Below are 51,823 nucleotides of genomic sequence, written 5' to 3'. Positions count from 1 at the left end.
GCCCTGCGTTCCCACCGCCGCCTGCGCCCAGGAATCCCGGCCCGTAGTTCCTGCCCGACGGCAGCGCCGCCGCCCTGCGCGTGGTCTCCAGGGATCTGCGCAGGCTGTGATTCGAGGGGCGGGCGGACGCGCACTTGGAGAGGGGCCTCCTCGAGGCGAAACTTAGCGATTCTTCTTTCCCTTCCCGGCGAAGAGCGAGACGTGGACGGGCGCTGCGTAGATCCGGGGGAGGCTCCCAGATGGAAACCAGCCTCACGGCTGCGCCGCGGCCGCCTCCCTCCCTGGCGCGCTCGGAAGGGCACCCTCTTTCCCGGCCCCCTTTTCAGCCTTGGAAGCTGTAAAAGGCAGACGCGTGGCCTCGGCTGGCCCCGGGCTGGGCAACTGGTTTGAATTTGGCTTGGGGTCGTGCGAGCATCCTGGCAGCCTGCCCCTGCCTATCCCTCGGGGCTCTGATGCCTCGGCGATGGGGCCCTGCTGCAGAGGTGGGGATGGGTGAGAAGGGCCCCTAAGCTGTGCCTGCACCCCCGTGGAGTCTTCGCTCGCCCCCACCTACTCACAGGCCATGCAGAGGGACACGCGAACCTCGCTGACCTCGTCCTGACGCGGCCTCCTCCCCAGCCTCCTCACAGGCTTCTGCCGCACCCCAATCTCGGTATCTGTTGCCTTAAGATCTCACTATCGCGGAAGGTTAGGGTGAGCCCACCCGTTGTTTCACAGTGGGTGACTCACAGCCTGCTCTTGGGAACAGCCACAGTAAGATCAGAGCACGGTCCCTGGACCATAGGTCCAGCGCTGTGACATCAAAGCAGAGGGTGTTCTAGGAACCCCAGCTCAGGAGCCGCCTTTAAAAGTTTCATGGCCAGATGGGTTCGACGATGGTGCTAGCTCCCTTTCTTGGAGATCCACGACGCCCATGAGCGTATCAGAGACTGTGGAAGGTCCGGGTGTGAAAGCAGCCCAGGGATCAAGTTTGCTGTGTTAACGCCCTGGGCCTGGACTGTATTCCAGCCTTCAGGTTCTAAGCAGTCAGGCAGTTTCTGTGTAAAGTGAGCAGAGCAGTCGCCCCTCTGCAGCCAGAGACTTTGGAGCTGGTGAACTTGAACTTGAACTTTACATCATTGGAGAAAAGAAGCCAACGCTATCCTGATGGTTTCCTAGTCTGGAGCAAAGTCAACTGTACAAGATGCTGGCATTGACCGTGGCAGCTGGCAGAGAAGGTGTGGAACCAGGGTGAATGGCTCGCCAGGCCTCCATGGTAAGATGCTTCTTGGTTTTCCAGAAAGGGGTCATAGGCCTTTGGATAGAAAGGACGGAGTCTCCTCCTTTCCCAAAAGTTAAAGGGCTTTTCTTGGGAGCAAGTTGGAGGGATGGCAACAGCAACCACAATGTGACAATCTAACCTTGGGGAACCCTGCAGAAGTCTGCTCTTGAAAGAGTGCAGCATTTTTTGGATCAGAAAGGACCGGCACGGGGTGGGGTGGGGGGCATGCATTCTTGAGGCTTTGTGTGTTGTAGCCGTGTTGGCGTCTGTTGTGGCTGTGAAGGGGGCAGAGTGGGGAGCGGGTGTGTAAGTCTGACTAAGCACTAAAGGTAGCCCTGCCGCCATGTATCCACATCTCTTCCCCTAGCAACTGTAGTGAGGTGTTGTGAATGTAAGCCCCAGCGCTCCCAGCAGTACCATATACAATAGGGGGTCATAGTGTGGTGAAATACACATAACACACACTTTAACACTTCACCATTATTTTAAAAAAAGATTTATTTATTTATTTGAAAGTCAGAGTTACACAGAGAGGAGAGGCAAAGAGAGAGAAAGAGAGAAAGAGAGAGAGAGAGAGTTCTACCATCTGTTGGTTCACTCCCCAGTTGGCCACAACGGCCGGAGCTGCGCCAATCCAAAACTGGGGAGCCAGGAGCTTCTTCTGGGTCTCCCACATGGATGCAGGGGCCCAAGGACCTGGGCCATCTTCCACTGCTTTCCCAGGCCATAGCAGAGAGCTGGATCGGAAGTAGACCAGCCGGGACTTGAACCAGTGCTCATAGGGGACGTTGGCACTGCAGGTCGTGGCTTTACCCACTACACCACAGCGCTGGCCCCAACTTAGCCATTTTTAAGTGTACAGTTCAGCAGCACTAAGCACATTCACATTGTTGTACCACTGTCACCACCGCCTGTCTCCAGAACTTTTGACATCTTGTAAAACCGAAACTCTGATGTCCATTAAAGTGTTGGTAGTGTCTGTCCTCTGGGAAATCCCAGAACACGGAGCCGCCAGGGTCCCCTGAGCCCTTTAGTGTCTCGCCTAGGCTGGATCTCACTGCCACGCTCCAGGAAGGATGACTGTTCCCTCAGCTCCAACCATTGTGCCACCAGAACTGGGGTGGACGTTGCTAGGATGCTTAGGGACCTAGGAAGCCCAGTGACTTTGCTCTTCTGTTGCAGGTTTCTGCGTTGCTGGGGCCCATGGAGCTTCCCAGGGCTGATCCTGCTCACCTCCGCCAGGGCCCACTTCCTGGGCTGGAAGCACCATTTCGGCCAGGGCCAACAGCAGGAATCCGGGTCTTCCCTGGCAGCAGAGGCAAGGGGAGAGGAAATGCCCTCTGCCCAGCAGCTTCCTTGGCTTCCATCAGATGGAAGAGCCACGATGCATGAAGACTGATTGTGCCTGAACCCAAGAGAATTCCTGATTCTTCTTGTGCTCTGATTTGGACACAAGATCTCAGACACCTGGGACTGAGCTATGCACCCTGCACCCTAAACAGTGGGTTTCATTCCAGCTTTTGTTCTTTTTCCTTTTGTCTTTTTGAAAAATCACCATCTAAGTTGCATCCTCAGCTTGGCTCCAGTCCCCCAGGATCTCCCTCCCAGCCTCCCGCCGCCCCCCCTTGGTGCGCTCTTAGTGGTCACGTGACTTTCCTGGGCGGCAGGAGTCTTCTCCTTCCAGATGTGCCCATAGCACGCTGGAGCCCACTGCTCTTCCAGATGTGCCTTCCCGCTTGGCTTCCGGTGGGTGGCGGTGCTTGCCTGCCACGTGTGAGATGGATACACAGGACTGCCACCATCCCCACCCCACCCCCACTCTAGGCCCTATAGCCTAGAGAGGGTCACTCGACCCAGCCCAGGACTTCTGGATCCTGGGAGTGGTCTCACAGGCCTCCCTCTCGGGACACCAGGACTCAGGCCAGTCCAAGGTCACCCTGGGTAGCATTTCTACAGTGTTCTACAAAGAACAACGGAGGGAGGGGTGAGGATGGTGAGGGAGAGGATGCCAATGTGCCTTGTTCTCTAGTTTAGTGGTGATTACTAATATGCTTTTCTGAATAAAGTTTGGTTTCTCTGACCTTGGTATATGTGTCTTCCGTGTTGGTCGGCTGCAGTGATCCTCTGTCCGGGTGTCCCCGGGACACCCCCCCCCCCCCCCGACATTTCTGCATCCACACTGCCCTGTGGGCCGCCGCCTCTGCCTCCCTGCTCTCCTCTTCCCTTCTGGGAGGGAAAGAAGAGTGAGTTCGTAGATGGCCAGTGTGGTAGGGAGCAGGGGTTGCCTGAGGCCAGGACCCGGGAGGAAGGAAACTGCTCGCGTCTGTCCCTGCCCAGGCTGGAGGGAATCCCGAGGCTGGCGTCCGCCTCTCAATGGGCCTCTGTTTGGGAGCCTCGCTGTCATTCCAGGCACACAGAGACTGTGGTTATGGTGCCGGAAGGGTCCCCATCCTTTTACAGCAGGGAAAGTGGAGCCCAGGGTAGGGTGGCAACCTGATGCCACGCAGCTGATGGGGCAGTGTGCAGTGTCCTGGAGCCCAGGCCCCGCACACCACTGTGCCGGCTCTGACCCCGCTGCCGCCTGATGCCCCAGAGGTCGTCAGCCCAGCCCGCCATGCCTGCTGGCTGAGATGGCCTGGGGAGGGTGTGAGGGCAGAGCGAAGAGGCAGCTCCTCCTTCCTATGCCCTGGGCCCCACGTCTGCAGCCAGGAAATAGGCTTCTCCTGGCAGATCTCAAAACTCACCGGGAACGGATCCAGGCTGGGATCTGACGCTGTGTGCTTGCCACAGCCACTCTCTGCCAAAGAATGTTCCCCAGTGCAGGGCACTGCACGCACGCACACACCACGCCCCTCCTTTTGTGGCTTGCTTCGGGGTTTCCATGATAGAGGAAATGCTGCTCCGCCGAGGCCCCTTCTCCCTCTGCTGTCTACCCATGAGTTTCGCACAGAACTTAAAACAAAACAGCGGCTCCACTTTAGGCAGAGGCTGGTAGCCCTGCTGTGCTTTCCTGTAGCTCAGTGGAGCTTCCTGCACCAGAAAATGTGCTGCTATTTTATTCCCTCTCTTCAGTAGCCTTTGAAGTTGCCATGGTACCTCGGAGTCACAGCGCCCCAGGGAGGGAAGGCCCTTACCTGAGTCACCAGCTGCCCGTCATGGGACCGGGCCGGAAGGCAGATGTTCCCAGTCTCCTGCGCCTCTTTGGCAGGCTCTGGAGCTTTGGTGGAGTTGGGCTTTCTTCCTGCAGACCAGGTGTTCAGAAATAGAATCTAATCTGGTTTTTCCCATTTAATGAATGTGTATGTGTGTGTGTGGGTTACAGGCTGAAATAAGACGCTGCTTCTAAGGGATGCAATGAGCCCCCTCTAAGTCCGGGAACCCCAAGGGGCTGGCTCATTGATGCCGGGTACTTTCTTGCTTTCCCAGGGGTACTGTGGGGGTGGTCATTGTTGAGAGCAGAGAATGAACACGAGGCTGTCCAGTGGGGCTGTGGGCATGCAGGCCCCTCAGACACAGGTCGAATTCCTTCACAAGCAGGCTGCCTGTCTAGACCGACCTGCATCTCCCCCACTAACAGCTTCTTGTGCTGCGTGTGTGATCTTGCGGCTTTAAATCGCGCCTCCAGGGCGGGTGCAATCTCTCACTCAGAGCTGGCGGGGAAGGGGCTGAGCCCCTGGGGGAGAGCCAGACTGGTTCCAGGAGATCCAGGCTATCTTGTGTGACCTGAGGGCTTTCAATCAGCCCTCCAGGGTGACTGCGATCTTTCACCCAGAGCTAGCAGAGGAGAGGAGGCTGAGCCCCTAAGGAGATGGCCAGTCTCCGGAGACCCCCACTATCTCCATGAGCCCTGAGCCAATCAACATACGTATGTGAAACCCCTGTCCAGCCGGCGCTGTGGCACAGGTTAATCCTCAGCTTGTGGCACTGGCATCCCCTAGGGGCGCCAGTTCTAGTCCCGGCTGATCCTCTTCCGATCCAGCTCTCTGCTATGGCCTGGGAAAGCAGTAGAAGATGGCCCAAGGGCTTGGGCCCCTGCACTTGCATGGGAGACCCGGAAAAAGCACCTGGCTCCTGACTTCGGATTGGTTCAGCTCTGGCCATTATGGCCATTTGAGTAGTGAACCAATGGAAGGAAGACTTTTCTCTGTGTCTCTCCCTCTCACTGTAACTCTACTTCTCAAATCAATAAATAAAAATCTTAAAAAAAAAAAAAAGAAAAGAAAAGCCGGCGCCATGGCTCAATAGGCTAATCCTCTGCCTGCGGCGCCAGCACCCCGGGTTCTAGTCCTGGTCAGGGCACCAGATTCTGTCCTGGTTGCTCCTCTTCCATTCCAGCTCTCTGCTGTGGCCCGGGAGTGCAGTGGAGGATGGCCCAAATCCTTGGGCCCTGCACCCACATGGGAGACCAGGAGAAGCACCTGGCTCCTGGCTTCGGATCAGCGTGGTGCGCCGGCTGTAGCAGCCATTGAGGGGTGAACCAACGGAAAAGGAAGACCTTTCTCTCTGTCTATCTCACTGTCCACTCTGCCTGTCAAAAAAAATAAAAAAATAAAAAAAAAGAAAAGAAAGAAACTCCTGTCCAATGGGCACCCCTACAGAATGATCCAATGAAAAAAACAAAACAGTACTGCCTTAAAACCCAGGACACTTCCTAAAAGCCAGTGTCCTGCTCTGGCACTCTGCCTGGTCTCCTCTTGGACCAGACACTTCTCTGTTGCTTGCCAATCAAATAAAAGCTTCTTTTCTGTGTAATAAAAGTTTTTGCCTCTTTGCAAATTGTGTCCCAGCTTTTCATTTCTATACTAAGCTGAGGAAAAGAACCCACAAGACACAAGACTTGCTCCAGCAGCCGCCCTCCCCTCCGTGACCCGTAACAGAACACTCTCAGAGGGAAGGGAAACTCAAAAAGTCTGGCTAGTGTGATTTACATATGTGCTCATTGTTTTGCTTGTTACAACGCTTACTTGTAAAATAAAACAGCAATATACAAGATATCCATAAAAATATAGAAAAATACACTCATTTAAAAAATCCAAACAGTACAAAGGTGCACAAAGTAACAAGAAATAATTCAACCATTCTGATCTCCTGGCCCAGAGATAAGCCATTGTCAACCATTCGGTCTCCTTCCTTACCTTTGTAACTAATCAAACACGAGCATCACCTATGGACGCACACATGCTCAGACACTTCTACAGCTTGCTTTCCAACTTTAACAATCATATCATTCTAACTCTGCACATCCATATGAACAGAGCTCAGGGAACGCAAGAATTTTGTCAGCTCTCTTTAACTTATCTTTTAGTTCCATTTGTCTACAAACTTAAAAAAAAAAGTTATTTTCATTTTACTTGAAGGGCAGAGAGATCTTCCATCTGCCGGTTCACTCCTCAAAAGACTGATATAGCTGGAGCTGGGACAGGCCAAAGCCAGGAGCCAGGAACTCTATCCAGGCCTCCCATGTGGGTGGCCAGGGACTCAAGCACTTAGGCCGTCTTCCTCTGCTTCCCCAGGCGCTTTAGCAGGGGGCTAGCTGGATCAGAAGCAGAGCAGCCGGGACTTGAAACAGACCTCTGATACGGGATGTGGGTGTCCTAAACGGTGACTTAACCTGCTGTGTCACAATGCTGGTACCCCTGTGGGCTTTGCTAAGAACTTTCTTAGTTTCCTTGGCTGCTTCCTATAGGTTTCTTGGTGAAAACTATAGGAGGAGGGTGGGCTCTTTTTGGTGACAAGAAAACAACCTTAGTGAGGCAAAGCGGTACACCCAAGTCTGTGCCCTGCTTACTCCTGTCTAGCCAAGAGTAGCAAGGAAAACAGGGTCCCTGGGGTACCTGTGTCCCACTCCATAACCGGTCTTGGGAAGAGGAACCCTGGCGGCTGGGGCCGCTGGGGGCAGCTGGAATGAGGCAAAGAGGCCTGAGATTTGCGGTGAGGTGTGCTGGGGAGGTGTCCAGAGCCCAAGAAGAGCCGTGTGGGTGCGGCCCGCACGAGGTCTGCAAGCCCGTCTGCCTTCCCTGTTCCGTGACCCCAGTCTTTTGAACTGGGCGGCTATCTGGGATTGCGCGGCACCAGGGCTGTGCTGTTCCGTCCCAGCTCCGAGGGTGACAGCGCCCCGCCAGAGGCAGCTCCTCTGCTCCTGCCTGCACCACCCCCTGGTGGCCCAGTTGGGAAGAGGGGGAAAGCGAGCCACCAGTGAGCCAAGGCCACATGGGTGCCTTCTGTAACATCTCTTATCCTCTCAGTGCCGTGAAGCACCCTGGCTCAACTGTGGCGGCAAGAGGCTCCCAGGGGCTGTGCCCAGGGCACTTGACTCTCTCGTGACAGAAACAATGAATTTATCCACATGTCTAGCAGATTGCTATTCACACTCAGATGTGTGCCACCACACCAAGCCTAGTCAAGGGCTTCCCAGTAGACAAACTTTTCCCCAGCCATCCAAAGACTTCATCCAAAGCCAGCCTGAGTTTTCCACAGCGAGGCTGTCCCTCTGTCCATGATGAGAAGGATGGAGAAGGCTGCATCCCTCCACTTGGAGCCTCCCTCTCTGCAGGCCCCGTGCGGCACCTGACCTGTCGCGGAATTATACATGCAGAACCTGCACCTTTTGCAGTCTTGTCCTGCGCTCTGCCCCATCTCCTGTGTCTCCCAGGCAGTTAGCACAACTGGCTGATTTGTAGGTGAGGCCGGCCTGTGATGTCGGGTGAGCCCCATCTGTTATTAGTTGTCTGGTCTTAGGCAGTTTACGAAAAACTCTGCACCTGCAATCTGCTGCGTCCTATCTGGGCACAGCAGTGCCTGCCTCAACAGGCGTTGAGAGGCTTAGGAGATGGCACAGAGAGAGCAGAGTGCTCTCTAGTGGTCTGCTGCTCTCTAGTGTCCAGGCTTCGTTTCCTGAGCCTGATTTTTTAAAAAGAAATATTTTATTTGTTTATTTATTTGACTTATTTGAAAGGCAGAGATGGGGGAGGCAGAAGGAGGGAATGAGGAGAGAGAGAGAACTCACATCTGCTTATTCAATCTTCCTATCTGCTGGTTCAATGCCTGCAACAGCAGGGGCTGGACCAGGCCACAGCCAGGAGCCAGGACATGGATTTGGGTCCCCACGTGGGTGGCACGGACCCATCCACTTAAGCCATTCATCTGCTGCCTCCCAGGGTGTCCACGAGCAGGAAGCTGGAATTGGGAGTGGAGCCAGGACTCGTACCCCGGCACTCTGATATGGGATGCAGGTGTCTCAAGAGGTGCCTGAACCACTGTGCCGAATGCCCGCCCATCCTGAGCTTTTCTGCCAAGGCAGAGCTGCAGGCTTCCAGTTCCTGTTTGCCTTGGATCCTCACTGAGGTCCTTCTGTGCCACCTCCCCTTACAGCCTGGAAATGCCTGGCTCTTGCCATCAGGTCTGGCAGCTCCTGGTCTACCTGCGGAGGCCTCGGGTGCTCAGATGTCTGTAGCGGAAGGTTTGTCCCCGATTGTATTTAGGCCAGAGTTAACCCAGGTGGAGAGGGTTCCCGTGACGGGTGAGTGCTTGCTCTGGGTCCCCGGCAGGCAATTGTGTACCTGGGCCTTTCACAACCTGACTTGCCTCACTTCCCGGAACACCCGGGGCTGTTGATCCGCCTGACGCCCTCTCCTCCCAGTCAGGCTAGGAACTGGAGAGCTTACTGGATTTGTTTGTTTTCCTTTAAGTTAAATGGACGCAGCATCCTGGTGACCTCAGTGTGGGTCGCCGGCAGCCAGAGGTGGTGCTGACTGTGGCCGTGATGACAGCAGTGACGACATAAACGGTAATGAAGATTACACAACGTCCTCTCCTCTGGTGCGCACAGTTTACAAAACAGCTTTACATTCATGGTTTCACCTGATTTGCCAATCAACAGATGATGATAACTTCATTCTGTAGAAGAGGCTCAGAGGGATGGTGTGGTGGCCCAGATATTACCTGGTGCTAGCAAACTGACTTAAGAGGGTCTGCTTGATGTACACTAAGCTGTGGGGGAAGGTGCAGGGCACTGCAGCTCAGGTGTGGTTTGGGACACCCGCACCCCACATCTGGGTTTGCGTCCTGGCTCTGCCCCAGCTTCCTGCTAATGCACACCCTGGGAGGTAGCAGGTGACGGCTCAAGTAGTTGGGCTCCTGCCACGCAAATGAGAGAGCAGGATTGGATTCCAGGCTCCTGGTTTCAGCCTGGCCCAGATCTGGCTGTTGTGGGCATTTGGGTGTGAATCGTCCGATAGAAGCTCTTTCTCTCTCTTGTTTCTCTGTCTCTCTGCCTTTCAAATAAAAAAAAAATTTGAGTAAAACGAAGTGTGTGGGGCCAGCACCATGGCTCACTTGGTTAATCCTCTGCCTGCGGCGCCGGCATCCCATATGAGCGCCTGGTTCTAGTCCCGGTTGCTCCTCTTCCAGTCCAGCTCTCTGCTGTGGCCCGGGTACTTGGGCCCCTGCACCCACATGGAAGACCAGGAGGAAGCACCTGGCTCCTGGCTTCGGATCGGCGTAGCTCCAGGGTGAACCAATGGAAGGAAGACCTTTCTCTCTGTCATTGTCTAACTCTGTCAAATAAATTAAAAAAAAAAAAACAAAAAAACAAAAAACTGAAGTGTGCAATGTGTTGAGTTGTGACACAGGTGTACACTGTGGAAATACCACAGCCTCGCTCCTAGGGCCTCCTTGGCTGCTGGTTCTCCCTTCCCTTCCCATCTCGCACCTCAGGTGACCCTGACCTGCTCTCTGCGACTCCCAATTAATTTGTGTCTTCTAGAATTTTCTCTGAATGGAATGATTGTTACAGTTTGTGCTCTTTTTGGAGGGAAGGTGGCTTATTTCACGCAACATAATTATTTTGAAATTTATTTTTGATATTGTGGCAATAATAGATCATGCACTTTTATCACTGAGTGTTATTTCACTGTGTGGATAATTTGCTTATCCACATATTGGTGAACATTTGTGCTGTTTCAAGGTTTTGTTATTGTAAATAGAGCTGTTGTGAACATTTCTGTACAAATCTTTGGACAAAGCTTTTACTTCTCCCAGGTCGATTCCTCACATAAGAGTGGTTCAGTCATGTGGTAGGTTTCTTGTTTTTTTTTTTTTAAGATTTTATTTCGGGTTGATGCTGTGGCGCAGCAGCTTAATGCCCTGGACTGAAGCACTGGCATCCCATGTGGGCACCAGTTCGAGACCCCAGGCTGCTCCACTTCTGATCCAGCTCTCTGCTACGGCCTGGGAAAGCAGTAGAAGACGGCTCAACTCCTTGGGCCCCTGCAACTGCATGGAAACCCGGAAGAAGCTCCTGGCTCCTGGCATCAGATCGGCACAGCTCCGGCCGTTGCGCCAATTGGAGAGCGAACCATCGGATGGAAGACCTCTCTCTCTCTCAATCTGTCTCTCCTCTCTCTGTGTAACTCTGACTTTCAAATAAAATAAATAAATCCTAAAAAAAAAAAGATTTATTTCTTCATTTGAAGATCAGTGTTACAGAGAGAGAAGGAGAGAGACAGATCCTCCATCCACTGCGTGTTCACTCCCTAGATGGACGCAACAGCCAGGGTTGGGCCAGGGTGAAGTCAGGAGTCAAGTGTTTCATCCAGATCTCCCACATGGGTTCAGGGGCCCAAGCACTTGGGCCATCTTCAGCTGCTTTTCTCAGGCCGTTAACATGGAGCTGGATGGGAAGTGGAACAGCCGGGACATGAATTGTCACTCACACATGATGCCAGCACTGAAGACAGTGCCTTAATCCTGTATACCACCATGCTGGCCCCAGGTTTCTTGTTTCTAAACTGGTCATATTCCAGATGAGATTTGGGGTGTGTGTGTGCCTGTATGTGGTCTTGCCTGATGTTTATAACAGGGAATATAATTTTAAATTCATAGGATAAATTAAGAGTTTTCCATATTGTTTTTTGCTTTAGAATAATTTAACTATACTATCATTTTATTGATGGGTTTGCTAAAATTTGCCTACAAAATAATCTGGGCCTGATGCCTTTAAAGAAATCTTTTATTTTATTTTATTTAAGATTTATTTATTTATTTTAAAGGCAGAATTACAGAGAAGCAGAGGCAGAGAGAGAGAGAGAGAGAGAGTCTTTCATCCAATAATTCACTCCCCAAATGGCCACAATGGCCAGAGCTGCATTGATTTGAATCCAGGAGCCAGGAGCTTCCTCCAGGTCTTCACGTGGGTGCAGGGCCCCAAGGACTTGGGCCATCTTCTACTACTTTTCAGGCCATAGCAGAAGTGGAGCAGCCGGGACTCAAACCAGTGCCCATATGGGATACTCGCTCTGCAGGAGGCGGCTTTACCCACTACGCCACAGCGCCGGCCCCTTATTTGTTTTTATTTATTTATTTTTAAATATTCATTAGTTTATTTGAAAGAGGGGGAGAGAGAGAGAGAGAGAAAGAGAGAGAGAGAGAGAGAGAGAACCTTCCATCCTCTGGTTCCCGCGCCAAATGGTTGCAACAGCCAAGGCTGGGCCAGGATTTCCATCCTGGTCTCCCACATGGCGAGGGCTAGGGTTAGGGTTGTCCACTGCTGCCTTCCCATGTGCATTACAGGGAGCTGGGCTGGAAGTGCAGCATCGGAGAACGGAACCGGCGCTCTGATGTGGGATGCTACTGCTGCAGACTAAACCTGCTGCACTACAGCGAGCAGCGTCTCACCCTCTAGTCCCAGCTGCTGTCCCTACTTATTTTGTAAAAGATCGATTTATTTATTTGAAAGGCAGAGTGATGGGGTAGGAGAGGGGGGGAGAAGAGATATATAGAGATCTCTTCCATCTGCTTGTTCACGACCCAAATGCTCACAGGAGCCTGGGCTGGGCCAGGCTGAAGGCAGAAGCCAGACCTCAACCTGGATCTCCACATGGGTGGCAGTAACACAACTACTTGGGGCCGGCGCCGCAGCTCAATAGGCTAATCCTCCGCCTTGTGGCACCGGCACACTGGGTTCTAGTCCCGGTCAGGGTGCCGGATTCTGTCCCAGTTGCCCCTCTTCCAGGCCAGCTCTCTGCTGTGGCCCGGGAGTGCAGTGGAGGATGGCCCAAGTGCTTGGGCCCTGCACTCGCATGGGAGATCAGGAGAAGCACCTGGCTCCTGGCTTTGGATCAGCGCGGTGCACCAGCCGCAGCATGCCAGCTGCAGTGGCCGTTGGAGGGTGAACCAACAGTAAAGGAAGACCTTTCTCTCTCTCTCTCTCTCTCTCTCTCTCTCTGTCCATTCTGCCTGTCAAAAATAAATAAATAAATAAAACCACAACTACTTGGGCCATCATCTGCTGACTCCCAGGTGCATTAGCTGAATTGGAAGCATGCAATAGCCAGGATTCAAACCAGCACTCCATCATGGGATGTGGCTGTGCCAAGGGGCAGCTTAACTCACTGTGCCACAAAGCCTGTTTCTTTTTAAATTTCTTTCTATTTCTTTAATAGTGATTGGGTATGCAGGATTTTTGGTCACCAACTGCTCTTCCATTGGTGGTATATATATTCAGGCTGTCCTACTGGAATGCAAATTTTTGAGGAAAGAATTCTAGGTTACTCACCTCTATAGTCCCACAAAAGGCACAGAGTCCTTAGTTATCTGCTGGCGTGAATGGATGTCGATGTTCAGTTGCTGTAACAAATACGCCCTAACATCTCAGAAGTTTAATATGTTAAACGTCTGTTTTTCTCATACTTGTCCCCTATGGGCATTCTGGACAGTGGGAGACTTCCCACTACCAGATGATTCAGGGACTCAAGCTCCACCTGGTGGCCTGGGCAGGAGACGCAGGAGCAGGTCTGACTTGAATGCCTTGGTCTAGAAGGGACACTCAACCCACTGCTTCCCCGGGAGTCACATGACTCAGCCCACACGCAAAGGGGGCTGGACAGCTGCTGCCCAGCGACACTTGTAAGCCATGGGAGGGAGGAACAAGACTTTGTGGGGTGGGCAGTAGCAGTGTCTTTCACGGGAGGAACAAGGTTTTATTGCTGAGGTTTTCACTGCCTAGCTCTGCGAGGCTTTTTCTGTGCCAGTGTTTGATGAATGGCCGTTTTCATGATTGCCAAGAACTGTTGAGTAAGAACGTCACTGCAGACATTCGTTTCCTTGCTGTGTTTGTCCAACAACTCGCTGTCTCGCAGCTGGAAAACCCATTACTCATGAGTACCGCTTTCCCAGGTACAAGAATATAAAGATGTATTTATCAGGGCAACAGCAGCAAGCTATTAATCCAAAAATATTTGCTAGTCCAGTATTAAGCTGCAATTCTATAAAACATCCAATAGTAAAGAAGATCTACAGATACATACCGGTCAAGTATTTCTGTCATGTAGTCACCCATTTTGAAAGTTGAAACAAAATTCATATAGCATAAGATTTTGTGTGACACTTTCTGATTTTTTTTAAAGATTTATTTATTTGAAAGGCAGAGTTACGGGGCCCGTGCTATGGAGTAGAAGGCTAAGCCTCTGCCTGCAGTGTTGGCATCCCATACAGGCACCAATTCAAGTCCCTACTGATGCGACTGGGAAAAGCAGCAGAGGATGGCCTGAGTACTTGGACCCCTGCACCCATGTGGGAGACCTGGAAGAAGCTCCTGGTTTCCACCTGGCCCAGCCCTGGCCGTTATGGGCACTTGGGGAATGAACCAGCAGATGAAAGCTCTCTCTCGTGCTCTGTCTCCTCCTCTCCTCTCTGCATTTCTGCCTTTCAAACAAATGAATCTTAAAAAAAAAATTCTGTTATTTTTAGCCGGTGCCGCGGCTCACTAGGCTAATCCTCCACCTTGCAGCGCCGGCACACTGGGTTCTAGTCCCGGTCGGGGCACCGATCCTGTCCCGGTTGCCCCTCTTCCAGGCCAGCTCTCTGCTGTGGCCAGGGAGTGCAGTGGAGGATGGCCCAAGTGCTTGGGCCCTGCACCCCATGGGAGACCAGGAGAAGCACCTGGCTCCTGCCATCAGATCAGCGCGGTGCGCCGGCCACAGCGCGCTACCGCAGCGGCCATTGGAGGGTGAACCAACGGCAAAAGGAAGACCTTTCTCTCTGTCTCTCTCTCACTGTCCACTCTGCCTGTCAAAAAAAAAAATTCTGTTATTTTTAAAGAAAAAGGAAAGGCAGAGTTACAGAGAGAGAGAAAGAGAGGCAGAGAAAGATCTTCCATCTGCTGGTTCACTCCCCAAATGTCCGCAATGGCCAGTGCTGGGCCAATCAGAAGCCAGGAGCCAGGCACTTCTTCCAGGTCTCCCACGTAGGTGCAGGGGCCCAAGGACCTGGGCCATCTTCTGCTGCTTTCCTAGGTGCATTAGCAGGGAGCTTGTTCGGAAGTAGATCAGCTGGGACTTGAATGGGTGTCCAAATGGGATGCTGGTGCCACAGGCAGCAGCTTTACCTGCTATGCCACAGTGCTAGCCCCACAATTCCTCATTTTAAAGTGTTCAATTCAGTGGTTTTCAGTATATCCACAAGTTAGTGCAATCATTGCTACCATTGAATTCCAGAACATTTCCATTTTTCCAAAAGAAACCTGGCACCAGGTTTCATTGGGGGAGTCATTCCCAATTCACACCCCCCCCAGCACTGACGGTCACCAAAGTACTTTGTCTATATGGATTTGCCCATCTTGGCGTTTCCTATAAATGGAATCCAACAATGTGTGGCCTTTTATATCTGCTTTATTTCACTTAGCTTAATGTTTTCAAGGATTTGCCAATGTTCTAGCATGTATCAGTACTTCATTTCGTCTTGTGACTGGACAGAGTACATTTTGTTCTTCCAACATTCATTCATTAAAAAAAAAGTTTAATTGTGCAAAAATACATATAACACGAACAGTAGGCATATAGCCCAGTGCCATTAAACCCATGTACCTTGGGACTCAAATTAAGTCACTGCTTGGGATGCTGGCATCCATATCAGAGCACTGGTTCGAGTCCTGGCTGCTCCGCTCCTGATCCAGCTTCCTGCCAATGTGCCTGGGAAAGCAGCAGGAGATGGCTCACATATTGCCACACATGTGGGAGACCTGGATGGAGTTCCGGGTTTCCAGCTTTGGCCTGGTCCAGCTCTGGCTGTTGCAGCCATTTGGGGACTGAACCAGCAGACAGAATATTCTCATATCCACTCTCTCTCTCTCTTTCTCTGTAAACTCCGCCTTTCAAATAGATAAAGAAATCTGAAACAAACACCCCCCCCCCCCCAAGCATTTATGGAGCACCTAGCATGGCAAGGCGCTACTGTGCAGAACCTGGGGCTGTGGAGGTACTGAGTTTCAGCCTCCCTGTCGCAGGCACTCGGGACGGTGGAGGAAGAGGACGGAAATGCGAGATGACAGGTGCTGAGGGAAGGTAAACACAGGGAGGAGCGAGCGACTACGAGGAGAAGGCTTCACGTCCAGGCTGCGTGTGGCAAGGCCAGGGGCAGGTGGCAGGGCAGGGGAGCGGGTGTCTGGCCGGCACAGCAGCACCCGCTCGCCAGCCTCGGGGGTGGCCCAGCTGCTCCAACCTCGTGGCATTCCTGCGGGGCTCACACAGGGCTGACCGGCGAGGCCAGTACGACCTTGTTGTATTCGGGACAGCCAGGCTCCTGCCGAGGCCGTGGGAGCGACCTCCGCGGCCTGCCTTGCTCTCCGAGGGCGCACCAGCTCGGGCTGCTCCGCTGCGCTGCAAGGTGGGTCCCGGGTGGAGAGGCCTGCAGCCTCTGCCCGCTGGTCTGCAGCCAAGGAAGCCAGCTGGGAAGCCGATCCTCCCGCCCAGGAGGCCCCGGAGCCAAACCAGCCCTTCAAAACCCAGGACACAGGGTGAACGATCACATGCCCGTTGTCGGTCTAAGTCGTTACGTTTCCAGGCAAGTTCTTACTCCGCCAGGAAAAACAGCTGGAAGCGCCGGGGCGACGCTGGGACGGTCCCTGAGAGCTTCGCACGCGTCCCGAAACTCTGCGGTCGGCGGGACGAGTGGGCGGGGGCGCCCCCTGCTGGCGGGAGGCGAGCGTGCAGTTCCTCCTCCTGTCTCCGCTAGTCTCCGCCTTCCTCCAAGGGCCACAGTGAGGTTTACCGGTCAGTTATGCGGGCCACAGATGCAGGCTAAGGTGCCCATCATCCTCTTTGATTACTTTATTTTCTCCTTCCGTCTTTTCCATCTGCCTACTACCCAAGGGAAAACACCAGGGGCACCCGGATTGGAGGCAAAGCGAAGGCAGAACGCGGAATGCTGAGCGAGGGACTGTCACTCAAGCTATCACTCAACTTCAGAGGGAGGCCCGGGAGAGCAGAGTCCAGCAGGCTCATCTCCAGCAGGGGAGGCCTCTGTTCACTCTTGTTGCTCACGACTGCTTCTCTTTCTGGGCTTTGGAATGGTCTTGTATCCGCAAAAGTTCCCTCCAAAAAATGCATTTAATGTTATTACATTATATCTGTCAACGCTAGAGCCACTGGAAGAGAAAACCAAGCCTACTCTGGGTCACAGCCAGCCCGAGGCCAGTAGTCAGGAAGACCCAGGGAGGAGGAATTGCAAGAATTCACCGTTGTGGAAATCCCCGATGGTGGAATTTCAGGTAGCTGGGACATAGGGGAAATAAAGTTCTTTCTAAGAAAGGTGGGGCCTTCTCAGCTCAGATACTTCCGTGTCCAGAAAACTTCCCCAGCCCCTCCTTCGCATTAAATGCATCCCTCCCCAGGACTCCCTGTCTGGAGAGAGCGGGAGCCGCCAGCGCAGACGGTAACTTTGCATTTGCCGGGTACTGGGTGGGACAAGCACCGGATTTGGATCCGGATGGCGGCTGCTGAGAGGGGAAGGCCAGGGCCGAAAGGGCAGGATGGGGCTGATTTCGGACGAAGAGCGAGATTTGCCCAGTAAAGGGAGAGGGGAGGAATGTCTCAGTAGCGGGGAGAGGTGTGACACACCGGGAACTTGTGGATTCCAGGACCCCAGGCCTGAGGCTTTATCCCAGGGGTCACCACTGAGACCTGGCCTGCGGGAAGGCGGTCTGAGCTGGACCAGAGGAGCGGGAGGGGCGCAGAGGGTGCCAGGTAGCCTGGAAGAGGTGAGGGCGGGGACGGCGACGGCCTCCCTCCAGTTCAGACCGGGGCCTTTGGAGTCTGCAGGGGACGCCAGGGAGACCCCTGGGGAAAACTCAACCGCAGGGAGGAGAGGCTGAGCCCCTGGCAAGCCTGGCCCCGCCAAGAAGTTGAGCTCATTCCTCTGAGTGGTGGTGGGGGATTTGACCTGGCTACATCGAGGTCCTCCATGGGTTCTTGCCCGATTTCTGGGTTGCGGATGGTAGTGGCAGGGCACCAAGCGAAGATAAAAATGATTGCTACTAATTGTCGAGTACATATAACATGCTAGGAATCTGTGTGCTTTAGCTCACTAACTCTCACTGTGAGGTTGCTACTATGTTTATCCCCATTTTTCGGATGGAAAACCTGCCTACCTTACTCATTTCAATTACCTTACATGCCAGGTAATTGAAAAAACTGACACAAGTATGAAGCTATTTAAAAAAAACCTACATACTAGAGACACTGAATTTCCGTGCCCGGCCGGGACCCTTCACAGCAAGGCGGCGCGGGGAGGTGCGGGGCGCCGGCGCGTGTCCCCGGGTCCCTACAGGCTTTGGAACCGCTGCCCGGCGGGGACGCGAGCCAGCCCTGGGTCGGGATCGGGAAGGCAGGCCGCGCCTGCGCACTGCTGACGACGGCGCTCACCTGTGCCGCCGTGGGCGGAGCTACAGGCCGAGCGCGGCCGGAGGCCCGGCGGGCGCGATGACGTCACGGGCACGTCGCCGCGGCACGGCTCGCGTCCCGGAAGCGGTGGCGGCCGCGGCGGAGACGGAGGAGGTTCGCGGACCTGCGACTTTAGAACGGCCCTGGGAGGAGGCGTGGCGTCGGGGTGGGGCGGCGCGGACGGGACGCTCCGGGGCTCAGCGGCCCTTTTGGTTGTCCGTGGCCGTCGCTGCCCCTGCACCCGCCGAGCCGGCGGCCGGGGAGGTGAGGCGCCCCCAGCCCACCGGCGTGTCTCCGCCAACCGACGGTGCGGAGTAGGTGCCTAGGCCCCGCGGCGGCTGCCACTTGCTGGCCCAGCGACCTTGGGCGTGGCCTTCCCTGCCTGGGCCGCGGGGTCCCCCATCGGGCTCCCAGGGCTGCAGAGCCGATGGCCAGAGCCCTTGGTGGCGCTGACCTCCTTCACGCCTTTCTGTGCTTTTACCTCGTCCGCGGGAATTTCGGGCTCCCAGGGGCCCCTTTGTCATCCGCCTTCCGTCTCTGGTCGCAGCTGCCTACCTGGGACGGGCTAGGGTTGCTCGTTGGCTGCTCAGCGTTTGGGGTGGGACTTAGGAAGATGGGTGAGGGGTCTGTGACCCGTATCAGAGAGGGCAGTGGGTGGAACGGGCGAGGGTTTGCCAGTCCAGATCGAGGGTGTTTGGCAGAGGCTTCACAGAGCAAGCAGTGATGCGCACACGGCTACCTGAGGGGTGGGTAGGAACTAACCAGGAGAAAGGTGGGAGCGAGGTGATCTAGGACGTGATGTCTCTTGAGAATACAGGCTGCCTTCCCCCGAGCACCCATGCAAGCTTGGTCTGTGAAGAAAAAGGCATTGGCCGGGGAGTCCTAAGAGCGAGATTGACGAGCGGGATTGTATCCGAGCAGTTCACCTCGTGTTGCTCTGCTTTGGGCATTCCCCAGGGGGGCCGTCCACGTGGCCACCACGTAAAACGATGCACAGATCTTGGGTACTGGAAGTACAATGCACTTGTTGGGACTCACTATGGTTACAGGATGCAGACATCAGAGCGGGAGCGGAGTGGGCCGGAGGTGAGCCCCAGCGTGATGCCCGAGGCCCCCCTGGAGTCTCCTCCAGTCCCTACCAAGTCGCCAGCGTTTGATCTTTTCAACTTGGTTCTGTCATACAAGAGGCTGGAGATCTACCTGGAACCCCTGAAGGATGCGGGTGACGGCGTCCGATACTTGCTCAGGTACGGCCTTTGCGTGGTTGCTCTGGCCTGCTGGGCCTTCTGCCTTCCTGCCCTGCAGTGGTGATGGCCATCTGGGCAGTGACTGGGCTGTCCTCTCTGCCTTAGCGAGGGCGGGTTCCGAGAGGTCTGTTGGGCCTCTGGGGTTGTCCAGGACCACCCTGCGTCTCAGGTCTAGCCCAGGTATTCTGCTGTGGGCCGGATCTGAGTGAACTCCTGCCAGCCAGCCTTGGACGGCAGGCCACCTTCAGTTTAGAGCAGCCATGTTCTTTTTTTTTCCTCTCCCATTTGCATAATTAATATTCAAATTAGGACATAATTTTGAACAAAAGTTGAACAAACACAAATGACTGAGTAAGCAGGTCCCCTTTTCATTAATTGTTTGGGATTATGGATCGAAATGTTTTTCACTTTCTGTTTTGATTTTCATCCTTCATAATTTTCTGTTTTTCTCCTTTCAGCTCACTTTATTTCTTAGTGTTAAAATTTTTTTTCTTTTAATTACAGACATAGGACTTCCCATTCCCTAAATACTTCAGTTTATCTCTCTAAATAATTGGATATTTACTTCATAACATCCTTTACACAATTAGGAACAATTCCTTGATATTATCCTATACCCTGTTCATATTCAGATTCTTCAGTTTTCCCAGAAATGTCATATACGCTTGTTTTGGCTAACTCAGGTTCCGTCCAGGACGGTGCATTGTATGTGAGTGTTATGTCCCCTAAGTCTTTTCCAACCTGAAACAACTCTTTTTTTTTTTCCCATGATGCTGACATGCTGACAAGACGGAGCGCTGTCCTGGAGAACTTTCCTCCTAGATTGGTCTGGTTGCCGCCTCATGATGCAAACTGGAACTTACATTTAAAGGATAGAGTGCCATAAACCCTGGTTGTTACAGTCCCAAGGAGCAGAGGTTCTTGACTGGGAGCCTGTGTTTGGGCGCGGGGGGTGCACATGGGTGTATCTCTGGGGCAGAGTCCTGGTGCGATGCTCCTGGAGACCTCCCGCCCTCTGCGGTGCCTGAGAGACGTGGTAGGAGGCAAGGTGAGCGGAGTCAGGTTCACCCTGAGTCTTCGTCCTTAAACTGTTGAGTTTCTCAGCCTGGAAGTAGCAGGTGCTTTATTAGCTCTTTGACCAAGCCCCTCCATTTCTCCTGTTCACCTCTTTAATTTTTCCTAGAGATGTGCTCTCCTTAAGATCACTGTGCTCTTGGTGCCAGGGATAGGAGGTGGCCTGAAGAGGGGCCGGCACAGCCAGCCAGCTGAAATGACCTTTGGTCTGCCTGAGGGGAGAGATATACCCTCTGCTGGTTTCTCTCTCTGTGTGTTTTACCCTTTTGTGGCAAAACACAAAAGTTAAATATATCTCACCGTCTCCTCCTCCTCCGGTAGCCCGCCGTGCTTCTTGGCACACTAGTGTGTTCCGGTGTTTCCGCATTATGGACGCAGGCATCTGAGTAGGTGGAGGGATTGCTTAGGTCTGGGTGGAGGCGGCGCAGGGGCCCCAACAATCCGCAAGGAGCCTGTGGTCTCGCTGCTGCTGGGGGAGGGAGCACTGGTCTGGGAAAGTGGCTGTCAGATTAGTTTGTGCTCTTGATTGTTCTTTTCTTAGTAAAGAGGATTTGACTTTGAAGGGTGACCTGATGTTGGGCCTTGGCTAATAGGGCAGAGGCCTAGAGCTGCGGTAAACTTGTGAAAGACTCCTGTGGGATCAGCTACTGCGTAGGCCCTCTGGGTCAGTCACCACATGAGATGCAAGGCGAGAGGCTTTAAAATGAAAGTGACTTCAGTGGCAGCGCCACGTTTTTATTTGTGAAATGGGATTGGCTTTAGACCTGGCTGTCGTTGCTTTTACCCTGGTGCTTCCACCAGAGTGACTCACCTGATTCAGGTGAAGCCGATTAGGGTGGGGCCAGTGCTGAATTTCAGGGGAAAGGCAGAGAGGGGTCATTTTGTTTCTTTTCTCATGATTGTTATTAAAAGGTAAAAAGCCCTCGTGGTCGCCTCAGTCAGCAAACCTGAAGCACTGCAGGCAGAACACAAGAACACGCTTGGAAGCGGAACGCTGCTTGCCAGCCACTCCCTGTGTGCTTTTCTGCTGTCCGTCTGCTGGCCTGCGTCGTGTGTACACCGGCAGTGCCCGCAGAGCATGGGCAGCAGCGGCTTTATTAGGACACCGTGCTGCTCTTCTCTGCTGAATGCCCCTTCCCGGGGCCACGCGGCAGCCCGTGCCTGTCCTCTGCAACCGCCTCCGTCCCCTTTCTTCCTTCCTTGGGGGCTTCTCACTGCCAGGTGCTGCTGCTGCTGGGGGCTGTGCCGTCCAGGCCACGCGGCACGCACGGGCGTACCCTGTGTTCTTCGCTTTCTGGTATGCTGAAATAAGCTCTTCATTACCTTTCCTTTTGACTTGGAATGTATGAAATGAACTCTCAGAATTGAAGAAGAAGATGAAGTCACAGAAGGAGTCAAGGAAGTCCGTAATGTATTCTCTCGGTTTCCATACGAGGTGACTCTTGTGCAGTGGTTATGTGTTCATAATGAAATTTTGAAAAGGAATAATGGAAAATATTAAAGACGCATGTCAGCTTTACCTCTTAAAGGAGAATAGGCCCTTGCAGAACACACATTCCAACAGTATTAGCTGGGTTTCTTAACAGATACTTGGTGCATTCTTCTCCCTGTAGGAGAACGTTCTATCAGATTGTTTCGTTTTCTCACCCCTAGAGCTAACGTGTGGAGTTCTGGACTCCTGGCTGCTCGCCTGAGGGAGAGGCCCTCGTTTCATCCCTTCTTTGTCCAGTGTGTCCCAGGCCTCCTCCTGTCCTGGTCTGGATGTCCTGTCCTGGGCCGTGCTGCCCCTGCTCCCTCCCAGCTGGAGGAGTGGCTGGTTGGTGATCAGGACTCTCTGTGTTGTAGGTGGCAGACGCCTCTGTGTTCCTTGCTGACTTGCCTGGGCCTCAACATCCTGTTCCTCACCTTGAATGCGGGTAAGAACTGCTGCCAGGGGTCAGCGGGCTTTGTGAGTGAACGTGGGGGAGAACACCGAGTGGCAGCCTGCCCGAGGGAGCCACTGTCCTTGCCCTGGAGGCGGCAGAGCCGGGCTTCAGAGAGCACAGGCCAGCGAGCTGCCGGAGTGCCCTTGGTGAAGGCCTGCCTACTTTTCCTCATCTCCGGGGGAGAGTGCTAACGGGCTTTCCTCCTAGGGCATCTGTGGGGGGTGAGACCCGGGAGCAGCCCACATGGTACAGCTCCCATTATTGTCACTGTTGTTGTAATGGCACTTGCTTCGTGACTGATGCTAGGGCATTGCCCTGTTTCCATTTTGGTTTCCACGCTGGTACAGGGACCATTCGGGGACATGGCATGGGCCAAGGGTGTGGGAAGGTGAGCTGATGGGGAGTCTTTGATAAATCTGTTGATTGTCTCTGATCCAGAGAGGCCAGAGGGGACTGCTGGGCAGTCACCAGCAGTGAGGAGCGGCGGGAAGCCTTTGAGGTGGAAGTGTGGACCCGTGAGTGTCTGTAGGGGCCTGGGTGCTGGTGTGCCCTGTGGACCTCCTGTTACAATGTAGGCTGTGCCCAGCCCTTTTCCTGGCTGCAACTGGCAGGTGGCTGCAGTGAAAAGCCAGCGCCCTGGTGGGTCTGGGCCAGGATGTTCCGAGGAGCCCGACCTTTGTCTGTGTATCCTGTCTTAGGTTGAACTGGTCTTTCTCAAGTGTCCCCTTCGTTTCCTGTGGAGACATGGACTCAGTGGTTTGAAAGTAAACCCAGGCTGGTGCCGCAGCTCACTAGGCTAATACTCCGCTTGTGGTACCGGCACCCCGGGTTCTAGTCCTGGATTCTGTCCCGGTTGCTCCACTTCCAGTCCAGCTCTCTGCTGTGGTCTGGGAAGGCAGTGAAGGATGGCCCAAGTGCTTGGGCCCTGCACCCACATGGGAGACCAAGAGGAAGCACCTGGCTACTGGCTTCGGATTGGCACAGCGCACCGGCCACAGTGCGCTGGCCATTGCAGCCATTTGGGGGGTGAACCAACGGAAGAAGGAAGACCTTCCTCTCTGTCTCTCTCTCTCTCACTGTCTAACTCTGCCTGCCTGTCCAAAAAAAAAAAAAAAGTTAACCCAGTTCACCCGAGGTCGCATCCTGTTTCTTGGTTGGACTCTTTGCCTGATCAAAGCTTCCCAGAATGCACTCTCTTTCTTTCTGACTGCCTTTCAGACAGACAAACCTTCCCCGAAGGTTAGATCTTCTGAGTTTCTTTCTGGAGTGAGTCGGTTCACATGATAGGCGTTTCCCCAGCACTTGCGTGGCCACCGCTCTGTCGGCTTGCTGTCGGGCAGCACGTTACAGGCAACAAGCGCTGCCTTCGAATTTATCTCTGCCTCACTCTGCAGTGCCCTGTGGTGTCCTGAACGCCGCAGGAAAGGCTTCCGGTCTGCCCTCGTGGCTCTGAGTTCCCAGTGTTGGTCACTGGGGGCTCTGACGGGAGGTGACCAAATGACGAAGTCTCAGCCCCCAACTTGTTACCATCTGTGTGATGTGTCATGTGTCGTGTGGTGATAAGGTCTGTGAGGAAAAGTAAAGCTGTTTGAGGCGGCTGGAGAGTGGGCTGTGTCCTCCAGTGTCCGGGGAAGGCCTCTTGGACAGAGCCCTGGAGGAGGTGGGGGCGTGAGCATGTGGACACGTGGGCGGGCAGGCTCCTCTGTGCTACCTGCAGTGTTCTCGAATCCCGTAGGTGCGTGGTACTCGGTGGGCGCCTTGATGATTTCCGTGCCGGCCCTGCTGGGCTACCTTCAGGAGGTCTGCCGAGCCCGGCTGCCTGAGTCGGAGCTGATGCGGAGGAAGTATCACAGCGTGAGGCAGGAGGACCTGCAGAGGGTGCGCCTCTCTCGCCCCGAGGCTGTGGCTGAGGTGAAGAGCTTGTGAGTATGGGAGAGAGGCCTGGGAGGTGGGGATCAGCCCAGCACAGCAGGCGCAGTGGCCACCCGGACAGAGGAGTGGGCATACCACCGACGTTACTTTGTTCAGTTCGGTAGCATTCATGGATGAAGAGAAATTCTGGCTGACGTAGCTGGAAAGTAACCAAGTGGGGTGGACCATCCAGGTCCACCCGATTTCACAGCTTTAGTTCTTTCTGTTCAAGAGATGGGCTGGGGTCTTAACCAAGCTTGTGCATGTGTGGGCCGCTACCTGGGCTCAAATCCCAGCTCTTCCGTTTACTTGCTGTGTCATTTTGGACAAGTGGCTTGGCCTCTGTTTCCCGCAGGTTCCTCCTGTGTTAAACGGGTGGCCATGGGGCTTGCTCATAGGACGAGCTGTCTGGAAGGAAGCACCAGTCAGTGGTGGTCACGACTGCTGCTCTGGAGACACTCCCTCAGTCTGCTGAGCTGCTGCTTGGAGGAAGCATCTTCAGTCTGCTGAGCAGCGTTGACTGTCGCAGCGTCAGTGGCTGCTGGCCGTTACTGAGCCCTTCCCTGGACTGGGCCTGTGCAGCAGGGGTTAAAAATAGTTGTAAACGAACAGATACCTGGACCCTGCCCCAGAAATTGAGTCATCTGGTCTGGGCATCTTGCTTTAGGAAAAAACTTTAACTTTGAAATAATTTTCCACTTACAGAAGTGATGCAGAGAATGCCTGTATGTGCTTTACCCTGATAGGACGATGAACGTTGGCCGCTTGGGCTTTAGCCTGCTCTCTGCATGTATGTGTTTTTTGTTTTTTTCCCTAGACCATTTGAATGTAAATTGCAAATCTCATGCCTGTTTACCATGAGTACTTCAGTGTATATTCCTAAGAATGGGGACATTCTCTTACGTATCCACAGTACTGTAATCAAAACTGGGATATTTGACATTGATAGCATTAGTATTATTATCTAACATGTAGTTCACAATGAAAGTTTACCAGTTATATTGATGAAATTTGTTAGATCAATTTTCCCTGATTCCCGCATCTAATCCAGGTTTGTGCATTACATTGGCTTTTTTTTTTTTTTTTAAAGATTTATTTTATTTATTTGAAAAGTAGAGTTAGAGAGAGATTGTCCATCCTCTGGTTCACTCCCCAAGTGGCCAAAATGTTCGGGGCTAGTCTAGGCTGAAGCTAGGAGCCTGGAAGTCCATCCTGGTTTCCCATATGAGTGGCAGGGGCCCACACAAGTTGGGCTATCTTCCGCTGTTTTCCCAGATGCATTAGCAGGGAGTTGGATCAGAAGCAGAGTAGCCGGGACTTGAACTGGCACCTATATGGGATGCTGGTGTTGTAGGCAGCTTACCCTGCTGCACCAGAACACTGACCCTACATTGATTTTTTTTTTTTTTTTAAGATTTATTTATTAGAGAGGCAGAGTTACAGAGAGAGAGAGAGAGAAGCAGAGAGGGAGGTCTTCCATCTGCTGGTTCACTCCCCGAATAGTCACAATGGCCAGAGCTGGGCTGATCTGAAGCCAGGAACCAGGAGCTTCTTCTGGGTCTCCCACGTGGGTGCAGGGCCCAAGCACTTGAGCCATCTCCCACTGCTTTCCCAGGCCACAGCAGAGAGCTGGATCGGAAGAGGAGCATATGGGACAGGAATCAGCACCCATACGGGATGCCGGCACCGTGGGCGGAGGCTTAACCACAGCGCTGGCCCCCGCCTGTGTTGGCTTTTATGTCTCCTCAGTCTCCTTTAACCTGAGGCAATCCCTCAGTCTTTGTTTCTCATGACCTTGACATTTTGTCATAGTTCAAGCTGATTTATAGAATTTCCCTCAATTTTGGGTTGTTGATTCCTTGTAATGAGATTTAGGCTGTGCATTTGGGGCAGTAATATGACAGGTGAGATGCATTTTAATGTATCCATTCAGCAGGCAGATGATACCAGGAAATGCCAACTGTCTGTTTAGTGAAGGTTTCACCACTGTAAATGATCATTTTACCGTTCACTGGTGGTGGTGGTGGTCAGAGGGGAGATCTTTGGAGACTGTGTAACTAACTTGTTCCTTATTCCCCCAGTGTGTTAAAGTCCAGTGACCTCGCCTTTATCAGTTTATTACTGTGATGGTTGCAAAGCTGATTTTCTCATTGTCATCCCATCTACATTTATTAGCTGGCTTTAGAATGTCTTTCTTATTTATTTTAAAAATGTTTTATTTAAGAGAGATTCCACCTGCTGGTTCATTCCCTGAATGCTTGCAATGGCTGAGCAACACTGAAACTTGGAACTCAGAACTCAACCCAGGTCTTCTCCGTGGGTGGCAGGAACCCAGGGACTTGAGCCATCACCTGGTGCCTCCCAGGGTGTGCATTAGCAGGAGGCTGGAATCAATCGCGGTGCTGAGACTGGAACTCAGGAACTGTGATGTGGGATATGGGCATCCTAACTAGTGACTCAACTGTAGGCCAGATGTCCACCCATCGTATTTATTTAGTATGAAGTCACAGATATGTCCCTGTCCTTTCTAAGTGCATCCTGACTTTGTGGTACAGCAGGTTATTCCAGCTCACCTTACATCTTCCTTGTACCAGCCCTCAAAGCAGCCATTTTTCCAAAGAGCTCTTCAGAAAACCACAACTGGGTACAAGATGAGCTCATGGCTTGTGGGGTACATCTGTATTTAAAGAAGAAAAAGTCTCCCCAAGTGTGTCTGCTGTGTGTAGTAGGTGGAGGACATTGATCTGCATCCTGCCACCTGGCCTACAGCTGCTGTGTACCTGTGGGGTGGCACCTGATCCTCTGATCGATTAGGAAACTGCAGCCCTGGAACACTTAGCATGAGCAGCTAGCAGGAGCGCAGAGCAGGGACCTCAGAGTCGCTGTACCACAGGAAGAGGCTCCATAAAGGGAACGGAAATGTGAGCGTAGTGGCGTGGCCAGGCTCTTTCCTCCTGTGCTCTCTAGAACCATCCCTAGCCAGCTGAGCCTGCGAGGTTCTGGGCTCTGCTTGCCCACAGTGTCTGTCCTGCCTGGTGTGTGTGTGGGGCGGGGCCTATCTACTCACACATGGCCCTGTATCTGCAGCTTGATCCAGCTGGAGGCCTTCCTGAGCCGCCTGTGCTGCACCTGCGAAGCTGCTCACCGCGTGCTTCACTGGGAGAACCCTGTGGTGTCCTCACAGTGAGTAGTCCCCCTCTTGTACCTCCACTGCCTTGTAGGAATTTGCGGCTTGAGCCTCAAGCCAAACCAGCTTCCTGTCTAAGGGGAGGGTGCCTCCTAGACAGTTTGGTGTAGATCTGCATGTATGCTTGTAGGCTCTAAGGTGGTAGGTTTTTGTTTAGGTGCTTGCTTTTATATGCATAATTATATTTTAATACTATTAAACTCACCATGTAATCTACCACCGTGATCTCATGTTTGGCTTGCCTTGTAGAATTGGTTATATATATATATATATATATATATATATATATATATATCAGTCTTTCATATGGATAGTTTCATACTGTGGTATTTCTTTTATTTTGTTTTACTGATAAATGGTTTTCCTTGTTGCCTTTTCCTTTGGAATTATTTTTAACATTAGAGTAATATTCAGCAAATATAATTTATGGAACCATTCTGTTACAGGTTTAGTCAGTTCTTTTCATTATTAACCCTGTATTGAGCATTTTTATGGATTGAGCTTTAGTCTTTCAAAAATTTCTTCTTAGAACAACTTTTTTTTAAAAAGATTTATTTATTTACTTGAAAGTCAGAATTAGAGAAAGAGAGAAATTTTCAGTCTGCTGGTTCACTCCCCAAATTGCTGTGAGGGCTAGAGCTGGGCCTGTCTGAAGCCAGGAGCCAGGTGCTTCTTCTGGGTCTCCTTTGTGGGTGTAGGGGCCCGAGCACTTGGTCTATCTTCTGCTGCTTTCCCAGGTGCATTAGCAGGGAGCTGGATCAGAAGTGGAACAGCTGGGGCTCAAACTGGTGCCCATATGGGATGCCGGTGCTACAGGTGGCGGCTTTACCCGCTATGCCACAGCCCCGGCCCCAGAATAATTTTTTTTAAGATTTATTTGAAAGTCAGGGTTACAGAAAGAGGAGGGAGGGAGGGAGAGGGAGAGAGAGAGAGAGAGAGAGAGAGAGAGAGAGAGATCGATCTTCCATCCTCTGATTCACTTCCCAAATGGCTGCAATTGCCAGGGGCTGGTTCAGGTTGAAACCAAGAGCCAGGAGCTTCATTCTGGGTCTCCCACATGGGTGCAGGGGCTCAAATACTTGGACCATCCTCTGCTGCTTTCCCAAGCCATTAGCAGGGACCTGGATTGGAAGTGGAGCAGCTGGGACTTGAACTGGTGCCCATATGGGATGCTGGACAGACAGCACTTTTGCTTACTATGCCACATGCTGGCCCCAGAATAAATTTAAGGATGAAACAGTGGCATCAAATGGGATGAATGTTATTGAGACTCATTATATATGAATAATAATAACTAATATTTAGCCTTCACCTTGTGTCAGAAACTGTGTGCAACTTTTTTTTTTTTTTTTAAGATTTATTTATTTGAAAGGCAGAGTTAGAGAGAGGCAGAGAGGTCTTCCATCTGCTGGTTCGCTCCCCAAATGGCCACAACAGCTGGAGCCAGGCTGATCTGAAGCCAGGAGCCTGGAGCTTCTTCTGGGTCTCCCACATGGGTACAGGGACCCAGGCACTTGGGCCATCTTCCGCTGCTTTCCCAGGCCATTAACAGGGAGCTGGATTGGAAGTGGAGCAGCCAGGACTCAAACGGCGCCCATGTGGGATACCAGCATTGCAGGCGGTAGCTTTAGCTGTTACATCACAGCACCAGCCCCTCAACACTTTCTGTGTGTTATCTTACTCTTTAGTAACGCTGTGAGCTCAGCACTGTCTTCATCTCCATTTTATCCATGAAAGAACTGATGCTTGGAGAACCAAGGACTTGCCACAGTGAGAAGTGGCAGAGCTAGATTTAAATCCTAGTTTGTGTCAGGACTTCAGAGTGTGGATGCTGAGGAGTGATGACCGTTGAGCCAGTTTGCTGCCCCCAGCTGCAGACACTGCCATGGCCTCACGCGTGGCAGCAGCTGGTGACTTGGTGGTAGTTCTCAGTGTGTCCTCATCACTGTTTGTACCTTGTTTGATTGGCAGGTCTCAGTGGTTTACTTCCAGGCCCAGAGCTGTTTCTTCCCTGGTCTCTCTGTGGCTGTTTCTGAACCTGTTTCCTTCTGATTATAAGGATTTCCCACCCTATTGTTCTTCCCCAGGTTCTATGGAGCTCTTTTGGGCACAGTGTGCATGTTGTATCTGCTGCCGCTCTGCTGGGTCTTCGCCCTTTTAAACAGCACACTCTTTCTGGGGAATGTGGAGTTCTTCCGAGGTAAGTCCTAGAGAGCTGGAGAGCTGCCTGAGCTCTCGGGTTCATCGTCTGTTTGCTGTGCCTTCACAAGGTGGAACACGCCACCAGTCCTTCCTCGGAGGGTTCTCTCCCGCTTCTCTGTGATGTTAGGGGATATTGACATCATACCAGGGGAGGCTGCTACTGTAGGGGTCCCCTCATCCTTCCCCAGGTGGATAAATCACAACTTACATGAAATGGTGGCTCTCCCAAAGCTGCCACCTGTCCCCCAGGCTGTACCTGTGGTTATTGCTACATTGGTGTGTGATCCCAGAGTGCCCAGCTGCAATCTGGCTTCTAAAGTGGGAAGGGGCTTTTGAGTCATAGGGGCCTGGGCCACTGCATATGCTTGGGCGATTGTTATATACATATATATGTCAGAATTATTTGATTATTTATTTGAAAGATGGAGTGACAGAGAAAGAGATCTTCCATTCTCTGGTTCACTCCCAAGATGGGCCAGGCTGAAACCGGGAGCCTGGAACTCCATCCAGGTCTCCCACATGGTGGCAGAGATCCAAGTACTTGAGCCATCATTCACTGCTCTCCCTAGCGCATTAGCAGGGAGCTGGACTGGAAGCGGTGTAGCCAGGACTCGAATTGGTGCTCTGGCATGGGATGCATGAATCACAATTGATGATTTAGCCTGCTACACCACACTGCCAACCCAAGTTGCTGTGTTTGTTTTCCTCCTTGTGGTAATTAATTTTAGAAGCCATCATTGATTGAGCAGTTCTCACGTGATACTCTAGGCAGTCTGAGGTAGGTGGTCGTGTCTGTTTCATTCATGAAGCTTAGGTTTGTGACGTGCTCGGAGTGAGGAGGGTGACTTGCCCTGCAGCCGAAGGTGGGTGCTGCGGGGTGGGCCGGCCAGCTGTGGAGGCGAGCACTTCCCCAGCACCGCTCACTCTGCCTCATGTCTGCCTCCCGCCCCATTCTTGCTCCGCATAGTGGTGTCTGAGTACAGAGCATCTCTGCTACGGTGGATGCACCCCAGGCAGGAGGAGCCTGCTCCCCAGAGTCTGCCTCCACCAGATGCTGTGGGGAAGGCTGCTCTGCTGGACAGCACGCCCGCCCCTACGCCCACGGAGGTAAGTGCCCCGGCCGTGAGTGCTGTCCTGTTACCCGCTTGCTCATGCCACGTAGTTCCTGGTCTCTGAGATGGTAACACGTGGGCTGCAGGTGTCTCTGGCGATGGGGTTATTCTAATTTCAGAGAAGAAGGCTGAGTGGCTGCCCACAGCCTCAGGGCCAGGCCCTGTGCCCAGCCACTGTGCTTGCTGTATAGCCGCTATTGGTCCAGTTGTGGTCTCATCCCATCTCCCTATCCCTGCTAGGTAGAGGTTGCTCTGTTTCCTGTGACTCCCTTCTTTGCTACAGTTGTACCACTGCCTGTGGGGTGGGGACAGGTGTTTGGGGAGCCTGGATGCCAGCTTAGAGGAGGTGACCCTCTGCCTCAGGGACAGGGCTGCCATCCTTCTCCTGTCATAGGATCTTTTCTCTCAGGACCTCACGCCAGGCAGCGTGGAGGAGGCTGAAGAGGCGGAGCCAGATGAGGAGTTTAAAGACGCGATTGAGGTGGGTGGCCCTTTCCTATCACTCCCAACCGACCAGGCCAGAAGTTGGGTGGCCCTGGAGCTGAGGAGTTTTTATTATCTTATGTCCAAATGAGAAGCTCAAACTTCCTTTGAGCTAGAATTCACTGGTTCAAAGGGCGCCACTGGCCGTTCCCTCTCCTGTTTCCAGTCTGGTCAGCCCTTGATGGTGCTGAGGCCTCTGGGAAGCGCTTGGGCTGGGAGTTGTCCCGCCTTTGCTGGAAACAGTGGGCCTGGTGTCTTGGAGGCAGGGAAAGCAGATTTGCAGGAGACTGCTGCCTTGCTTTTCTTTGCTTCTGCAGAGTGAGCTCTGTAAGATGTCCCTTTTGGAAGTGGGGAGGGAATTAAGAGGAATTGGCTCATTACCAAGTGCTCATGACCAAGGTCAGGGGAAGTTAAACAGCCATCTTGATTTTAGGACAGTGGTTCAAAGTGATGGTCTGCAGAAGTGTTTTATTTGGCATGTAAAGTTTTAAAGTAATTAAAATTTTTTTGAATTTATATAAAGGGAATAAATTTCATGTATTTCATAGATACAGTTTTAAGAACATAATGATTCTTCCCACCCTACCCACCCTTCCTCTAGTAATGGTTTTGAGCCGGTGTTGAAACATGGGGATATTTTAGTTAGAATTCTAGATTTTCAGTTTCTTGGTAGCCCTGAGTCTGCAGCAGCCTGCACAGCTGAGGAGCGACTGTTTCCTTTTGATAAGTCATTTGCTGTGCTTACACATGGTCCCCTCACACCCTGTCCTCTCCAGTCCCTGCAGTCTAGTGGTGGTGGTTTCATTGTCACGTTTGCACTATTGTTTTTTTAGAGTAGGAAATCCTTTTTCCTTATGCCTCTGTGAAGTAAGAAATTAAGATACAAGCTGTGGGGCTTGTGAATTTTCACTGGGCCTATGGCTTGGATCTGGCCTACGGCGCTATTCCATCAGCTCTATCCCTGGAGGCATTTGAAGTTTCCTTTTTTTTGGACAGGCAGAGTGGATAGTGAGAGGGAGAGACAGAGAGAAAGGTCTTCCTTTTTGCCGTTGGTTCACTCTCCAATGGCCGCTGCGGCCGGTGCTTCACGCTGATCCGAAGCCAGGAGCCAGGTGCTTCTCCTGGTCTCGCATGGGGTGCAGGGCCCAAGGACTTGGGCCATCCTCCACTGCACTCCCAGGCCATAGCAGAGAGCTGGCTTGGAAGAGGGGCAACCGGGATAGAATCCGGCGCCCCAACCGGGACTAGAACCTGGTGTGCCGGCGCCGCAAGGCGGAGGATTAGCCTGTTAAGCCACGGCGCCGGCCTTTTTTTTTTTTTTTTTTTTTAAGATTTATTTATTTATTTGAAAGAGCTACAGAGGAGAGTCAGAGAGAGAGAGAGAGAGAGAGAGAGAGAATCTTCCCATCTGCTGATTCACTCCCCAAATGGCCACAACGACTGGAGCTGGGCCGATCTGAAGCCAGGAGCCAGGAGCTTCTTCAAGGTCTCCCATATGGGTGCAGGGACCCAAGCACTTGGGCCATCTTCCACTGCTTTCCTAGGCATATTAGCAGGGAGCTGGATTGGAAGTGGAACAGCCAGGACTCGAACCGGCACCCATATTGGATGGTAGTACTGCAGGTGGCAACTTCACCCGCTGTGCCACGGCACTGGCCCCTGAAGTTTTGACAAGTAAAAGATTTCTCCAAAATTTTGATGCTTAGTTGTAGACTGTGATTCTGGGGGAGAGGGGAGATATGTATAACAGGGACCTTCAAGCGTTTAAAAAAAATATGTAATTATTTGAAAGGTAGAGTTACAGATAGAGAGGGAGAGACATTTGTTTTAAAACATTTTGTTTTAGGCTGGCACTGCGGCTCACAGCTAATCTTCCACCTGTGGCGCTGGCACCCTGGGTTCTAGTCCCAGTTGGGGTGCCGGATTCTGTCCTGGTTGCTCCTCTTCCTGTCCAGCTCTCTGCTGTGACCAGGGAAGGCAGTGGAGGATGGCCCAAGTGCTTGGGCCCTGCACCTGTATGGGAGACCAGGAGGAAGCTCCTGGCTTCTGGCTTCGGATCTGCATAGTTCGCTGGCCATAGCAGCCATTCAGGGGGTGAACCAATGGAAAGGAAGACCTTTCTCTCTGTTTCTCTCTCTCTCACTGTCTAACTGTCAAAAAAAATTTTTTTTGTTTTATTTGAAAAGGTGAGGGAAAGGGGGAGGGGGAGAGGGAGAGGGAGAAGGAGAAAGATCTTACATTCATTGGTTCACTCTCCAAATGGCTGCAATAGCTACGACTGGGTCAGGCTGAAGCCAGGAGCCAGGAACTCCATCCTGGTCTCTCATGTGGATGGCAGGAGCCCAAGGACTTGGGCCATCTTCGGCTTCCTTCCCAGGTGCATTAGCAGGGGGCTGGGTAGCCAGGACTCAGAACTGGTACTCCAGTGTGGGATGCCAGCATTGCAAGGGGCGGCTTCCCTGTTGGGCTGCAGTGCTGGTCCCGTTCAAGCCTTTTTGTTCATGACCCACAGTAAGGAACACATTTTGCCTCTTGACCCAGTTCACTCTTAGGTTTATAAAACCTAAGAGAAATAAAAGTTTCCTGAAAATAAATTGTAAGATTTTCTTTCCTACTCTGTTCTCTTTTCAAATGAGTCACTAAGTTGATTTCACCCAGTTTGTAAGATGGTGGTGCGTAGGGTTCTCCAAGTGTCTTCATTGGGGGCATCTATTAATATCTCCCTTTGGGAGGACTTGGGACATGAACTGTCACTTCTGTGGTTCCTTTTTCTGGAGGTCCCCCTGCAGCAACTTCTTTCTTCCTGCTATCTCTTTCTGTTTTCTCTCCTTCTCCCCCGCACCTTGGGAGGCAGGAGACCCATTTGGTGGTGTTGGTAAGTAGGAGCGTCGGTGAGATGGGCGGGGCTGTGCTGTGCTGTGCTGGGCTGGGCTGTGCTGTGCCAGGCCAGGGGTCCGGCCGAGCCAGCTGTGCTGCACCCGGTGGCATCTGCTGTGCTGGGGTGCCTCTGCACGCAGGCCCTGGAGCATTCTGAGAGGGGGCAGGACTGCAAGGAGCTGTTCCCACAGGAGGATGACGAGGGAGCCCCGTGCCCGGCAGAAGATGAGCTAGCCCTGCAGGACAACGGGTTCCTGAGCAAGAATGAGGTGCTGCGCAGCAAGGTGTCGCGGCTCACGGAGCGGCTCCGCAAGCGCTACCCTACCAACAACTTCGGTATGGACGGGAATGGCCAGGAAGGACTCATGGGGCTGTGGGGCACACTGGCCACGGGGCAAGAGTCTTGGAATCAGGGGTGCTGGGAATGGGCAAATCCCACGTGGGCCACTGAGGGAGTGAGCACGGGTTCTTCTTTCTCTTCCTACTTGAGCATGAGTTTGCAGGAAGACAGGGAACTGGGTTTGGGAAATGCCACGCAGGCCTGCACGGTGCTGTAATTCTGAGACAGAACTGTGGAGGGCAGTGGAGCACAGCGTTGAGAACGGAGTGCAGTCTCACTGCCTGGGAAAAATGAGCTCTCGTGGTGACCTTGAGCAAACTATTTCACGTCCATGCCTCAATTTCCCTTTCCGTAGAAGGGGATAGTAGTTCTTACACCATAGGGTTGTTAAATTCTGTAAGTGGTGTGTTAACATGCAAAGCCCAGTGCTGTCCTACGGGGTTTGGGGAGCCTGCTGGGGCAGCTTTAGAGAAGAGCAGACTTGGCTGTTAGCATAGCTTGGCCACCTGGCTGGGATCAAGAGCACCGGGAGCTGAGCCAGATACAATTATGGCAGAAGCCTAGAGTAGCTGGTGATCCGGGAGCCGGCCTGGTCCCGAGAGGTGCCTCTCTTCTGCCAGTGGTCAGCTGATGGAGCAGTGCAGGGGCTGTACTGTGTTTTCTGGTGTGGCGTGAGCTCTGGGGTCTGCCTGGAGAAGTCTCTGGGGTTCATCTTGAGGGGTTTGCTCCAGGGCCTCCCGGGGCTGCTTCCTGCCCCTGCCGCAGCCAGGGCAGTTGCTGCTTCCTTCTGCCGTGTGAGCATCTCCCAGCCATTCCAGATCCCTTCTCTGTCCCTCTGTCCCTTTCTCTCTAAAACAGATTTATTTACTTATTTGAAAGGCAGAGTCACAGAGAGAGAGAGAGATCTTCCGTTTACTGATACATTCCCCAAATGGCCACAACAGACAAGGCTGGGCCATGCCGAAGCCAGGAACCTGGGACTCCATCTGGGTCTCCCATGTGTGTGGCAGGGGTCCAGGCACTTGGGCCAACTTCAGTTGCTGTCCCTGTGCATTAGCAGGGAGCTGGATGGGAAGCGGAGTAGGCAGGACTCGAACCAGTGTCCATATGGGTTGCAGGTGGTGGCTTAACCCTCTGTGCCACAGCGCTGACCCCGGTTCCCTTCTCTTACTCTGATCACTGACACTGACTGCCCTGGAACGCTCTGTGCCCAGTGCATGCTCCACGTCCATGATCTCATTCGACCCTTGTGCTGGGTGTGGTGGGAGCAAGCAGTGCCTAGGAGCTCGGAGCAGCGGAGTCCCAGAGGGCCCACGTGACACTACACAAGAATCATTACTCTGGGTCTAGCAGAGGACTTGCTTGTATCTTTGCATTTTGAGTAAACTTTGCAGATGGCATCTGAGGTGAAAGGAGTGATCTGTCCTTCAGCCAGTACACGGTGGATCTGGGGCTCAGGTCCAGTTATCCGATTCGGTTCCTTTGCTCTTTCTGCCTCCTCATCGTCCTCCTCTTTCCACTTTCCCTTCACCATGGGGTCTGAAGCCTCTTGTTTCAAGTGTGTCCTGTTTCTTTTTTTGACAGGCAGAGTGGACAGTGAGAGAGAGAGACAGAGAGAAAGGTCTTCCTTCTCCATTGGTGCACCCCCCAAATGGCTGCTGTGGCTGGCACGCTGCAGCCGGTGCACCACGCTGATCCGAAGCCAGGAGCCAGGTGCTTCTCCTGGTCTCCCATGGGGTGCAGGGCCCAAGCACTTGGGCCATCCTCCACTGTACTCCCGGGCCACAGCAGAGAGCTGGCCTGGAAGAGGGGCAACTGGGACACCCCAGTTGGGACACCCCAACCGGGACTAGAACCTGGTGTGCTGGCGCCGCAAGACGGAGGATTAGCCTAGTGAGCTGCGGTGCCGGCCCCTGTTTTGTATTTGGTTTCTGGATCAGAAAATCTGCCAAGGCAGGCAGAGGCCTTTGGGTTCCCCGGAGGACGTCAAGGGCAGCTAACGCTGCGTCTCCTAAGCCTCTAGCCCCCACCTGTCAGCTCACTTTTCCTGCCTGAAGGTGTTCTCCAGCCCCTTGGTGTAGCACTCTGTCCACTGGGCGTCTGCAGCCGGCTCTGTGTCCTTCCCGCCAGGGTGAGGTGAGCTGCTTTAGGGGCTGCTGTAAGAAAATACACTGAACAGGAAGCTTTTCAGCAGAAATGTATTCCTCTCTGTCTTGGACGTCGCCTACTTGGGAACAGGCTGTTGTTCTGAGACTTCTTATAGAGGCACTAACCCGATTCATGAAGCCCCTGCTGGTTTCCTCCCAAAGGCTAAACCTCCTCTGCCATCACTTGGAGCAGACTAAGACTCAACTTAAGAGTTTGAGGGGCTGGCACGGTGGTGTAGTGGGTAAGGCTGCCACCTGCAGTGCTGGCATCCTATATGGGCGCCAGTTCGAGTCCTGTTTGCTCCACTTCCGACCCAGCTCTCTGCTATGGCCTGGGAAAGCAGTAGAAGATGGCCCAAGTCCTTGGGCCCCTGCACCCATATGGGAGACCTAGAAGAAGCTCCTGGCTCCTGGCTTCAGATCGGCCCAGTTCCGGCCATTGCGGCCATTTGGGGAGTGAACCAGTGGAGAGAAGACCTTTCTCTCTTGTGTCTGCCTCTCCGTAAGTCTGCCTTTCAGATAAATAAATAAATATTTTTTTAAAAAAGTTGAGAGGGAACCATTCCGGGGCTGTTCCCTTCCTGCTGCCTGTGGGTAAGAGGATGTGCGTGGGAGGAACCAGGGCAGGCTGTGCAGGAGCTTCTCTGTGGCCTCCCAGTGGGACGGCTCTTGTGGGGAGGCCCCCTCTGTCCTGGAGGCCCGTGACCATTGTCCTGGCAGGTCCCATGGGGTCCGGGCTCCCCTTGCTCTCAGCTTGTGTGCTGTGCGGTGAGTTAGGAAGCTGGAATCAGAGCCTTTGCTGAGAATGGGGCCTGAAGAGTTGGTTAATGTTGGAGGGAACAGAGGCATTCTCGTCTTCCATTGCCTGTCAGCTACGTCAGTTTGCAGACTCCTCTCTGGCCCCAGGCCTGGGTGTGGGTGCTCAGCCTTTTCAACAGACCACAGGGGTACGGTCCCAGCAGTCTGACGCCGGCCTGTTGTTGAGTAGCCCCTTTCTCCATTGCATTCTCTTTTCCCCTAGCTTAGGAAGGTCGGGGCAGTCCCCCTTCCCTAGTCCTTAGTGCGAGGGCAGGCTTCGAGTCACTGGTTTCCTGCCTTGGCACCCCAGCAGGCAGACTCTGCTCTTTTCTCCCCATCCCCTGCTAGGCCTCGGCTATCCGACAGACAGCGATGGGTCTGCATTTCCCTAAGTGTAGCTGGGGTCTGTCTGTCCTTGAACCCAGGGAATTTCCTTCAGTAATTCTGGCTGGATAGAGGAAGGGACCACATGTTGTTGTCAGCATAGCTTTGGGCCCTTTGTGTGAAGGTGAGGCCTAGTGCTTCGTTCCTGGCCAGACAGGTGATCAGGAGGCCTCTGGTCCTCACCTTGTGGGAACATCTGTCATCTCCAAACTTCTATCAGACCCCCTTCCTCCTCCTATCCATCTTCATTTATTTCTTTGAGAGGCAGAGAGAGAGAACGAACCCCTATCTGCTGATTCACTGCCCAAACGACCTCAGTGCCCAGCCCCAGCCCAGGGCTGAGCCTTTCCCGGCTGTCTTCTCCATCCCACCTGCTACTCACAGGGCCTGTGTGTTCTGTCCTTCACGTCTTTTTGGAAGGTGTCTGATTTTGAACTTCTTCCTTGGAGTGTTCCAGTGACAGAAAGCAGAAATCTGGGTTTTTAGGAGGTATTTCTCTGTTCCCTGTCGAGTTTTCTTTTCTTACTTTCTTTTTTTTTTTAAGATTTATTTATTTGAAAGGTAGAGAGGGAGATTGATCTCTTTCTGCTGGTTCACTCTCCAAATGGCTGCATCAGCTGCACGGGCCAGGCAGAAGCTATGCGCCTGGAACTCCATCCTGATCGTCCACGTGGGTGGCCAGGGCCCAAACACTCGGGTCATGATCTGCTGCCTTCCTGGGCACATTAGCAGGAAGCTGAACTGGAAGCTGAGTAACCGAGACTCAAACCAATATGAAATACTAGCTTAGTTAGCTATGCCACAATGCCGGGCCCTTCTGCCCTGTCTAGGATTTTGTAAGGAGGCACTTAGGAGGGAGTCATGGCAGGCAGCTTTCTTCAGTCCCTACCAGCTGAGCCGGGTTTCCAGTGAGAGATCCTACTGCGCGCTCTGTGATCTCAGCCGAACCTACATGTGGGCCGCTAAGCTCCAGGGGCATTCAGGGGCCAGTGGCTGTGAATGGCCTGGCGACAGTACTTCCCAGGGGTCGGCAGTCTTTCCTTCTGAGTTTGAGTCCTTCCTTTTGGCTCAGAATCTGGACTTGGCTCCCTTGCTCGTTGTGCCCAGTCTGGCATCCTAGAGGTCCCATTCATGAAAGCCAGGAGCAGGTAAGAATTGAGAGGCTGGCCTGGGCCAAGGCTGAGTTGCTCCCTTGTTTCCCAGGGAACTGCACAGGCTGCTCTGCTACCTTCTCAGTGCTGAAGAAGAGGGTGAGTCTCCCTGCGGTTGTGTGTGCCAGGACAGTGGGCTTGGGACCGTGGTGAGGCCTTGGCATCCTTGCTTTGCTGAAGCGGCTTTGTCTTCCCTCATCCCCTTGCTCACACCTTCCCTAGCTGTCCCATGAGGTGTTTTGCATGATCTCCTGCCCTGTGTAGGTGCCTCCCCAGTTCCACTTTCCTCGGATGGGGTCAACTGGTGGAAAGGAGGGAAGTGGTGGAGACCCCAGGCCCGGGGTGGGGGCTTCATTTGACACCGGTCTTGGCTCTTGTCTGCAGCGGAGCTGCAGTAACTGTGGAAACAGCTTTTGCTCTCGGTGCTGCTCCTTCAAGGTACCCAAGTCTTCCATGGGGGCCACAGGTGAGTGGTGGGGGTGGCAGGCATCTGGGCAGTGGGGGACTTGGCTCTTCCTGTCTAAGGGGGGGTTGCATTGTGGGAAAGGGATGAGAGGTCAAGGGAACCTGGAGTCCTAGTCCAAAGCCTGCAGTGACATCTCCTCCATCCCCATCCATTAACAAACACAGCACCCGGTGACCTGCAGAATAATAGTAACAAAATGAATCACCTGACCACTTCACCAGTTAAAAACAACATTAGCAGCACAAGGCCCTCTCACTCCTGCCTTCCCCAGAGGAAACCACTGTCCTGAATTTAGTCCTTTTCTCATTACCTTGATAACAGTTTTAACAAAACTAAGCACATTTCTTTTCCTTTTATAAAGCTGCACATGCTTGTTGTAAATGAAGCAAAACAAAAAATACAGATGAGCAAAAGAAATAATTCCTGATCTCTCCCAGAGAGAGTGGTCGGGTGTGGACCCTGCAGGCTGCTAGCGTGCCTGTGGGAGAAGCGGACGTGCTCTTGAAAGCTGGGGTCCTGTTTTACATGCTACTTTGTACTGTGTTACAGTGTTAAAGCCAAGTGCATTTCCCTTCTGATCTTGCAAGTAGCACATGCTTATTAACTAGGAAACTTGGAAATGACTCTACAGAAGAAGGAAGAGAAAATAATCCTGTAATCTTACCACCCAGAGATAACCACTGTTAAAACGTTTTGGGAAATTTTCCTCTGGTATTTTATTTAAAAAACATTTTAAAAAGATGTTCTGTTAGTGCCAAAAGAGTTTCTAACGTGCAGAACACCTGGCAGAGGCCTGCGTTGGCATCATCACCCCAGGTTCCCTTGGAAGGAGGTGTCTGATGAGGGCAGGCTAGAGAGCTGGGTTGGGAGGGGTGGGCCAGGTCGTGGGTGGTCTGTGTGGGGCTTTGGGGAGGGTGGTTCTGGTAGCCAAAGGGCCCCAGCAGACGGCTCACCATATTCTTCCTTTTTTCCAGCCCCTGAAGCCCAAAGAGAGACTGTGTTTGTGTGTGCATCGTGTAACCAGACCTTGAGCAAGTGAGAAGGGAGGCCAGGCGCCAGCTACCGCCATTCCCTGGGGCCATCAATAGACTCCCCCTCCCCCCAGCCCCCTGTGGGGTGTGCAGGGCAAATGTGGCCTGAATGCTCGGTAGGCTTCCCCTTCCATCCCTTGCTGTCTCCAGCCCTGGCCCACAGTGGCTGAGCTCAGACCCTGAGGGGAAAGGAACCCCTGGTGGGCCTGGCTGTTGGTCCTTCTCTGCCTGGCCTTAGTGCACTCAAGGCTGGGCAAGGAGTGTCCACTAGAGGGCAGCAGGGAGCTGGGCCTGCTCTCCACCTGGCTTTGGTCACCAGGCCAGGGAATTCTGGGAGACCTGGGGTTGGGGAGAGAGGCTCTTCCCGTCTGCCTCAGAGAGGCCAGTCCCTCTGCCTCAGAGGAACTGCACAGGGCTTGGGGGTGCTGCACCCGAGCCCTGCTGTGTGAGTGTCCCCCCAGGTGCCAGGATCTGACCATTTCCCTCTCAGAGGGTGTGACCAGGGCTAACTGGACCAGCAGGGCTTCTAGAAACAGCTCCAGTTCCCAAGCTCCCCAGAGGAGCATGTGTATGGGAGGGGCTGGCCAAGTCGCTCAGTGTTACGTGGAGCAAAGCATGGGGAGATCCCGGTGGCTCGAAGGACCTCAGCCCCACCTTGCAGTCTCAGCCCACGAAGTGCTCTGGTGTCCCCAGCTCCACTCACTTGACCACTCCCACCCCCTGGTGTCCAGGGCAGCCTTCCTCAGCCCGCATCTAGGGACTGCGAGGCCAGGTGGCTGGAGCAGAGATCCTGAAGCCCTTGGGCCTCAGAGGCCTGGGAAGTGAAGGGACTTGCTGGGCTGGTCCTGGATTCCGGGGCTGTTCCCTGGAGGACAGCCTGAGCTATGGGGTCAGCCCAGCAGGCGTCCCTCTGTTCTTTCCAACAAGTCCACGTTGACTTCTGGACTCTGAGCAGCCCAGCGTCTCTACGCAAGCCATGAGCTGGCTCAGGCGCCTGTCCCTCCCCTGGAGCTGTTCTGCCTTCTGAAGTATTTATTTATTTATTTGATGGTTCCTGGGAACATGCAGCCAGGAAAGGGATGAGAGGATGAGGGGCTTCTACTGAGACTCCCCGTGGCCACGGCCGCCTGGGACCCAGGATCCACAGACGGCTCGGATGGTTCTACTCCCTGGGGGACCTGGGCAGGAAGGCTGGGAGACAAGGTCGGCTTTCTCATCAGGCCACGCGGTTTAGGGCTCAGCAGCTGACGTTGCAGTCCCTGGGGAGCCGGGGGCCCTGGGTGTACCCTCTGTGTCCTGCTCTGAGATGAGAGTTAAGTACCCTGTACTTAATTTACACTGGAGAGGAACCGAGAGGCCCCCTGTGTGTGGAGAATCACCAATAAAAAGGCCTCATACTTGTTGGGATTTTGTCCTGTCCCTGTGCTGCCGCTCTCCCATAGCGGGGGTGCCAGCCTCCTGGAGGAGCGGGGTTGCGCCTTGCACGCAGGAGGGCCTGAGCGCATGCTTGTCGGATTGACTTGAGACTGTCTTGTGACCCGACTGTGAGGGCTGAGGTTGGTACGTGTTAAACAGTGCAGGCTTTAGAAGAAAGATCTTAGCAAATCCTTCCAAGAAAGCCATACAGGGTCAGCTCCGAGGAAGCCTAGAGGCTGCAGGAAAGTGGATTTGCTGAGCCAGGCAGTGGAAAGCCAGCTCTGGGCTGACGCTGGCCAGCACTGGTGCACCTCTCCTTTGGTGTTCGCTGCGGCCCCATGAGGCAGGCACTGTGCTCCCCAGCAGCTACACCGATGCATGGCCCTGCTTTGCCTTGTGGGCTGCCTGGGGGTCTTTCTGTGTGGCTTTCCTTATCTGTAAAAGGGCGTGGCAGTGCTTTCTGGGGCTGCTGTGAGGATTCAGTGAGATCATCCAGGTAGAGCACAGCACCCGGCACACCATAGGTGCCCAAGAAACAAGCTCCTGACGGCCTTCGGGCAGACACACAGCTCTGCCCTGGCTGCCTTACTGCAGGGGTTCGTTGTGTCAAGCAGGGAAGAACTTGAGCTTGTTGGAGAGGAGCATCAGCGAGAAGCAGGAGTGTGGTTTGAAAATGCAGGGGCAGTATCATTTTATTTTTGGAAAATGAACCAATGCCTGATGATGGTGAAACACTGACTGTACCAGGAGTCACTGGCACCGCTTCCACCCTCCTCCTCCAGTCAGCAGCCTCCTAGCCTGCTTGAGCTGTCTGGGAGCGAGCTGTAACTGGGGCGGGCAGCATGAAGCCCTGCTTCTCAGCTGGTGGCTTACCAGCCAGGACAGGACTGGCACACGGGCTGGCCTGGGGGGTACCCTGTCCCTTGTAGAGTTGGATAGGTTGCAGAGTCTGTTCTCAAGACCCAGGGGAGGGCTGGGTGGCCAGGTTCTGTATGACTCTGGGGCTGGTCGGGACAGGCCTGGGCTTCCAGCGCCCATAGTCTGCCTGGGACCAGAGTCCGTGTGTCCTTTCTGGATGGCTTGTGTGTGGAGCAGCCTCCAGTAAGCCCTTGGCAGACCTTGAGCTGGCAGTGATTCCTGGGGTCCTCAGGGTTTGTGTCAGATGAAGTTCCAGCTTCCCTTTGTCTCTGGAACCTTGGAGGCGCCCCCTCAAAGGTCCAGGCCCAGTGTCTCCTACAGTTGGGGGCCCTTGGGCTAATAGTGAGACCATGGTTGCTGGAGCACTGAGGCCAGGCAGCATCTGATGCATTCCCATTCCCACCTCCTGACAGCCCCCCAGATTAGGTCCAGTTAACCCGTGAGTAGAGGGAGGTGTGGGAGGGCTCAGGAACCTAGCATAGTGATGAAGCCAGGGAGCCAGTGTGTGAGTTGTACCACAAGTGGAGACTGCGTAAGGGAAACCTTGGGATGAGCCCAGTGGCCCTGCCTGTCATCCCCTCTGTGCTGCCTGGTTTCCTCTGGCTGCAGGCGCTGGCCACTTCGACAACCTCCCTGCTCCCCTCCCTCCATCCCCAGGCCAGGAGAACAGAGGCAGCCTTGTGCCAGGAGCTCTCCCTGACTCCCCCAGCTCCCAGCCACCCCACCTCCTGTTCTGGCTGGGTTCCTGCAGCACCCCAGAGCAGCACATTCCATTCTCTGGCACAGCTGGGGGCTGGGGATTCCGGATTCCCCTGGCCGCCCTCTTGCCTCATGCCCCAGCGGTGTTGGCTGCCCGGGCTGGGTGCTGGGTCCAGCCACATGCATTCCAGAAGCAGCCCCCACCGCCACCCTCACCCCCGGGGTTAGATTTCCCCGGGAGTGAACTTTAGCCAGGATTACAGCCGACTAAACAGTTGTGGGATGTGAGCCTCCTTTGTGGGGACCAGACAAGCTAGAGCTGGCGGGCTGAGTGGAGGAGGAGTCGGGGGTGCGCGGTCTCTGGGAATTGGGAGAAAAGCCACCAGCTCCCCTGTCTCTCTCAGAGTCCTTGGAAGGGGACTAGAGCAGGGCTCCCAGAAATCTTCCAGAGATGCATGTTGGCAGAGGCATGGCTGCCCGACCCATAGGCCTGGGCCTTGCCCCTGCAGCCAGTGGTGTAGTGGTTAAGAGCATGAGGTCAGCTGCTAGCACCATTGTGAACTCTGACCTCCGGCAAGTTCTTAACTTCTCTGGGCCTCAGCCACCATCATGAAAATGCCTCCGCCTCAAGGGCTATTGGGAAAGTGCTCTGAATAATGCCTGCCACCCAGCATGGCCTGGACAGTACTGACTACCTGTATTGTGTGTCTTCTCCCCAGTATCAGCTCACACCATGTGGGAATCCCAAATGTAGATTCTTGTGCCCCCAACCCAAAGATTGATTGATTTATTTGGAAGAGCTACAGAGAGAGACAGGTGTTTCATCTGCTGCTTCACTCCCCAGTGGCTGTAATGGCCAGGGCTGGGCCAGGCTGGAGTCAGGAGCTTCTCCTCATGGGTCTCTCATGTGAGTGGTAGGGGCCCAAGCACTTGGGCCATCTTCTACTTTTCTCAGGCCATTGGAAGGGATCTGGATCAGAAATGGAGCAGCTGGGACATAAACTGGCACCTGTATAGGATACCAACATCACAGGCAGCAGCTTTATCTGCTACACCACAATGCCAGTGCCATCTGGCTCCCTTCTGAAAGAAATGTTTCTGGCTTTTGGATAAGGTGCTGCTCTCTTTCCCTGTCAACGTGCCAGTGGTGTTAGTTGACTTGTGAGTCAAGAATTTTGCTGAGGACCTACTTTGTGCAGGCACTGCTGGGTCATAGCTTTTGGTTAATAAAAAGATAAAATGCCACTTAATGAATATCTTCTAAATGTTATGCACTGATTCCCAACTCACACTGCTGAGCTGTGGGAAAGTAGACTTTGTCATTCTGCTTTGTAGCTGGGTGGTGTCACTCAGTCACTGAGGGCTGGGACTGGAAGGCAGGTGAGCTGTGCTTCCTCTGCCCACCCCAACCCTGAGTATTGGGCTGCCTGCCCCCAAACCCTTTCTGTTCTCGTAGAACTTGGATTTTGTACCCAGCTGAAAAACTTGACTTCCTGTGCTCGCTGCCATGTGACTTCGTTCTGGCCAGTGAGCTAGACATGGAAATCTACCAGGTGGGACTGGGTGGGAAATTACTGTTTTCCTGATCAAAAGGGCCAGAGGCAGCTGACAAGTGGGTTTTGCTCTTAGCCTTTCCCGGGAGCCTCCTGGAATGTGGTGAAGGTAGGAGGGGGAGCACCCTCTGTAACCCAAAACAAAAGCTGGCAAGAGGGGTCGGGACACGGACCTCCCACTTGTCCACCTCCAGACCTCTGGCACGGAGAGGTTCCCACTCTTACTTGGGGTTTATGTCTGTGGTTGGTGGTCGCCGGCACAGAGACTGAGCAGTGGCTCCTGGTTGGCTAGGGTGGGTAGTGCACTGGGAAGGGAAGGAGGGGGAAGGGGAGGGGGAGGGAGGGCCTTGCAGGGCTTCCCTCATCTTTGGGAGGATCGCTGGTCCTGGAAAAGAGATTTGTGGTGGTGGGGTCTGGCAGGAGATGCTGGAGGGCAGCGTGGCTGTGCGGAGACCCCATTTGTGAGGAGTACCTTACCGGATATCATGGGGTGGGCTAAGGGAGCCCCTTTCCCCCACGCCACTCTGTCTCTGCCAGCACCTGACAGAGGTCAGTATTGTACTTCAGCCAGCCGTGGCCCCAGCCCTGTGTGCTCAGTGGAAAAATCACCCCTGGTCCTGGTTGACCATAGAAGTGTCCGTCAATATTTGGTCAGGGTGGGAGGCTGGGAGACAAGGGGCGGATTCAGGGAGCCAGGGGAAGCTGGGCTGTGTTTGGGCCAGGGTGGGTGGCAGTGGCTTTCCCTTCGGGGGAGAAGAAACAAACAGGTCTCTGCTGCTCCTGACTGTGGCGAGGCCACCTGTCTGCCCGGGGATTTATGGGTGGGCTGTGGGACCACCTGTTGGCGAGACTCTGGCCCCATGACAGAGTCCGGGCTTCTGGCGTTTTTGGAGATGACGCACTCCTGAGTCATGGAATAGTCATGGAAGTCCAGGTTTTTCTTGCCTCAACAGAAGCAGGCTTACTGGGACCTGGCACCCCAGCCCCTCCCACTGGTAGGAAAGCCTTGGGGCGCCCTACCCCCTGCTCTGGGCTCACTTGCCCTGTCCCTCAGCATGTCTGACAGACCCCTGAAGGGAGCACCATCCTGGCACCGCCCTTTTCAAGTGCTGGCCACTTGAGGGCCGTGGCCTCTTGCCTCCCTGCCCCATCCACCTCTGTGCTGTGATCAGAAGGGCCAGAGGCAGCTGACATGCGGGTTTCCACGGAGACCCCCTCAGCCCTGTCTCTCCCTGCCTCAGTGACCCTGGCCGCACATCAGGGAACATCTGAAAACACTGATTTCTGGGTGCCCAAAGAGGTTCTGATTTAATTGCATTAGTGTGTGGCCAGCATTTTGTAAAAGCCCCAGATGGCCTAATGTGTATGTGTTAAATGCAGATCCTGATAACAGCAGGTCCAGGTGCACCCTGAGACCCTGACCAGCTCCCAGGAGGTGCTCAGGCTGCTGGTTCGGGGCCTGTGTGTAGGGCAGCACTGGCTTCAGCCCACACTGCTTGAGGGTCAGGACTGTTGTCCAGGACGTCTGAAAGCTGGAGGGAAGGAGTGGCACCTCCTGGGCCTCAGCTCTTCAGTTCCCTGGCCAGCCTTCCTGACTCCACAAGAGGGAGATGCTGCAGGGCCCTGGGAGGCTTATGACCGCTGGTGCAGGCGGGGACTCGGCACCTCTGTCCTTTCTCAGAGGCAAAAGGATGGTCATTTCCATCCCCAGCTCTTGGTAGGAGAGGGTGGCCTTCATCATGTGCTCTCAAGGATTCTATAGGAACAGGTGTTCTGCATAGGTCTATGTGGACAGGCAGTGGGCTCTTTCTAGAAGCCTGTCCTGAATCTCCCTTTCCCCCACCTCTGCAGAAAAAGAAAATCACCTGGTCCAAACCGTTGTTTTCTTTGATTTAATTAAAAACTTAAAAGATTGAGAGCCGAGCCCTACCAGTATCAGTTATCTGGTACCTATGGCCTCAGAGCTGAAGCAGTAACTTACCACAGGGTCAGAGGCGGGTGTGGAGCTGAGCTGTGACCCCGGGCAGCTAGCCTGTGGGAGGCATCTGTACAGAGGCCAGGCTGGGCCGCTCTGCAGTCCTGCAGGGAGCTCTCTTGGCTTTGGGGTAGGGGAGTTTGCTAATGGGAGGGCAGGGTTGTGTGGCTGGAGGGCATCAAGACCCTAACTCCTTTTCTTTGGGGGTGGCAATGAGGACACATTTTGGGGTAGCTCAGCCTAATAATGACAGCTTCTCTAAGACGACGCCCCTTCACCAGTATGGGGGAGCTGACTCCACCTCTACACTGGAAGCCACCTCAGCTGCTCTGGGTCCTTTCACCTTTTCTCCCTCTCCCTACTTTCTGAGACCCTGGGGGTTCCTGCACACAAGAAAGGGCAGCTCTTAAGACAGGAAGCCCAAGAACCCCGGGGATCCAGGAGCCCTCCATCAAGGAGGCCGTCCCTGGGGCTTGGCATGAAGCCACCCTCCAGCAGGGCCGGGCACCTGAGTGTGGGGGCGGGGACAAGAGGGCAAGGCGCAGCTGGCTGGGGGGACCGGAGGAGCGCCCTTCAGTGAGGCTCCGCGGCCCCGTAGAAGAAGGGGTAGTAGAGGGAGCAGGGGTAGGAGAACATGAATTTGACAGCGAACTTCATCTCCTTATTCTTCTTGTCCCAGCGGTAGACGGCCATGAGCAGCAGCTGTCCGTCCACCTTGCGGCCCATGACAAGGAAGCTGCCTGCCAGGCTGTCCAGCTGTGGGCAGGGGCAGCCCGCGCCATTCTTCATGTGCAGCACCAGCCTCTTGGTGTCCTTGCGCTTCAGAGGCCCTGGCTTCAGCAGCTTCTTCTTTTTCTGGGCTCCGATCAGCTTGCGGTCCCCGTTCTCTAGCTTGATCTCCTTGATGCGCATTTTGACCACTGTGGGGAGGGGGTAGGTTGTGTGTGTGTGTGTGTGACTGTGCAGTGACGGGGAGTGTGTGTGTGTGGTGTGTTTCTGTGGGTCACAGTATGTGTGTGGGACATTAGGAATGTGAGGGAGGTGGATGAAGGCAGGTGTCCAAGTCACCTTGGAGTGGCTGCTGAGAGCCTTGGATAGCCGGGGATCAGGAGCCCTGGGCTTGGGGGTGTGGAGAGCCCCTCGGCTGGTCTCTCCCTTCTTCAGGGAGAAGCCACAGAGTGACTTTGCCCACTCAGGAAAGGAAATTCTCTTAAAATCTCTTTTGTTCTCTTACACTTGCATATGCAGTTTCTTTCCAAACAGACCAGCAACTTAAAAGACTCCTGTGAAGTCAGGACTTCACGCTTGTCTCTTTTATAGACAGGGGCCAAGATACAAAACAGGGAACTGATTTGGCAAAGGTCATACACAGGACATGGGTCCACGCGTGAGCCAGGCCCTGACTAGACAGGGGGAGCAGTGGGGACAAGTGCACTGGATACTTGGTGGAGGGCTTTGCTTCCATTTGGAGCCCTTCCTCCCTCCTGCCGTCTCCTCCACCTCTGGGCCAAGCCCGCACCCCCCAGAGACCAGCTACAGGAGTCCCTCTGTGGACAGTGCCGAGGAGTGCTGCGGGAGCCCTGGCCGGAGCGGTTTGGGAGGCTCAGGGACTGTGGCCTTGAGGGCTTCTGAAGCCACTGAGATATGCAGAAATGGGTGTGTGACTCTTGGGAGAGTTTTTGGCCATCAGATTCTATAAGGGGTCTGTCAGGATTCACGGTGCTGGATGTGGGTCAAGGGAGAGGGGCTGGAGTGGCATCAGGGAATGGCCGTTGGGCCTCAACTCACCGAAGTCACTGGAGCACATCTGCTCCATGAGGCCGTCGGCACTGTGCTCCATCTCGCACTGCGCACAGATCTTGGTCACTGAAGAGACAAGGAGGGGCGGGGCGGGGGAGGCGGTGAGGAGATTGGTGTCCAGGAGCCACGCGGGGGCGGCTCCTCCACTGACCTCCACTTCCTCACCAAGCAGTGGGGTGACAGCACTAACACCAACACTTGCTTCCTAATCCCCGGAGACTGTGCAGGGACAGAGCTGTCAGGTGGGCACAGTTACTGCCCCGCGACCCCAGTACTGGTAGCCACGATGTGCACCCAGTCCTCCGCCTGTGACGTCGGGATTCTTCCTATTAGAGAAGAAGGGGCTGAGGTTCACAGTGGTCACCCAAGTCTGCAAAGCCAGTGAGATGCTAGCTTTGGAGGCAGGACTTGTCACTCCCAGTCCAGGGCTAGGGTGGCGATGTTTGTAGGGTCCGGGGTGTGTGCGTGCGTGTGTGTACACGCACTTGAGTGAAGCTGGCTGGGCTGGAACTGTGGTAAATGGAGGAGTGCCTTTTCTGGCAGGTAGCTTAGTGTTCGAGGGAGCTCAGAGAAGGTGAAGGAGGGCAGAGGGAGGCCCGGGTGGGATTCTGGGCCTGGGGTTTCTGGGCCCACCAGGCTGTTAATGTCTGGGCTCAAAAACACTAGAGAAGGCACCTGGCAAGGGTCCCGGCTGGGGACTGTGACTAACCTGTGACCACTGGCTCCCTCTCCCACGTATTCTCAACACTCCCAGCACAGGAGCCCACAGGACAGGGCAGCGTGTAGGTAAGGCGCTGCCCCTCTGGAATCTCTGCCTCTCTGGTGGTAACCAACCAGGCACTGCCATTTATCCTTTTGACTGGGGCTCTAGGTGCCGAGGTGGGCCTGGAGGAGTTTGGCAGGTGGCAGAGGAAGGGGCAGAGCTCTGTGGACCAGCACAGATGGAGAGGCTGAGAGCAGGGAAGAGATCAAAGTAATGGGACCGGGGATACTGGAGGCAGGACTCACATCTCATTGGTTCCATGAGTCTGGGTTTGCTGCCTGCTTTAAGGATGGCGAAAGGGAGGCTCAGAGGAGTTGGAGGAGCAGCCCACCTCAGGGGGACCTGTTAGGCCACCACTGGGCTGGTCTACCCTTCCTTACCCTGCCAGGCAAAAGGCTTTCACGAGGAACTTGGGAAGAGGGTTCAGGAGTTAGGATTCCAGGTACAAAATATGAGCACTGAGGTCCGCTCCCCTTGGCTCCATCCCTTCCCTCCCCTCCTTCCTCTCCCGGGTCCGGGTGGTGCTTGTCTTAGTGCCCTGGAGTCCAGATGGAAGGGACTGTTTAGCGACCCTGAGCGTTTCTGGGTTGCGGAGGTGAGCCCAGGAGTAGGTGGACAGCGTGGGGACACCCAGGGATTCAGCCGCTAGGGAAAGTGCGCACTGTGGCCGGGAGTGCTCAAAGGAGCAGAGCCAGCTGGGGAGAGCCTCTGCGAACTGTTGGTGTTGTGGGGGGGGTCCTAGCCTGGCAGCCCATGGGAAGGCGGGAAGGCTGCAGGGGCCAGTTCTCAGGGAGCAGGGCTGGGCAGGGCTGCGTGCCTGCATGTGTGTGTGTGGAGGGGGTGGTGGGGAGGCAGATTGGGACTTAGGGGGGTGCTCGCCAAGCTGGCGGGCTTTGGGGAGCGGCCTCTGTCCAGGGTTCAGGAGCGCGCGGGGGCGGCGGCGACGGCGCTACCTGGAGGCGCGGTGGCGGGCAGGTGCCCGAACTGCACGGCGATGCAGAGGTCGTTGTCCAGGGGGAACTTGTGGCAGTGCAGCATCTCGGGCCAGGGGAAGCCGTAGGCCTCCATGAGCGGCGCGCAGCCGGCGCGCACAGCCTCGCACAGCGAGCGGCACGGGTAGATGGGGCGGTCGAGGCAGACGGGCGCGAAGAGCGAGCACAGGAAGACCTGCGTGTCCGAGTGGCAGCGCTTGGCCAGCAGCGGCAGCCAGCTGCTCGCCTGCTGCTTCACCTCGGCCAGGCTCTCGTGCTCCAGCAGGTTGGGCAGCCGCATGCGTTTGTAGCCCACGGTGTGGCAGAGCGGCAGGTCGGCGGGGATGTCGAGGCACTGCGGCGGCTTGGAGTAGGAGCGGCCGTGCAGCGGCTCGGCCTGCCAGCCGTAGTAGTCGTACTCCTCGCCGCTCGCCGGCGTCCCGTGCAGTGCGCCCAGAAGCAGCGCCAGCGCGGCCGCCTGCGCGCCCCCCGCCGCCGCCCGCATGGTTACGTTGTCCCGGAGCGCGCCCCGCAGACACCGACGCCTGGTGCCCCGCGCCCCCAGGTGCCCCAGCGTGCGCCCCCGGCCCCGTGCGCCTCGGCAGCTGCAGCTGAGGTTGTCTAAGTGGGTGGCAGCCGGCGCTCTGCGCCGGGCGCCCAATCCTGGCGCCTCCCACCTTGGGCTCCAGCCCTGGCCTCGCCGCTGGGCCCAGCCAATCTGAGGCCGCCCGCCCCGAGGCATGAGGCGGGGTGGGGCCTTGCGCCCCTCCCGCCCCTGCCCGCGCCCCTCATCACTCCCCGCCCAGATGTGGCCTCACTTTGCCTTGCGCCTCTCCCTGGGGCTCCGTCGCCTCCCTCTACTCACCCTTGCCCCTCACCTTCTCCATCCTTCCTCCTTATCTCTCTCCGCCACAGTCTCCCCTGTTCCTCTTCTCACGCACTTACCTCCCTCGCTTATCTCTGCCCAGGCCATTCCCTCCCGCTCTGTTTTCTCTTCCCGGACACCTTGGTTCTTTGCCCTGGTGGGAGGCTGCTGGCGGCCCACTCACCCCCAGTGTTCATGAGCTCCTTCGTGGTGCTGGGTACCGCAGCCTGGCACAGGCAAAGGCCAGGACAGCTCAGTCAGAGTCCGTGTAGTCACAAGCCTCACCAACCACTGTTTCTCATGATTGCCAGGGCTCAGTGGCTGCCAACTCTGTGCCCAGTCTGTCTAAGAACGTTACAGACAGAGATTCGGAGGCCAAGAGAAGTTAATTAAGGATTAGATCCAGGTGCTCTGGTTCCAGAGTCGGAGCCCAGGAGCAACCAGGAGGCCTGGGTTCCAGGTTATGGGTGTGTGTGTATGTCAGAGGAGCAGGATTTGAACTCAGTTCTTGGGCTCCTTTCTCTCCGGTCTTGGCCTTGCCGTCCACCCTTC

The 51,823-nt window shown here is 54.2% G+C and overlaps 3 protein-coding genes across 4 annotated transcripts in view; 2 read left to right on the top strand and 1 right to left on the bottom strand.

The window, feature by feature from the left end:
* Nucleotides 1–3,341, top strand: part of MARVELD1 (MARVEL domain containing 1) — a 3,948-nt gene extending 607 nt beyond the window's left edge. The window contains exons 1-2 of the mRNA XM_062214778.1: nucleotides 1–1,255; nucleotides 2,444–3,341. The exon at nucleotides 1–1,255 is cut by the window's left edge and continues 607 nt beyond it. The gene's annotated coding sequence lies outside the window, so the exon portion shown is untranslated. The remainder of the gene's footprint in view (nucleotides 1,256–2,443) is intronic.
* Nucleotides 3,342–18,070: 14,729 nt separating this feature from the next.
* ZFYVE27 (zinc finger FYVE-type containing 27) lies at nucleotides 18,071–41,733 on the top strand. 2 transcript variants are annotated; one of them, XM_062213947.1, is made up of 12 exons: nucleotides 18,071–18,240; nucleotides 19,026–19,223; nucleotides 22,143–22,213; nucleotides 23,958–24,144; nucleotides 27,221–27,316; nucleotides 29,408–29,520; nucleotides 30,490–30,629; nucleotides 31,029–31,115; nucleotides 34,186–34,330; nucleotides 38,867–38,913; nucleotides 39,199–39,280; nucleotides 40,255–41,733. In XM_062213947.1, the coding sequence occupies exons 2-12, from the start codon at nucleotides 19,027–19,029 to the stop codon at nucleotides 40,317–40,319; spliced, it is 1,230 nt and encodes a 409-aa protein (XP_062069931.1). In that variant the 5' UTR covers nucleotides 18,071–18,240; nucleotide 19,026; the 3' UTR covers nucleotides 40,320–41,733. The 2 variants fall into 2 exon arrangements, with proteins under 2 accessions (XP_062069931.1, XP_062069932.1); XM_062213948.1 differs by having other exon boundaries at nucleotides 18,073–18,240; nucleotides 31,044–31,115; nucleotides 40,255–41,732.
* A 5,678-nt stretch (nucleotides 41,734–47,411) lies between these two features.
* On the bottom strand, nucleotides 47,412–50,911 carry SFRP5 (secreted frizzled related protein 5). Its single transcript, XM_062214486.1, has 3 exons — nucleotides 50,389–50,911; nucleotides 48,661–48,738; nucleotides 47,412–47,792 (listed from the first exon to the last, which is right to left on the bottom strand). The coding sequence occupies exons 1-3, from the start codon at nucleotides 50,909–50,911 to the stop codon at nucleotides 47,446–47,448; spliced, it is 948 nt and encodes a 315-aa protein (XP_062070470.1). The 3' UTR covers nucleotides 47,412–47,445.
* Between the last annotated feature and the right edge of the window lie 912 nt (nucleotides 50,912–51,823).

Source organism: Lepus europaeus, chromosome 17, assembly GCF_033115175.1.
Source record: "Lepus europaeus isolate LE1 chromosome 17, mLepTim1.pri, whole genome shotgun sequence".
Lineage (NCBI taxonomy): Eukaryota > Metazoa > Chordata > Mammalia > Lagomorpha > Leporidae > Lepus > Lepus europaeus.
The sequence above is the reverse complement of the archived record's forward strand: the minus strand, read 5'-3'. Positions and strand labels throughout refer to the sequence as shown.

What these genes read in the sequence shown, in the direction of transcription:
- ZFYVE27 (XM_062213947.1), top strand. Translation starts at nt 19,027, where the DNA reads ATGCAGACATCAGAGCGGGAGCGGAGTGGGCCGGAGGTGAGCCCCAGC. An exon ending in GAATGTGGAGTTCTTCCGAG is followed by an intron (nt 29,521 to 30,489) that starts GTAAGTCCTAGA and finishes TGCTCCGCATAG; the next exon opens with TGGTGTCTGAGTACAGAGCA. An exon ending in CCGCCCCTACGCCCACGGAG is followed by an intron (nt 30,630 to 31,028) that starts GTAAGTGCCCCG and finishes CTCCTGTCATAG; the next exon opens with GATCTTTTCTCTCAGGACCT.
- SFRP5 (XM_062214486.1), bottom strand. Translation starts at nt 50,911, where the DNA reads ATGCGGGCGGCGGCGGGGGGCGCGCAGGCGGCCGCGCTGGCGCTGCTT. An exon ending in GCCCGCCACCGCGCCTCCAG is followed by an intron (nt 48,739 to 50,388) that starts GTAGCGCCGTCG and finishes TTGTCTCTTCAG; the next exon opens with TGACCAAGATCTGTGCGCAG. An exon ending in GATGTGCTCCAGTGACTTCG is followed by an intron (nt 47,793 to 48,660) that starts GTGAGTTGAGGC and finishes CCCTCCCCACAG; the next exon opens with TGGTCAAAATGCGCATCAAG.